Source organism: Strongylocentrotus purpuratus, unplaced genomic scaffold (genome assembly GCF_000002235.5).
Source record: "Strongylocentrotus purpuratus isolate Spur 01 unplaced genomic scaffold, Spur_5.0 spur5_scaffold_21, whole genome shotgun sequence".
NCBI lineage: Eukaryota > Metazoa > Echinodermata > Echinoidea > Camarodonta > Strongylocentrotidae > Strongylocentrotus > Strongylocentrotus purpuratus.
In genome coordinates, this window is record NW_022145607.1 from 16,486,413 (window position 1) to 16,547,360 (window position 60,948).

The following is a 60,948-nucleotide window of genomic DNA, read 5'->3' on the forward strand; positions in this document are numbered from 1 at the left end:
TGATTTGGTCGATCCAGTTCGATGGCACAAACACGGCACTACTGGACAGAGATCCTAATAATTACAGAGCTTGTAAACAAATAACTTGTGAAAAATAATCTTTGAAACATCACTACGTACACGATGACAAAGACTTTTAACAAATTAATTCATATCCGAATTCAATGTCCTATTGTACTGCCTGTAAAAATCATGTTCAGACTATCAATGTAATGTTCTTACATAGCAATAAGGAAGTTTACAGATACAATCTGCGTATGGGCAGATAAAGGTCATTTGTACCAAAAAGGTAAAACCCAAGGAGATGAATACTGGATATGCGCTCATGAAAGTTATGTAACATTATTCATGTATGCACCAACGGTACATTCTATGATACGCAGGTGGAAGTATTCTTTTCAAGAGGGCAAACAAAAGGTATTCATGAAGCACATCTAGGACTTTGGCAGTTATTATTCTAATATGCTCAAAGTGGAACTTCTCCATATGTAAAAGATCTGTGGATATTTGGGGTCATTTGTACCATGTGCTATCTGTAAACTCCCTTATATGTGACGGACAGGGCTAATGAAATTGCCTAAGGTTGATTATTTGAAAGTCCTTGCGCTCGTGTTTATTAAATGAGTTGATAAGCTTATAATACTCATGATTGCAGTTTTCCAATACATTTGTCTGCCATTTATTTTGTTTGTAGGCAGATCGTCTATCGTGATATATGAAAACCTTACCATTTTAAATGCATTCTGAGAAGCAAATCATATTCATTCTATCAAATTTTAAAGTATTTTTTTCTAAAAGAGCAATGCTTTATTCCTGTTTTAAACAAAATGAATCTGGGGTCATAATATTTTGTTCTTAATGCTTACATTTTCATTGTTATGTTTTATGTAATGTTTTTTTGTTGTCTTTTTAATTGTACATACACGGCCCCCCTGCGAGAGCGACATTCGCTTTGAAAGCCCCCCCCCCCCCCCCAACTCCGAGAACGGAAGGACCACATGCGTGTTACCAAAATGTCCGGTAAAGGGGTACTTTTCGTGAGGCAAAGTCCGGCCCGAGAATTGTAAAAAAAGAGGTGTATTAACTTTTCACCCGGAGATTTCTTTAAAAAGGGGGTGTTTTTTCTTTTTTTTCCTCTCATCTCTTTGGACTCCTGAGAAACTATTTCGAATTTAGGGGGTACATTGAGCATTTTTCATGGTTTAGGGGGGTCTCTAAGGCAGGGAAAGCCCGCGAAAAGCCCGCGAAAGGGGGGGGGGTTCGGAAATGTTGGCAGTCCTCAGATAGGGGGTGCATTCAAAAAGAGGGAACAAGCATATGCGTACCCTTACTAACACTGAGTGGGGGGGGGTGGCGGGGAAAAGGGTACTATAATATATAAATAAATTAAATAGAAATGATTAATTCCATTATCAAATAATAATATAGAGTATGGACATTTCTGTTTTACTTTCAGTTTGTGACAAAGCCAACAAGAACTGTGAGTTGGTATGGGATTTGTACAGTAACTGTTGGGACAGCCGATCAAAAGAGAGAGCCCACGGCGGAGTCGGTCTGATGGCCAAATGGTACACCGCATGCACAGGTAAGAATCAATACTCATTAATGATTGTTTATGTTTTATATCTTCTGAAATGCTTACGAGTTAATTAATTTTTGCAAAAGATTATCAAAATTACCCAAATAACCTTCATTATATAAAGGTACGCATTGCAGTCAAAATATATTTACAAATGGCTCTAATGGGAAAAGGAAACTTGGAAACTTTAAGGCAATAACAGACTATAAAGCAAAACACAAGTTAATGACGTATGAAAAACGTTTGCCGTCCAATTATCAAACGCCTAATGTGATCATTTTGTTGTTGTTTTGTTTTAAAGTTATATCATGGGTAATAGAAATGTCGTTTCAGTTTTAAAGCCCAAATGGTGTCAAAATCAAGATTGATAATTCTAGGGAGTTTGGTTAAAATACATTTTCAAACACAACATTACGACTAATTTTCATATTGGTAACAATCATTATTTTCAAATATCGTACATTATGTTGAACCATCGTTTTAAGAGGAGGATTTGGTATGTTAGATTTTATGCACTAACAATGAACACTCCTTTCTGCACAATCAAAATGTATATTATTACATTCCATTTTAACTTAGGATGGAGCCAAACCTATGAACGTCTTCTAACCTTCGACTTCACACGACCATTCTCCCAGAAGGGGAAGGTCGCCCTCTACGCCCAAAGTGGAAGCAGTCAGGATTACTCTGATCTTTCAGGACTCAAAGTTGGTTTCCTAGAAATGTGGTTCTCTGATGAGGCTTGTCTGTCTCGTTTCACCACCGATTCGTCCTTCCCCATCGTGGTATGGATACATAATTATCGTGATGTTTATTCTTGTACAGATTTTATATAAGAACTAACTTCTACCATAGTAGGAGACCAGCCTGTAGGTCCCGTGACCAATCTCTGGGAACAAAGGTTTGAAAGTGTTTTTGTGTTCCCTGATGAATACCGAACAATTTTGTCTTGGGCTGCCCCCTTGAAAATCCAAGGCATTTTCGTGAGGGGTCAACAAAGGTCACACAGGAATAAAAATTCAAATAGTTCCAATCGTGTCAATATGTATATCAAATTACTCGTCAGGTCATAAGGATTCCAAAAATGTATAGTTTGTTATACCTCCGACCTTAAATGAGGGCGCTATTTATACCCTTTTATACATTTAAGTATATGGAAAATGTTGGGCGCCCAGGATTGTGTAATTAGGAATTTCCACTGCACTGTATCCGATACAGGCCAGCCTCACCGAGGCTGGCGCTGGCCTTTAGTTGAGTTTTACATAGTCTGCACTTGTTTCTGAGTATACCCCGAATTTTGGTTGGTACATGGTTGGTTGGTTCGCATTATTAAAAGAATTCGGCATGATTGGTCTCATTTCTTAGAGCAGTGATCGTGAAACCGTAGTTAGACCATTACGTCTATGGTTAGACAAAGGGATGAGAATCAGTGACAGGTGTTGACAAAGTATGATTGATTGCTCGAGGGATGTTCAATTGATTGATGATGTGCTCAAGACGTTTGGGGTGGCCGATTGCAGTCGATGGATGCATGATTGTTGAGATACGCCTAGCCTGTGAGCAGTGAATAACTCCAGCCATCAAGCTATGGGCATATACTTTGTCCAAACGGACGGAGAGCGCCTAAACAGACACGGGACATCCTGACAAATATTCAGTGTCGAGCAAGGTGGCAAACCGTGTCCGTCACAATACTATAACTTATTTCGGCTGCCTTTACATTCATTAAACCTATCTCGACTTTCTTCTTTTTCTTTCGCTCATCCAGTTGTATTTTACTCCCAACTGACCCGTATGCTTCGTATGCGTCATCCCCGCCTTCTCTATACACCCCTTGTCTTTTCCCATTTTCTCCTCCCTCTCCCCTCCATCTCTCTCTTTCTCTCTCTCTCTCTCTCTCTCTCGCTCTCTCTCCCCTCTCTCTCTTTCTCTCTCTCTCTATCTCTCTCTCCCCCCCACCCTCTCTCTCTCTCTGTATCTCTCCCTCTCAACACCTTCTCCCCTCCCCTTCTCCTTTTTCTCTCTCTCTTTCTCACCACTCCCTTTTCCCCTCTCACTATCTTGATCTTCCCCTCTTATGCCGCCATGTATCAATAAACAAATAAAATATATACCTACATGCAAGTGTGTATTCGTTTTCATTCAATGCACATTTTATTATGAATATTCTTCATAGAGTAAAACATTTCGACACAAAAGTGGCAAAATTGAATTATGATGCGTAATCCTGAGGGATCGGCGAAATAATAACTGATATTATGGACATAAATAGAAAATAATGGAATGTAAAAGCTATAGTGTAAACTGTAAAGTTACGTATTAATGAAACCCTTTATTTTGCACGAGGGCACTACTTCGAGTTGAAACCTAGATAATCTACAAAAATGATTAATCAAAAAGAAATATACTGCGTAGCAATTATTGTTAAAAACCGCATCTATCAATTAAACTAATAATACTGTTAAAATGATGTTACTTTGAGCAAATTCTCCTAAACGGCTTGAATAACTACAGATGACTGCTTTCAAGAATGAGTATCCTATTTTTGAACGCGAATTATTTCATTATATTATCTAATCATTTAGAGAAAGAAAGACAGAAATGAAGGGAGAGAGAGAGAGAGGGGGGAGAGAGAAAGAGAGAAATCAAAACGGACTATGGTCGTGTTTTTTTCTGGTTCTAATACTGGATATTAGTATAGGTAGTCACTTTTGAAAGAATACTGGCTATTTAAGTTTTTCTAATCTACTCAAATTAATACATCGGTGATGATCATAATCCTGTCCTATCATGACAATAGGATTTGGGATAAAATTATTTAAGAAAAACATAATCATGAATTTAATTAAATTAAGTACACGTATATACTACTTCTAAACTTTTACAATTTTTCGCGCAATGCTGAAAATAATTTCATTATTTTACACTTTCGCTTTAAATATCTTAACAACAGTTTATGTTACAGTCCTCTAAAGTTTACACTAAAGTTTGAACTTCTTTATACAAAATAAATAATTTACAAGTAAATTAGACCTGGGGGGTGTTTCACAAAGATCTTAAGTTGAACTTATCTCTAAGTTGGACTTAAAAAATATGGAAAGCCATTAGCATCTTTGAAAATATTTTGTAAAAGTTATTTTGAAAGGCATTCATTGTTTATTGAAATCATTCATATTTTCTTTCATCAAGGAGATTTCATGTTCTGGATGTGGAATTAATAAAAAGTCTAAAATACTTGAATTTCTGCTTTTGAATATATTTCATTTAAAGACTCCAATGGCTGTCCATAATTTTTAAGTCCAACTTAGAGTTAAGTTCTACTTAGGATCTTTGTGAAACACCCCCCTGGAATGTTGAAAAGGATAAGTTAAAATTCCTGTACATATTTACAATTTTATATACACATAATAATGAGCCTTCTGCTCACTCTATTATGTGCAAAAGGGGACAGTGCTCGGCTATAAACACACGCCCAAAAGCCCTCTTTTGTATCCATTAATGCGTACGATATCATAATGGTATTAGGACCAGTTATATTCACAAGTTCTTTAGATGACCTTTTCAAAAATAAATAAATTAATACTGCTCTGAACATGGGAATGTATATGTCAACAAAATACTATTTAATAATAATAATAATAATAATAATAGGCATTTATATAGCGCTGTCCATCTAGACAATTCTATTCCGAGGCGCACAAGAAAAATAGAAAGAATGAGAGAGTTTGGATGAGTGTCATAGTGACAGGTATTGTTAAACAAGATAAGATCCATTTTCGGGATGGGTAGGATGGAGGGGGGGGGGGGGGGCTGTGGAGGCAGACGAATGAATAGCAATTGTACAAAACTTGAATTTTGAAATTTCGAATTATTTGTTTGGGTGCCCCACCCAAGCTATATTTGATACATCTGGCTAAATTGATGTGTAAATCGTTTAGCCATTTAGTTTATTTAAGTTTTATTTGAATCAATTAAACAAAACAACCTGCAAACAAAATAGTTCGAATTTAATGTAATGTTGTTTTTTTTTAAAGTAATCGTGGTAATTCATCTAACAAGTCTGGAACATGTCACTGAGCAATCTTTCGATCGGTATCTCTCCGATGATTTGCTTGAAAAAGAGCTTCTCTAAAAACTTGCTGCTGACGGCCCGAAGAGCAGAGAGCATGAGGAGAAGTCGGCCGAACCGTGGGGGTTGGGAGAGGTGAGCGTACCGTACGTAGTCCCCGAGCATGACCTGGGCTTGGTCTTGGAGAGACTCGACGCGATGGGGCTCGCTCAGACCACGGGTCTCTGTTTAATGAAAGAAGAAGAAAAATGAACGATTGATAATGAAATGATATATGATTTGCTACAATGACAAATAATATAATAATAGAAAATGATAACAAATTAATGACATCCACTGAACAAAATATAGTACGAATACAATGAAACCCGAAAAACATGAAAAGTGGTCTTTATAGGCTGGTGGTCTTTATGTACAGGTTCCTTTAGTTTCAATGAAAAACCATATTCAAAGGAAAAGTAAGATGCAATCTTTATACGGTAGACAGGTGGTTTGTATGTAGGTGGTCGCTAAAGCGTGTTCGACTTTGTAATAAAGCATTTTGATTTAGAGGAAACGCTTAGTCACACTTGGTAGAAATTGTCTGAGGAAATCAGTGCCAAATTGCAATAAGGATCCAAAGGGATGAACGTATAAAAATCTTTAAAGAAAAACATCAATTGATTAGGCTGCTCGTAAATAAGAGGAGGTCGTATCTTCTTTTTACATCTCCGTTTCTCCTTTCCAGCTATAGGCTTGTATACCCCCTTTCGATGATGTGGGTAGGCGAGAGGAAGACACGTGCCCCTTCGCGCCCCTATACCCCAATCGAATAAAACTACGCAATGGCGATTGACGTACCTGATTTGAACAATGCTATAGCCTTCAGGCACGCGAACTCGGTGAAGTCGACTTTCATCGCCCGTAGCTTAGCAACCGTCTCCTTCATGTAGCGGACCTGCGCTGCGAGCTCTGCCGTAGTTTCGGCTGAAGTCTTGACTCCCTTCACACTCATGCTCACCGCTAAGGATTTAAGGAGGGCGTCTGATTCGAGAGGGACCGCCCACTGACACATCCCCATCAGAAACAAGTCTCTCCAGGTTTCTTCAAGAAGGATAAGCTGTGAGGAATAAATGAACGCAGAGATAAATAAACAAATAAACATAAACAAAAAAAAATAAACATATAAATAAATATATGAACGGATAGATAGATAAATGAATGTATGACTTTATGAATAAATAAACCTACAAATAAAAAAAAGACTTAATACATGAATATATGCTTAATAAATAGTTGCTTTTTTAAATGCGTTTGTGTCATTTACATTTTTTCCTAATTACTATTTTGTTTATTTGAATAACAGAGCTAGAAACAATAGTGAATTCGGGATTATCTGGCCTTGGAGGGTGGAGGAGGGGGGGGGGTGGAAAAGGGTACTCTTTTCGTCTACTTCAGATTGTGGCAGATCCATGATGTTTTTGAAAGGGCATTGAAATATTGCTTTTAGAAAATGCTGGCAAGTTTCCCCACCTAAATGGAGTTAGGTAACACATTGATCTGTTTGCTAAGGATAGCCCACTTGCATGGGTTTCGAAGAGGGGCACCAAAATCCACCAGTGCATATGATATGTTTTACTGTGGGGGGGGGGGGGGGTTGTCGTGCAAAAATACTCATTAATTATTAATTTATGGATACTCCACTAACCTGATCTCTGAATGGCAGCAATCGAAAACAGGTGATGTTTTTCGCCCACTTCACAGAGGTAAAAAGAAGCCTCGCCGTCACTTCGAGCAAATTATCTGGAGATGTCGTTCCAAGCCCCTTCACTCGACCCACCTCGCCGCCGTCATCCTGCCGTACGGCGTCCAGCGCGAGCGGGTTGATGTTGTAGTGCTCTGCGGTGAGTAAGCTATGGTAGAACGTTCCGTAGTAAACAGACGTAGATATGAAGCCACTCGACGGGGGAGGCAGCGGGGCTGAGGCACCTGTAAGCGAGGACTTGTCCCCGGTTAGGGGGCGGTGCGGTATGGTTAAGGGCAAGATTGAGTGCCCGGTATGACGGGGCAAGGGGCTTAACGATGTCGTACTGGTTGGGGTCTGGGATCGAATTGTACCAGGAGTTCCTGTCGATCGGGCATCTATCGAAACCATAGGCTTATTCTTTGGCTTGCGTGGACCACGTTCGTGTTGCACAGCTGATAAATAAAGAGAGAACGAGAATTAATTTAAATTGTATATTCTTGTGCATCACAACATATTGCTTATTTAATTTCTGGCCAGCATTTATATTCAAGAATCCCAACTTATGTTTGGTAAAGGCACAATAATATGAAGAATATGAGAGGGGGAATAGAGATGCAAAAAAGAAATGAAAAAGAATGACTGATTGTCATTAGATCATGGAAGAATAATTTGACAAACAAAAATACTCTCAGAGATCTAACATTGGTACAGATTATAGTTTTCATGATTTAAAAAAAAATGTAACATTAAGATCTTTTGTGTAGCAATATTCTAAGGGTGTTGTAAATATCACTATTTGATATCAAACAAAAGTAAAAGGAACATACTTTTTGAAAAGCAGAACATTTTCTGTTTTATTAGGCCTACAAATAGCTAATATGAAAAGTTAAAGAGGCCTACAATGGCCAAACACAAACACACAAAAACACGAAAAAAAACAAACATCACCAGAAACACTTCGTATTTTTTTGGTAAGATTACACTGATTTTTTGTTTTATGAAACGTATTATTTCTACAAACAGAAGTAGTACAAATCAAAACAAAGTAAATACAAATTACATCATCCAGAAGTTAAATCAGTTGCAAGTGAAAAATAAATTCGTAAATTTTGTTTTCGTTTCCAGTATACAGCAGAACGCTAATCAAAATAAGCTTATAAATTCTTTTTACAATAAAAAAAGAAGAAAAGAAAATGCTTTGTATATCAATAATAATAATACATGTACCCTCTGAATTAAACATAATACTAAACTAAAGATAGAAAATAACAAAGACACACAACTTTGAAACTCATGGACGATCAGATTTTATTTCTATAAGAGGATTTCAGAAAGCTGTTTTTCCATCGTGATTTGTAGGCTGCTATCAAAGCCATTGCACAGTCTTTCTACTTTGATTGACAACTCAAACACAATAGGAAGACGAGTAAGTAACCTTGTTGTCGTAAAGACCTATCTGTTAAAACAACAACAGACATGCACAGAAGGAAAAGAAATCGCCTGTTGCAGGTGCTTAGTTGGCTAATTTCAGCTTTTTCATGGCTAAAGGTAGAACGTGGGAAAATGTAACATTTGGCACTTTGACAATGGGCGTTTATAAAAGGTGTCATATTTTAGGAGTATCATAATTTTGTCAAAACAAGCGCAGCTGTCAAAGACCAAATTGCGATACTGAGCAAACCACTCTTTCTGGAGACACAATTATTAGGGAATCATCTCTAAAGTAGTGGCTTGAATTACAGTTGTCAAACATTTTTAAAAGCTTGGTTGAAACTTTTAAAAGTGGTCACTCATACTTATTTTGAATGCATGAGAGGCATGACGTCCATACATTACGTAACTATGTATGACTCGGGTTTTTTCCTGACGTAATTTAAATTGAATTGCTATAATATAAATTTAGTTCTGCAATTATTGATTGCCATAATATAGAACCCTATTTTGTATTGGTGTCATATATACTATGAATATGTTTTATTGTTGTATTGAAGCAATACAAATGTTGCAAAAACAAAGATCTAGCATGAGATTAATTCGTTAACGTGCAATTTCATCACAATAGACATGGGAAGCAAAAAAGACAAAGAGAGAGAGAGAGAGAGAGAGAAAGAGAGACGGAGAGAGACATACATACATAAGATAAGGGTAATCAATTTGCTCACACTAATTAATTATTGCTCCAAAAAAGAAGAATTTTGATCTCGTCTCGTCAAAAGACCTTACAGTGATTTTCATTATGCTTCAAGAAAGCCTTATTAATCTATCACAAAATAATCTCAAATATATAAACGCTCATTTTGGGCACTATTATAGTCAGTCAGGGTATATATTATTCCATTGTTTATTCCTCAATTTTTCTTCTTCTTTAAATAGAGACTACCTTGGACATTAATGGGATTTTATTTTGCTAATGGAGAAACAAAGGATCAATTAAATATTCCTCCTGAGCAGTCTTTGTCAATGAGTTATTACCGTAAAAAATGACGGACAACAGACTGCAATCAGTATCATTGTCGTTAAACGTTTAAGCAAGTACATCTCTAAGAGTATATTGTTTCCGTGAGTGGCTCGTGCAAGATCAACGAGAATCTCCTTCACATTTTCTATCTGTCACGGAAAGCAACCACTCAAATCAAAGAGGTCAAATCGCGGACTGCCAGCTATAAATCTCCAGATCCAGATCAAAAGTAATGTAATCCATTATGACATTACAATAAAAATGTAATGTCATACACAATGCACCATCATAAAACACAGTTTTTACAACTAGTCTGCGTGGGAAGTGCATTATTTTATAGTAATTACAAAATGGAGCTCGTGAGCACAGATGTGTATGCAACAAAATGATATACTTTCATTTTCTCGTGCTATCATACCTGCAAAAGACATCTTCATAATCAACAATAAATGTTCAGAGTCACCTAGCAACCAGCCAGTCGTCAGAGTGACATTTTAATGTCTTGATATCCTCTCGAAATCTAGCGAAATGGTGTTACTTCTACTCGACGCCTCCGATTAGGATGCGATCGAGAACGATCTTCAAAAATTTCAAGCACCGCCAGAATCTGAAGTGGCGTTTCGTCACTCCCGATTAACATTCAAATGTTACCCAAAGATAAATATACTTTTTGATGGATAAGCTACAAAATTTTGAATAATGTTGTCATTTTTTTCTTAATTGCAGACACGCTCAAGTGGCTTAACCGAAAGCTTAAAGATTGTGAAGATTCTTAGAAACTGAATTTAAACCCGTAAATGTTTTTCTTTAGGTTCACTCAGTCCCTTATGAGATTATTCAATATAATATTAATAATTTGATGCAAAAGATGACAGATTAAAATGGAGTTCCGTTAAAAAAGAAAGAGTTTTATTTGACCTATACCGATAATTATATTATGTTATCAGAACAAAATCTAATCCTTAAGCAAATAAAAGATTTTATTTGTCAGATTCCATCCCCACCCCTCCATTCCTGTACATAATAGAGAGTATGGTTTTCAATGCAAATATTATAAAGATGCTACCCCCCCCCCCCCAATCCCGCCCCTCTCATTCCCACCCTCGATCAAGTCATCAGGATGATGCCCGGATAATTACAGATGAAATCAACATCAGCACACACGGGAGCAATATCTTGTTTTTATCACCATATTCACAAAACGCTCCATCACTTCGTTAGCTGCTAGCCCGACACCAACGCCAACGCGCTAACACGAACCCTCGGGGATAGCACGCCGTTACTTCGTGGCGGGCTTTGGGGGCAGGTTGGAAAAGTACGAAGTCACACTATATTAACCGCTAGACATGCTAAAAGGTGCCAATGCTCTTTTTCATTTGTATTTCATCACATTATTAGGCTTTTCCTGTTTATAGAAGTTTATGAACGGGTAGTTTCCTTGAATGAAGATGCAGTCAACTTGTCAGTGAGGCCGATTTTATTCCTCAGCGAATTTCTGCCAAATTTGCATTTGCAAAATTAATTACTGTTGTGAATCTACTTTGATTTAATGGAACATTAAAGATAAACTCCAGTACTGGTAAAAAAAAAAAAAAATTCTCACAGAATCAAACGAAACTTACACTGAATGTTCAAGATTACAAATAAATGACATGTGCCAAACAATTTTGGAAGAAAATGTATACTGGCTGAGTAATGAGCATAGAAAGACAAGGAAATCAAGGTAGCCCCGACATCATGTGTGTTGTCCCATATATAGCTTTCTATGTGAGTGCTTGTTACTTTACCAAGACTCGGTCAAATTTATTATGATTTTGATGACTCCAGAACCTTGCAGTGCACAGCAATACTTACATGCTACATGATCAACTGTTTCTGATCCTTTCCACACCTTTTCTTTCACAATGCAATCGCATTACCAGTACTAAAGTTTATCTTTAATGAGACATTGATTGCGTGAAACAATTTATATGATAATAATGTATAATGTCAAAATTAAAATGGTTCAGTCTGGTTTAAATGTTATTTGTCTCCTCTAAAATTGCTCTCATCAACCTCCCCCTCCCTAACTCTAGGCTCCCTTCTCATAAATCATCAATGTATTTAATCCACCACTGTCTATCCTTCTTGTTCCTTCTAAATGTCTTTCATATTTCTCTGTATTTCTCTAACAACATTCCAGGTCAAAGAGGTAATTTTCCTCTCTCCTACAAGATCCAATTATTTTTTTAGAGAGAAATTAAGATCGTTGACATGAAGTTAATCGTTCGGTGTCTAGAGATGGTTTATGTAGAACGTTGACGTTCAATCTGGGCAAGGTGGCTCTCATCATGCGTGAAGGACCATCGTGAAGCTGACGAATTTCTCCCGGTCACTTTCCCGTTGTGGCTTTCCATGCAGGCGATTGATAACACCATAATCTTTTAAACAAGCCAAAAATAAGAACGTCAAATTCACTAGGGAGCACCCCCCCCCCCCCCCCTCCCCCGATTGTAGCCTTTTCCCCTGCATTAGAAATAATGTTAGACGGCACGAACGTGGAGGTATTTGAGAAGGTGGGTTGATTTATTTTCCTCCTCCTAGTGACCTGCAAATTATATAAATATCTTTAGCCGCTCATGTCAACTGGTTTATATTTAAATAATTAACTCAACACACAATAAATTGAAGGCAAGATTTCGACAACAAAAACAACAAAAACTTAAGTAAAACTATAAACTCTGTCTAAGATATTGTCAGTGCTAAAAGCACGTATACTACGCTACAAAAATACAACCAAAAGAATAGCAGTAAATAAATATGTACCTGTACATGTATTATATTCCTCGGGTCTAATGCTTTGAGAGAAAAAAGAAAACTATTTTATTCAAACTCCGACGTAATGATTTTACCAAATTAAGAAATATTATTTAACTGTTTAATATAATATATTGAATAACTGATACGATTTGATAATGCTATTTAGGTCTACTGTAATAATGTCTCTTAACATGCTGCTAACGAATGTTATCAAAGGTCGGGCATACAAGAACACAATGAAATTCATCTGTACTTTGATATCATATACACAATTCTAGAATGAGAGTATGTCCCTGCCGTTAGACCAGGGGCGTTTCACAAAGCACTTGTCGCAGCGACAAGTGCTTTGTGAAACGCCCCCCCCCCCCCCCGGACGCGTTATTTTTTTATGCGGCACAGATTGGGGCTTTTTTAAAAAGGGGTCTTGATTTACAGACTAAAACTGGTCGTGTGCGTACTAGACAGTATAAGTAGTAGAGGTCTGTTTTTAATAGTGTTTAATGTAATCCACTACCGCATGGAAAATCATTACATCAACAATTAAAATCAAATTGGAAATCTGAAGAGGAGGCAGCACGTCAATAAGGAGAACATCACAATAATTAGTCAATAAAACTTAACTAACTTAAACGAAGAGGAATGTTATCTAAACACATAGTTCGCGATGAATATACAAACTTCTTCGCAGCGCTAATGCGCTAGCGAACATGACTAGTCTCGCGTACGTGCAGACACTATTCAGAAGGGAAAGAACGTACTTCCCATAGGTTTAACACGCGCCATGCCCCAATCTGTGCCGCATAAAAAAATAACGCCCCCCGGACAGACTCTTTATGAGCGAGGAAATCACAACTTCACTCACGTACACATGGCCGTAACACAAATTCGTAAATCTAGTCTAGGACTTTAGAGTTTGGCCATGGTTTGACCTACTCAACAAAGCAACAATTTATACTGAAATAATAATGACCTATATGCATGTAGGTGTACTTCTAATTCCTTATTATATCGCACATAATATCGATCGAAATATCTAAATTTGTAACACCAAGCCCAGAGAAACTATCACGTACAGAAAATGCAGCACCGCAAACGAAGAAATCATTTTTCAAAGAATACTGTATTTGAGCGGACACTATAAAATAAAGATGTATATGAATGCAAGGAAACATATTTATTTGAAAATGTCAAATTTGAGATGTAAATATCATCTTTGAAGAAGAATCAGTGTAAAACTGTATATCTTTTACTTTTCCAGCTAGACTATCGAATTACATTTAGACATAGAAAATAAAAGAAAATCTGCACTTTTCAGTGTAGGACCAGTCTAAAGTACAAAGAACGCGAGGAAATGAAGTCCTAGTACATGCGCAGATGACACATGAAAAGAATCTTAAAGACTCAATTTCAATGCCATGAGATAACACAGCGGCCGAAAGATAAACTCTGCATCCTTTCAATAAAACTCTAATAAAAGCCATCTATTGGTGAAGCCTCTAGCGTCGCCTTTTTAGCCCGAGGGCAAATCAACAAGCTTCGCTCAATCTCGAGGATAGAGCTATTATTCAAAAGTATTCCTTTTATCCCGTTCCTGTCTTATTTTAGGAGCAACTTTGAGCAATGAAAGCAAAGCGCGAGCCGAAAAGCGGCCCAAGTAAAGTGCGACCGAAGACTTGCGCCGTCTCGTGCATTTTCGTTTGCAGACGATCGCATGGTATTGACTTATTTGTGTTTGGCGCGCAACGAGAAGATAGGATGCGAAGGGCATCCGCTTGAAGATGTTATAACAGACATACATCTGTCATCGACTTCTTGAGGAATGAAAATGTCAAACCCTTTTACGTCTGCCTCGTCGAAAGGATGTCTTTTTGGACAGAGTTGTAGTGCTGACGACCAACCATTCGCTGAAGCAAAGAGTTTCCAGAAGTGTACGTTGCATGCTATATGAACAGGGTCAATCCTGTCATAGAAATTGGACCTCATTATTAAAACAAGGAGAGGGGTGATTGGAAAGTATGTGCTTTACGGACTGATGTTTACTGTTCATCGAACTATCAAACTATTGATTTATAAATCATGATGAAAGACGCCTCGTTCATATCGAGATATGAATATGAATTAATGTCATCAATATTGCTATTAGTATAGTTATTTATTATTATCATCATTATCATTATTATATATTACATTATAATTATTGTTATCACCTAAAGATTATTGCTATTATCATTATTATTATTATCATTACTATTATTATTATAATCATTATTGTTGATATTATTATTGTTAGTAGTAGTATTACATAATTATGTAGTAGTAGTAGTAGTAGTATATTTCCACAAAGCATAAAAAATGTAAGAAAATGTTCCTCGCGTTCAGATGAATAGTGATTGTGTAGTAGGAAAAACTGAATTAACACACTTTATACTGCATAATCCACATCCTATGACAACTTGCAAATTTATGCATGAAAATCTCAAACTTAAATCACATAAGATATCATTATAGAAACCATCCACACACAAAAAAATTCCGGTGACATTTTGTAGCCATAAATCACTGCATCAACCTTCATCAGATTTTTAATGATTTCCTTTCATTCTTGTCTCTTCTCAAGTACAAGGAAAAGAAATCCATGCCAGCGATTGTATTTGTGCAACGGAGTCTGAGCGTGCGGTTCCCCTTCAGAAAAGCGTTTTCAATCTTTTATTTGCGGAAATAATAATTGAAAGAAATTTCTCGTGGTTTTGTTAGGCTATCATAATTTGGTGAGTGCGGTAAATACTGCGTGAATGCGTAAAAGACTTGCAATATTGTCTAAACAAACAATTAGACAAAATGAGCGCACACGCGTCTTCGTCCGTTCGTACGTCTCTTTATCGACATTCCCCCTTCTCTTTCTCCCCCAATCAATCGTGTCACATTTATTCGTGACAAAATGTAGAGCAATTAGTGTTGATTGACTTGAATAAAAGCGTTGTTAGGATTATAAGCGCATCATCACTTGATTTTTGCACTTCACGTGACAAGCGATTATCTTAGTTTAAAATGTATTACTAAAATTAAATATGAAGCAGTTTGTCCAGAATGCCTTAAGATTTTATGCATGTTTTCGAACACTCTCAGGCAAATCTCATTTAACACAAATGTATACAAAAGCATGAATAGTTTTTTTTTACATTGAAACGGCGCAAACAACATAATTTTAAAAAGGACATCAAAACCGGTTCAAAATTATGGCAGTAATGCCTGTTCTGTTTTACACTTACATTAATTCTTCATTGAACCGTTAAAAATTTGCACGAAGATGAACACATCAACAACATCAACAGCAGCACAACATACTTGCATAAAACAGATGTTCACCAACACTAAGATGAAGATCATCACCAAGAACGCATACATTTGCATCAACACCAACACCAACACCAAGAACATTTACATTTCCACCAATACTTACACCAACTCCAAGAAATTATACATTTACACCTGCCAACGCTAACACCAACACCTAGAACTTAGCATATACCTTTACAACAAAATTAACACCAACACCAAGGTCTTATACATTTACACCAACACTAACATCAACATCAAGAACTTCACCTCTCATCTTTGTACCAACACCATATTACAGTATAACAGCACCAGCACAATGCAACACCAAAACGGAAATTGAAAAGTGCTCTCACCATCCTTGTTCATCTGGGCTTCGAAGCATTTCCTAAGCCTGCATGCCCGGCATTGGTTGCGATGGGTCTTGTCTATGGGGCAATCTCCTCCTCCTTTCCCTTGTTGCTTGCAGACGTAGACTCGGCCTCTGTGGATGCTTCGCTTGAAGAAACCACTGCACCCATCGCAGGCGTAAACACCGTAGTGCTTCCCCGAGCTACGGTCACCGCATACTTTACACGGAATGTCGAGAAGACGATCACCTGTAGATAAAAAATAAAATAAAAAGACAGAAAATGTGAAAGATTAAAATATGGTATAACAGGGAAAGTATACAGACGATTTAAATAGTTATGACGAAAACCATACCTGATGATTTCGAAATCATTTGTATTTTATGATGAATTAGATAATAAAAAAACATTATTCGAATTCAATTACAGTGTACTATATTTTTCATATCAACTGAACAAAGCAAAAATAAATCGTTTGTAGAAATAGTATTTTATATTTAAAAAAATATCAACCAGCATATTGATACATGTGTTGCACGAAGTTCATGCATATTCTTAATGGGTTTGTTGGCTATATGCATACACAATGAACAAATTACTTTACTTGCTTATCACAAATAAAATACAAAAAGTGTTCCAAATAATGCCTGTCAATATCATATTCGTCAGTCACAAACCGTTTAAAAAAAACTGCACAACTACCCAAAAAAGTACCAGATTTATTACCTTGATCGTTTCAACAACAAATAACTAAAACATACCTCTGATAAAACTAGGATCCCTCATTTTGTGTTAACTTTGTAAAAGAAAGCAACTTTTGTTAAAAACTCCAAAGTATTATTTGCTTGAACGGTAGCAGATACAACTGATGACAAATCACGTCCTAGAAAGTCTTCTTTTGGAATACTTCGCAGAATGTTTGCCCGTCCCAGAACTGTCTTGGCTTACTCTGAGAACTTGACCGAAATGTCCCCGCCTTAAGTATAGTTGAAGCAAACAAAGAACACCTATTTTCTCAACAGATAATAGTCAAAAGTAACAGCCATGGAGACATATCGAAACTTGATTTGTTATTTTAGAATCTTTTCACAAGAGTTCTTGGCACACAGCGGGGAGTGGTCGAAAGCATTGACCAATCAGAATCGAGTTCAGGCTGGTGTCGCGGGTGATTCGCGAGCCAATCGCGAGTGGTTCGCGAGCCGAGCGCACGACCCGAGTTTGTTCGGCAAACAACCGAGACAATGGCGAAGTGTCCCGGAAAAACAGCTCGCGAAAAATACACTTGTCACATCTAAGTTTTCAAAAGTATTATATACTTGTTACTTTAAACAAAATTTGTCCTTACAAAAGTGTTTGGGGGCCAGACAGTTTTGTTTATGATGCGCATATCAGTGTCTTTAGAAAAGTTAGAAAAGTTCCCGGGTTCGAAGCAAAGTCAATGCGCTCGCGCCCTTTGGTAAGGTACTAGGCTTACTCCTCATAATCAAGTCCCTCAGAGAGGACTCAAAGCCGTTGGTCCCATGGTTGCTTACTTATAAGAGTACATGCTTCCTTATCATCAAACAACATATAAACATAAAACGGGGCAGAGAAAGATAAAAAGGAAAGAGAGAAAAATACAGAGAGAGAAAGGGAGAGAGAGAGAGAGAGAGGGAGGGAGAAAGAGAGAGAGAGAGAATGTTCTCCAAATAGTTTATAAAGAAAATATACTTTTTAAAGTTATGTTTTCATAAAGCCATCTGTCATGTCTGTTTTGCATCGACAAAGGAACTGCATTGTCATTGTCATTTCAGATCTCTTGCATCAATTACTTCTTTATCAAGAAAATGACTTGCATAGATCATCAATTCATATCACACTTTCAATAAATATTGCAAAGTGTTAAGCCTAAGTATCCTGAAGAGCTGATCAGCTTAACAAAGTAGAAGAGAAAATGCTATAAATTGGAACACACTTACAGCAGATTAAAATGGAAATAGGGAATGCATTCTTAGATAATATTAAACAATTATATTCCGAGTATGGAATTATAATGTCCATTTTTTGCGCCTGGGCACAAGTAAATAGCAAATGATTTATCGTTTTTTCTCTTTAGAGTTGACATGTTTAAGAACGCATAATTTTAAGGGATAAGGATGGTAGTTAAAATTATATAAGATAAAAACAAGGGGTAGCTATTTAGTTGTTTTGATGTTGGCACTTGTATCACCTTGGACTCCTTAACAAAGTTCAAGAATCAACTCGCCCTTATGACAGTTAAGTTTACAAGAACAGTTGCCCAGATTGGTTCTTCTCCAAGAATTGAACACGTAGATGGATCTTTCAAGACCAGTTGCACAAACATGAGGTTTAATTGTCAGATGCTTTTATCATCTCCTTTTCACAATTTGGCTGTCCATCTAAACAGGTTGTCAAAACATTCTGGGATGGATCGAGGCAACAAAGGAAAGGTGGTACTAAAGGACGGAGACTTCTTTGTTGCTGCGAAACGAATCGAGGTGATATACATTGTACTGTCTTCTTTTCATCCCAGGTCTGTCAGTAGACATCATGTCATAACGTCGACAGAATTTGCAGAATATCAAAATGCGTATTTAGATTAAGAGAGATGAATGCGGGATGAATGAGTTATCTGGAAAAGTGATCTGATTTTTCGTTGAAATAGATATGTGGTTCGTCTGCTGAAAGCCAGAACGTTAACTCACATCAATTCCCATCGAATTGATACCCTTCTGATACTATGTCTTGATAGAGGAGTTTTCCGGGTCTTTACAGATGACTGCGTGGAAAGAAAAAACTAACTTGACGAATGTAAAAACCGGTGTGGTGTAACAATGCCAGAGGTAAAAAGGTTAGAGGTAAAAAAAAAAAAAAGTCAGAGCAGATGTCAGAGGTGAATATGCCAGAGGTGAAAATGTTAGAGATAAAAATATCAGAAGTCATTTTTTTTCTCTGACATTTTTACTTGGCACCGTAAAAACCTACTGCACTGGGGAGGTGAAACTCTCGTTTAGCTGGCCAGGGTCCCAAGGGGATGACACCCAGGCTTACATCATCAGAAGGGCTGTGAAGGGAGTAACCCTGTTTCAGTTCCAGGAGTATGTGGCTGAGGCCCCTGGTAAAATTTGGCTATGTTTGCTACCAAAGTCATCTTATCAACATGCTAAAACACCTTTCACGTTTTATGCCCTTTTAACCTTTTGTTTTTTTAGATTAAGGAAAATTGAAATTTGTTGGTAGATTTTTTTGTTTTACCTCACTGCTAAGAAAGCAAGAAATTAACAACCAGGTGAACGACGGCTTAAAGTCCTCTCCGAGGGACTTGTTAATAAGGATTAATGCCTTACCAAACTGCACTATAGTGCATCGACTTGGTTTCGAACCCGGAACCTCCCGATTACGAGACCACTGCTCCACCACTCGATTGATCAGTGGTAGAGCAGTTCTTGAGGTTTTTTTATAGTTTTTTTTTCAAATCTTAAGATGGTTTCTGGTAGGTCCTTAGAATCCCCCCAAAAAAACTGAAAGAGAATTAGAAAAACAATGCATTCAAAAACTTTTTGTTGTGAAGAAAGACATTAAATTATTTTTGCAAAGTTCATTGCAAAGTTCATCGCTACGATATCGTTCAAAAGTTATAACAAAGTCCAAAGATTTATACAAATGAAAAGAAGAAAATCAGCATGAAGTGACCTCTTATAGAGAACCAGATTTTGATTTTAAAGGTATTTCCACCACAGCTTCGATCGTGCTGACTATAGAATTGTTTTAAAATACACATTTTCTTTGGGTCTTTTAGGGGTTAGCATTTTTCGTTCATAAAGGAGTTACAAGAACGAACAAAAATAGCACAACTGCAGCCGTACAAATGCATGTTTAACAGGTTCTGTGAATTGCTTCCGTTTTTACGCTCAAATGCGCATTTTCTGCCTAATTTCACAACTGAAACTCCACTGAGTCAAAATGAGTTTTTAAAGGGCTAAATTCCCATGCTTTATGAAAAATTTCCCTTTTGCGACAGGTCTTGCATTTTGTTTGAAAAGAACTTGAAAGGTTTCGGAGCTCACAGGTTCATTACAAAAATGACAACTTTACACGATTTTGATATTGTTACCGAATTTGTGTCGCATTACTGACGCGTTATTGCTCTTAAGCTGCAAGGGTCGATCTCTACCTTTCTCCCTTTCTCTATCCCTCTCTCTCTCATTTCCCTCTCCACTCTGAAGGAAGAAAGAGAGATAATATATTAATATTTATCTTATAGTTTTCTCCCTTGTCCTTTCTGTCGTCTCTCTCTCTCTCCCTCTTTCTCATTCTCTTTCTATATATATATATATCTCTCTCTCTCTCTTCTCCAGTTTTCTTTTTTCCTCTGTCTCTCTGTCTCTCTCTCTCTCTCTTCTCCACCTTTCTCATCTCTCTCTCTCTCTCTCTCTCTCTCTCTCTCTCTCTTTTCTACCTTTCTTATTTCTCTCTGTCTCTCTGTCTCTCACTCACTCTCTCTCCCACATATTCTCCCTCTCTCTCTCTCTGTATCTGTTTCAGTTCCACTCTATGTGAATGTGATTCGGAGTCACATAAACTACTCTAAAGTTGGATAGTTTCACTTTGAAATATAGCATTATCCGATCTTTCGAGTTAAAAGAAAATTCATGCATGTGTTCTCTAATAAATTTTCACTTGCACTCTTAAAAATAATAGGTGAAATGTTTTGCGCAGCACGTGGTAAATTATGTATTTAGCCAATTTGAGGCATTAACAAAAAAAACATCTACTTGAATAATCCAAATACGGTAAAAATATAAAACAATTACTTCAAAATGGGCAAAAATATTAACAAGTCGGGTAGAAAAATAGATAATGCCCAAAGTTGTGTGGATAGATAATTATCTTCATGGTAAATTTGGAAATCCTCTTTTGAACTGATATTGCAAAATTATATTATCCCACTACGTTATTTATGTCAATGTTGTCGTTATGGAAAGAAGACAAAACAAGTTAATACAGAAAAAGCGTCTGAAGACTGAGCCAGAAGGGCGTTAACTCTTATATTTTGTTTTTACACAGAGCAAAAGTTTTAAGCATTACTAGATTTGAAATACATGTATTATAGGACTGTTGTATTTTTGCGTTTTTTTTTATTTGACATTAATGTTTACCGTTCTTTCAGTAATGACACTCAAGTCATTGCCTAAAGTGAATGAGAAAAAAAAATGACAAAAAGACAAACCGAAGAAGCCACTTAGAAAATTGTAGAAGCTGAATAAATAGTTATCTTCAGCTAAAACTCGATCAAAGTTTATTTTCCCACGGTATTTTGGAGGGACCGATCAATTTTGGGGGGAGTTTTAATCCATAAAGAGAATATTGTATAAAAAAAGTTAAAAATGGCTCTCGAGACAGCCAGCATGGCAATTTATTGTCCATTCATGAAAACCTGCGCATCCCGCAACAGTTTCCAAGGTTATACAAGTGTCTCTTCGAAAAACTTTTAAACATATGGTAGATAGGAAGGTGGGTAAAAAGAGATTGTTGAAAAAATAGATATAAATTATGGGAGAGAGAGAGAGAGAGAGAGAGAGAGAGAGAGGAGAGAAAGAGAGAAGAAAAGATAAAGAGAGAGCGAGGTAGGAGGGGAGAAAAAGAGAGAGCGAGGTAGGAGGGGAGAGAGAGGAAAAGAGAGAGAGAGAGAGAGATGGGGAGGGGGTGGGGTGGAGGGAGAGAAAAAGAAAGAGAAGAGGGGGAGGTGAGAAATATAGTGGAATGGAGGTGACTCGAAAAAATTATCTAAAAACTGATGCGCTTTGGCCGACAATGAGAAACAGAACATTACTAAACTTGCAAAAAGAAAATTTAAAAGTGTAAAATGCCAGAAATAAATTAAGATACATGTACAGGTGGAGGGAGGGATGGGGGTATCAAACTGTCTTTTCCTAATTGTATCGCTCTCTTTACTTTTACGATGCGTTCCACCACTCTCTTCGTGAACTTCACAGACTACAAAGGAATGTGTGTGCCATGATTTTGATTTGAAATGAAAACAAAAGATGAAAAGGACACCCAATAAAGGTCGGTGGACCTGTGAAGTGGTCGTGTGCGGCTCGCGACCTGCGCGTGGGAACGTTTTTCAACGGCGTCTTGTACGACGTGTGACTGGCTTTGTGTCGCACGCCACACACGTGTGAGCAATTCTATTTCTCCACCCTCTCTCTCTCTCTCTCTCTCTCTCTCTCTCTCTCTCTCTCTCTCTTCCTCTCCTTTTCTCCCTCTCTCTCTCTCTCTCTCTCTCTCTCTCTCTCCTCCCCCGACTCTCTTTCTGTCTCTTTCCCCTCCCAATGTATTGCCTCATCTCTCCTCAATATCCCTCTATTTTGTTTCTCTATCAATTCGTATACCCTTCCATTGCTCCATAAAACCCCTTCTGATTGTGTCTTTGATTTTTTTTCTTATTAACGTCTTTTGTTTTATGTGCACAGGAATGAAAAAGATCTGTTATTAAATCAGTTTGATGCCCGGATGATTTTGTAAATTACTGTTCCTATTTAGCCTATTATTCCCATGGAAATAAACATTTTACACTTTCAAATTAATCTATTGTTAAACGTAAAGTTTGTTTTTTTAGCATCGATACATCAATTAATTACCAGCCAAGTATTCAAATGTTCTATAATTTCTATTTTGCCTAATCATGAACGTTTTGTTTCCAAAACTTAATATTTGCATGGAAGTGTGAATTATGATTTGTTATGATTATGTACTTACACTTCTTATTAATGTTCTCTTTTTTTAAATCGATGATCCTATTTCATAACCATTTTAACATTGTAAACATTGTGCAATTAGTCCCTGGACTACTAATTTGTATTTTTAACAAACCGCATCGAGCTGAATCGAGTTTAATAGAAGAAAAAAAAAGTGAACATTTCTTCCAAAAGTGAGATTGCATTTATGCAAACTTATTAATATTTGTAAAGCCCTATATACGTCTCTACGACCTCTTTGAATTTTGTATTTACAATAATGTGCTTTGCCATATTTCATCTTTCGTCTCCTTTGTCTTTTACTCTTTCATATATTTGCTAGTGCTCAATAACAGGCCTGCTCAATAAGATCTAGTCTAAAACATTTGCGTGTAATTCATTGTACCATACCTATGGTAAAGTGCCAACCCCACCATTAATTGATAGCTCTGCTTGGTATAAACTGTAGTATGGCCTTCGTTGATTTTGATGATTATTGACGAATTGATATTGAAAAATATTATGCATATCGCATAAGAAAATGTCAGGTTTATTTTTCTAATCTAAGAAAGCAAAAATTATTGTAAATACGTTATTCCTTTTCGCACTCCTCTTTTGCATTTAATGTATAAGTGAGCCCCATGTATAGATCCGCCACTGAATTCCTTTAAAGTCCCTAGCTCTTCGTTTATGACTAGGCAGAGTTACCGAGATGAAACTCAGACAGAATAATTATGCCTCTAAAAAAAAAGCAAAATGAACTTTAGACCGCAAGAGTGTAAAAGCTGCTCCCGCGCCCTCTCACAAACGTTCTCTCGTATTAGCTGTTGGGTGGCGCCACACAGCAATGTACACCTGCGTGAGATGGTGGCAATCTTAATACCAGTGGGACCGCAACGTTAATTAAATGTGTGAAATGCAATAAACTACGGATTAAGAAGCGTTTTGATGCAGAAAGCTAACATGTCTCGTATATGGATGACATAAAACGGGAGGTAAATTGATGTCTGATGTAAAAGCTATGAGGGCAAAATGGTTGTCCGTGTGCACTTTAAAGTGACTCGGTAACATTGCCTCAGATTCTGAAACAAAATCCTGGATTTAGCTCAAATCCCCCTTCTATTTATCTTCTTTCGAGAGACTTTATTTGTTCATATCATAACATAACAGCTATTTACAACAGTGTTCATGAACAGATTTAGCTCATGCTGTAATCATAATTTTAAACATTTAGGTCAGTCAGGAATCTCATGACTTTTACAAGCCGACCGCCTGTCTGATTATCAAGATATTAATGATTGGAAATCGAAGTTTTATTTTTCGTTTTCCTTACGGTGTTTATAACACTACAGTCTATTGGGGAAAATGAGTATGGTAAAACCGGTCACTAAACTTTACTTTTTTGAGGCACTACATGATCATTTAGAAGCACAATTTTTTAGGGCTTCAATATTACACCATATCACAGGTACTGATAACACGTAGGGCCATGCACCTCATATTTAATATTGTTAAACGATGCCTTTAAAGTTCGACGGTTCGAATGTTAAAGTTCAGTTAAAAGGATAGTTGAGTTCTGTTTTCAGACCGCAAATGCTTTCAAAGTGCATAGTTATTGCTCTTATTTTTATTTATGACATTTATCGTGCCCTTTCATAACCTAAAATTGCTATAAAGGTAATTTTAGACCCCGAAATGTGTAAAATTTAGCCAATACGATCATACCAATTCAGCTACACTTAAAAAAAAAACACAGTGACCGTTAATTAATTATTTAATTAAAAATAACAATACGTGAGCCAGCTAAATGTGGATAATATAAGCAACACGAAAATGCCAACAAAAAAGCCAACATCGGCATTGGCTGAAATACGACGTAAAAGGCGTTATTTCGTTTTTTCAACGGTTTTTTCAAATTTTTCAAAATATCTAATAGTAATATTTGTGGTGGTACACAAGTATTAGAAACCGTTATATTTCAACCGTCTCTGAACCGATTTTGATCAAACAAAGATGATTTTGTCATTTAAATATTATGTTCTTTCAAATTTGACACTCAGTTTTTAACCTTTAAGCTGATAGATGATTGTTTCACCTGATCGCTAAGATGAGTATATTGAAGGTTTACACTTGAACAAACTGTAAAATGTCACTAAATAGATTAATGAATGAAAAAACGAATAGACCAAAAAGTAAATGAATGTATATTAAATAATTGATTATATACATAACTAGTCAAATAAATTAATAAATAATAAAAATACAAATATAACGCTTTACACTTGTTTCCTTTGACATTATAATTATATTGTCTTCCCACCAACAGAAAGTTTCCTTCTTTGCTAATTTTTATTCGAGATATATTCAATCGCTATCTCTCACCATTTCATTTCTTTTTGTTTTGGTTTGTTTTATTTTTCTGTTGGTTGTCTGTCTGAAAAAAATTGGAAATTGAATCTGTTTCATTACAATTGCAATCTACATATTCATTGCAATGGTAGATGTAGAGATGAATACACAACGTGAATCATATATTTGAAAAGAAATTGAAGTAAAGGTGTAAATACAAAAAAAAAAAAAAAAAACATAAAACATATAAACAAACAAACAACAACAACAAAAACAACAACGACCAAACCACTTTTTGACTACAGTATGGACAAATTGTCTATGGTTTTAATAAAGTAAGCAAAATAAAAGAAACAGTTGCCGTGTTGGTTACCATTAATAGCACAGTTAACATCAATGGTATAGTTTTATGCAACGGGGGCCCTGGCGTCGATCTCGTTAGTGTGGCTGTGGTTATGGTATTGGTATGGCTGTGGTATATTTATGAAATATGTAAGAAACAATAATTGTCCCGTTATTTGGAACTCTATTCCTCCTGAAATATCCTCATGCAAGTCTTTAACATAATTTTAAAGAAACTTGAAGCAGTATCTTATCTCTAAATATCAATGATTCTTGTACCAATAATTACATTCTACAACGTTTCCTACAACTGTTTCCAAATTTATGATTTTGTAATGATTACTTCCATTTGTATTGCCGTGAACGATGCCCCTGTCATTTTTTGTCATGTATGTCTCTTTGTTAGTTTTGTTTGTATAAGTAAATCTCTTAACTACTTTTCGGTGAACTATGCCTCCATAAGGCCATTTGGCCTTTAAAAAAAAAAGGTTCCCTATTTTCGTTTTCTTATATATTGCAAATGCTTATTATTGTATATTTGTATTGTTTTTATTGAAAATGGAAATAAATGAAATGAATTGAATTGAATTGAATTGAATTAGTTTGTCTGGTAGATGAATACTTACTTATCTTGACCGGCTGTCGTTGCTCCGGTCGAATACACGGCGTCGAGATCGGTGTCAGTGTTAGCTTCGGCGGCGTCAAGCCCACAGTCCCTGAAAAGGAACAATGCTGGCCGTCCTCATCGTAGCTCAACATCTCCATGTTAAAAAAGTCTCAGTCACTGGTTGATTTTCTTCAATTTTCAAACAGGAGAGAGAGCGTCTAAAGATATCAGGTGGTTGTCCGAATACAAAAGTCTGCAAAGTCTCACAAATTCACCCAAAGTTTTATACAATTATGTGAAAATTGATTGTTAATATGTCGACAGTTTCATTTAAAGTAGTGAAACAATTGCGAAACATCAGTTTGCAAGATTAAAATGCATTTAGTCTTCCTTGAAAGCTTTACTTTGCAGAAATATGCTCACGATAAAGAATGCTCATTAGCAGTCTCGCAAAACTGTTTCTTAACCTTGATACCTTGGATCTGGATCCAACACGATCAGCTTGAAAACGAAGTACGTCCTCAGCGAGCTTGCCAAATATATTTGTCTTTAATTGGTGTACGACGATGATATTAGGCAAGTGCATACGATCGAAACATAATTCTAGACCCGATGACGTCATGGTTTATCACGCAGTAGGGAGTTTGGCAGGTTGAATATGGTGCATTTTTATTGGAGAGAATGTGGATATCGGTTGTATAGGGTGTCCCTGAAAAAAAAGGAAACCGAGGATTGATGGGAATTTACTAAATTATCCCAAATTAGGTTTTAAACTTTTCATCAGTGTATAAATCATTGAAAGCTCAATTCATGATACCAACAATAATGATCAAAAATTCTCGCATGACCTCTTACATCTCTTACATTTTGGAGTGTTGGTGTCGAAAACCCGATTGTCCCAATAAGCAAATGGCTGTTTCGTTTAGCTTATGTTTTTTTAAGAAAAAAGAAAGATATTTGAGATGAATAATTTTGGCAAATGCATGTACACATCAATAAAGAGCTCATAACTATGATGCAATAATTATGATGGAATGATATAATGCACGAGTGAGAAGGCACAAATCATTATTTGTTAAGCAAATTGACATTTGCTCTGGTGTCTCATTCAAAATTGTCAATGAAGTAAATATGCAATTACACATTATTCTCCCTACTCACTCATATGTGATCCATCATAATTATGCAAGATGAAAATATGAGCTTTGACTTGATGTGTGTTTTCAAAAACTACAAATTCAAAAAGAATTTGATATCTTTTCAAAACAATGATGAACCAAACGAAGCAGCTTTTCGGGTTTCTAACACTGCAACTTAATGCTATCTGAAATTGCTCATGTGTGACTAATTGCTTAAGACTTTGATGTAATATTAAAGAAAGTAACATATTTCAATATATATATATATATATATATATATCCAATCATGTATACATTTACCAAAAACTAATTTGAAATTATTCCGTAACCTTGGTTTTCATTTTTTCAGGGACACCCTGTATAATGAGAACCCATACATCTGGCCGGCCCGCGATTAGCGATTGCGCATGTCCACCTCACCGTCTGACTAAGTGGCCTTTTCTGATTGGCTGGCCATTTTGATAATTACCACAAAAATAGAGTTATTTTTTTTGGAATGCAATGAATTTAGACACGAACTGTTAAAGGTACTATGTCCCATTTGCAGGCCAACAAAAATGAAAAAGTTAAATTCCAACTGCATTTGAAAGATAATACTAATTTAGAACTTCCCTAAAAAAGATGGGGCTTGAAAATGTCTTCAAGTGGGAAAATAATGACTATTAGTTGTCAAATTGACTTTAGGGCTATAGAGCCCAAAAGTAATAGTCTTGATTTTCAATTGTACCGAATGGTCATACGTTTTATGCTGCGCAAAGATACAATCAGTTTAATCTTGGCCATTACAAGAAGTGGTTTGATGTAAACAAATGCTCATGTACCCTTTACAACTCTTCTCATGTATGTTATTACCAAAGAAGAAAAAAGCCAGTCAGTCACAAGTAGTGTCTGACAGTGAAGTCTTGCAAGTAAACGGGTTTCCTTGCATAATTTGAATAGGAGGACACTGCTAACGTTTAAATTTCAACAGATAGGACATACATGACATATTCATAATTCCTGCAAAGTTCTACAGAATTTGAGGTTGGCTGCAAAAGGGACATAGTACCTTTAAACATTACATGGATAGCAGTAGCGTGATTTACTTACCTATAACTGGGATTAAATTACTCTTAATTTCCTTTCTCTTAATATTACTATTAATTAATATGATCTACTTCAGTTTTTAATACAAAACTTCATGGAAGCAGTATTTCTGCAATTTTGCATGTGATTTGATTAATATAATTATAAAATTATATATCATTGATCTACATTTCGATATTATCACATTGTTTGAAAAATTGTTTTCTGTCTAATTTCATTCTTTTCTTTTTCTGTTCAAATGTCCTTTAGTGTATAATATTTGTTTTTCCTCATAGCTGACCAAAGTCGGGAAGATCTTTTTTTTTTTTTGCAGCGATTCATATTTAGTTGCTTTAAAAGGGGCTTTTTATTAATCTAAGTTTTGCTTGTCACCTAATATTTTTTGAAAACCAAACTACTGACTTCGAGGCCTTACTTTAACATAACTGTGTCAAATTACTTGACTTTGTATTTTGCTGTTTGTACTGTTCATTCTCGAGTAAACGATTTGTATGTGGGTGCATTAATTTTATGGACCAATTAATAACCTCTGCGTAACATTTGAATTCCATTTACGATCGACATCCTCAATTCCAATCAATTGTAAACTATATTTAACGCCATGCAAAAAGTCACGGCTGCAGAGCGGCGAGTGTATAGAGAGCGAGAGGGACTAGGAGGGGGGGGGGGGGGGACTTACCCCTCCTGACGGGTTTCCAACTCTAAAAGGAAGACCGACCACGCATATTAGGTAATCATTTGTGTTAGGATTTAGAACGTTAATAATACTAATGACAATAGTAATAATAATGATAATAATAATGATAATAATGATAACTTATACTTACAGTACATTGCTTAGCAAACGCATCGAGCATTATTTTGATTGTCAAGTGGATTTGGCGCCTTACAAATCTTATGTATTATTATTATTACATTATGGTCTCTATGCGTGTCAACACTGTATTAACGGCGTAAAAAAACGTAGATTACACGTTCCAGAACAATCGTGTCTTCAGCTCTGATTTAAATTGATCCAACCGAGTGATATCCCTTAAATTATATGGGAGTTTGTTCATAAGTTATGGTGCTATCTTTTGAAATGCCCTATTCCCAAATGATTTTGGTATGCACGGAAATTTGAGAGAGCAGATTAGTTATAATAATTTTGTATATGTATTGTGTTTGGGCACGTACATTGTACACTTGGACGAGTTCACGAAGATAAACAGGTTTAATACCATATTTACGTTTAATACCAATAAACAAGACAATGCACAGTTAATCGAAGATCTTAAAGGTAAGCAGCTAAATTCAGATAAGATAGGAGTCATAATTATGTTCCATTCCCCCTTTTTTTTTAAATTCCCTTTTAAAAGTCTTTTTGGTTTTGGGATGATATCCATTAAAGTCGGGGACCTCAAAAAGTTGTTTCCTTACTGAACTATATAGGGATCACTGGAAGTTCAGATATGTTGCCCCTCCTGAGATCAAGGACTACATACGCCACTGGTCAGCGCTGTTTGACACCAACTTTTATTATCCCATAATAAAGCCGCTCTGCTACCTGAGTAATGTCTCTTTGAGTGGCAGTTATAAGTGATGTGATGTTAACGAGCGGAAAACACTCGATTATAATTAATTTGTTCGATTTTTACCAACTAAGAATCCATTTTACACACCTTATCGACTGGTAAACGGGATCCGTTGGAAGAGCTGATGAGTGTTGTTACGTAATAAGCCAATGGGTTATTGTGTAAGCCGAAAGCTGAAAGGCTATCGTAAAAGTCCATGAACGTCAAAATGGCCTTGCTTCCTTCGTGTGGGTGGTATTTGAATTATTATAGTGACTGATAAGCAAATAGAACCTAAGGTGCCCATCGTGGTGATGTAGAATTATTTTATTTGTAGGCCTATAATTATTTGTTTTTCATGAGCAAATCATGTGTATGGAATATCATTTGGAACATGGAACACGCATTTCTTTGTAGAGGGTAGAAGTGAAATGCCTCAAATTAGATTGGAAAAATTTTCGGAATGTGAATTCAACGACAATTTCAATACCTTAGTGTATATCCCAGATGATCCCAAAAGATGTTTGATTACGTAATACGTCGTTGGAATGTTACAAAATTGTCTTTGCGATCGTATTCATAGGATTTCTTTTTTTGTGGTACAAAGTCGATAAAATTGACAAACATTCAAAGAAAAAATTGAAAGACGATTTTCTAGATCTTCCATCTTCACATTATTATAATTCGACCAAGTACAATCCAGATACAGAAGGCTGCACTAAAATCATTTGAATTCGGTTGGCTGTCAATTTATTGTCTAATTTCTTTCTTGAGGGAAAAAATGTTGTCAGAAATTAAAATTGACTAGAAATATAGAATTCATGTAAAATGGAGAGTCGAAAAACGATTCGGTGAAAGAACAAGTCAATGTCTTCTCTAGATCGTGCTTCGTAAGAATTTGGAAGCTTGTATAAACCATGTGTACTGCGATCATTAATTTTGTGTGCACTTTGATATACAAAATACCTCGCGTTTCGGATTGTCTCTCATAAATTAATCATAATGTATTACCCCTTTTAAAAGATATTGTGACAGGGCCACGAATTCGGCTAATATTTTACAATTTCGTAATTTTGTGTAAACATTATTTTGTCCTAAGTTGTCAGGTAACATGATCATAAAAGAATCATGAACCATTTCAATACGTGGAGTACACATGGGACATGCAGCTCCAGGAGAGACACGATCGCAGCAAGTTTTTGAAAAAGAGGGAAAAGAAAGAAGAAATTCGTATGGCATGTTTGGGAAATATATATATATATATATATATATATATATATATATATATACATATATATATATATATATATATATGGAACATGGTTGCAACTCCGAGTTTCACGCTCTGCATATAAGCATTGAGCACTGTACGGAGGAATAGACCAAATCTAAATATATATATATATATACATATATATATATATATATATATATATATATATATATATATATATATATATATATATATATATATATATAGAGAGAGAGAGAGAGAGAGAGAGAGAGAGAGAGAGAGAGGGGGGGTGGGGTAGTGTACTAATACGATGTCTATGGACTCGTGCAGGCTACGCCCCTATTTTCAACATACAGAATCCCTCTTCATAATTATGACTTACAAAATTATAACTGTCTGCTACAAATCATATAACGATTCACTGATAACAACTGGAAAATTAACTCACTGCCATTACGTCCATTGATTTTCTTAATGTCTGCCCATTTCAATTCAACGCAAAGCACAAATCTATAAAAAGCTAGTCACTTCCCAGCGAACCTTCGGCAACTGCACAAACAACCAACTGCATTATGACATCACAATCAATTCGATCCTAATACAGAATAGTCGAGAAGAGGCGATCTTGCCTTAAAACCTCAGTTTTTTGTCGAATGATATAATCTTACGCTAGATCGTCAAAATCATCAAGATTAGGATTACTGTTGTCTTCCTTTTTACTTCATACATTAAAACTAAACTGTTTCAGGCAATAGAATTGGGACTGTATTATCTATACTAACTCACGAAAAATTAACAAATATTTAAAAAAAAATTCCCAGACTGTTTTCTGTTTTTACCTGACTTTTATATAAAATTATCCAAAAAAAAGTTAAATACCAGTTTTGCACAACAGCAAGCCATGTCATTTACTTTGTTTATGAGATTTTGCTACTGCATTTTCTTGATACTAAAAATAGGTCAGGCTAGAAATAAATCAAATAGCAAAGGGTTTCAGATTAAAACGATATACAATGTAAAAAAAAAAGTCCGTTGAAGTTTAAAACAATCATTTTAGATTTAGTCCTTGAAGATAACAACAAAGATATTACCCTTTCAGTGTTTGCTTACTATATGGTTATTTATCATAAATAATCTCTCTTTTTCTCTCTCTCTCTCTCTCTCTCTCTCTCTCCTATCCATAGTACTGCCGAAAGTTATCTGGCCACGGGGGCACTACACCCCTGGATGAAAAAGCGGTGAAATAATAGTGAAAGCGGGGTATAGGTGAAAAGAACCGCTAAAGGGAGATAAAATGGACCTCTCAAGCCCCTTACCTCTAATCGATGGACTTGTTAAAAACCAATTTCATCCACATTGAGGGCGATGTCGGAGTCGATGTGTGCCCCTCCCCCCGCCCCTTCAATGATTTCAGTGCCCCTTCCATGACTAGACACATGGCACCTCCCAAAGTTATCATTACTTAGTTTTATATATACCCCCTTTAATAATCGTCTTTTTTTTTTAATGAATATACTCTTCCGTTACTTTGTTTTACTTCCTTTCTTTTGTTAACCAATTAAGTTGACTATAGCAGCTCTCATGTACACATCTCCGATAAAACAGCCCGAGGTCGAGGGCTGTATCTCGAGCTATGCTGAAGTGTGAAACTATTCAGCCAATCTAGGGCAGCACAGAGCGGAAAGCGACGCATTACAAACGCCCTAAAATCGATCCCGTACTGATTCACTAAACTTTCTAAAATTCCCCACTCTACGACTGCACTTTTTGTTGTTTAAATGGCCCATTCTTCTTGAGGACCTAAACTTAGAAATAATTTTCACTTTCCCACGCTAGCTTTTTTCCATGACCTTCCATAAATTGATACACGAGCGTGCACATAATATATAGAAACACCGATCGAAGCTGGATATAGTCATTGCATTGTGTCTCGGCCTTTGGTTTTAAGCTAGGTGTTAATAATTGTTTTAGTCTAACGGTATTTAGGTCGCAGATGACGATGGTGTTTTGTTACTTTCTGTTGTTCTGATTTGTTATTTCATGATTTGATGATCGTCAGTCTCACAGATGTTGTCAATATCTCACGTTTCAACACGTTCTCCAGCGTATATACAAAATGCGAACTGTATAATATGCAAGTGTACTGGAAGTTGCAACTGGAAATTAATTTGATTGTGCCTGTTGTATTTCATTACATAACAAAAGGATAATATTTATAGAAGAAAGCAGTACCTCAAATGATGCTTGAAAAAATCTTTAATGTATTTATCTTTAAATCTTAGACCGAATGGTGTTTTTAAAGTGGAAAGTTCATCAATTTATTGAATGAATGGATGAATAATAGGTCTAGGTACAGAAGAGCAAGGGAAGGGAAATGTGTTGAAAGAATGGGGCGAGGACGACTAAGATGACGAGGAGAGATAGATAGAGAGAGAGAGAGAGAGAGAGAGAGAGAGAGAGAGAGAGAGAAAGAGAGAGAGAAAGAGAGAAAGAGAGAAAGAGAGTAGGGTGTAAAAGACAGCGAAAGAAATACTTCTCTTTCACATTTTGTTAAAGAATCTCATGTTAGTTAAATAATTTGCAAATTAAAATGAAAATGGCAAAGAAAATGAATGTTTCAACCCGCCATTTATTTAGATCATTGTCGAAATGGTAAATTTGCTATCATTTCCAAGCAATAGTTTACATTACTAGTATATCTAAATAGGTTGATAGATACATTCTACTATATATTCTATAAACTAACTTCATCATGTGACATTTCTCAATGCTTTTACCGAGAGATAATTTGACATTTCGCTTATTTTAGATCCGAACTGGCTTTAAATGCCTTCTGTACCAGGCAGGGAGGTGGTATATTAATAAATTTCAAACAACGGAGGCTGAATTATAAACTCTACACCAATAACTCAATAAAACGCGAGTTTAATGTCCTTTTATGACTAGTCATAAAAACTGCATTACCCTTTTACCGTCTTGACTTAAAAAGGAAGCCTATTTGTCAAATGTCATTTTCCGTTGACGCGTTCCCGCTTGCCGAATGTGCAATATGTGTCGTCATATGACGGATTGTTAGAATGGGTATGGTAGTCACATTAACCCTAAAAAGGCCGGGCTATTTGAGGTCTTAGTACGGCCGGGCATTATGGCCCCCCTTAAGATCTCGACCGCGAAGGGGCCGATTACCTCGAAAATTTGCACGCATGTCAGGTGAAGTGTATATAATAATATGAAAATTTGAATTTTTTGAAAAATTCACTCATTTGCATATTTATGGTAATTTATGCAAATAAAGTCATAAAAATCACATTTTTACCCATAAGTCATATATTATTCATATTCAAGCATTCTTTTTCGCTACATATATTTATTAGACCACTCTGAATAATAATACGACAAATTTTTTTGGGAGAGCCAGCTTATTCCTTATGTTATCCCTTGTTTTGATAATTTCTTATGTATTTCATTGTTTTTTTAACGTATGTATTTCATTGTTTTTGTTGTTTTATTTCATTTCTTACTACAATTCAACTATTTTGACTCCCAAAACAACCACCTAAACTTAAAACAAGACCCAATAACCCATGTTTGATCTGTTTTTAGGAAAAATGACTTTTCCATTTGTTTTGTACACAAATCACGAAAATGAGCGATTTTCGGGCTGACTTGCAAAGACAAAAGGTCACGTGACCTTGTAACCTTTAAAAATTGCGCAAGACTCGAAAGAAAAAAGTTAATGAGCGGCGGGGCGCCATCCATATGCGTTCCCGAGCAATCAGAAAAATCGTGGAGGGGGGGGGGCATAATGGCCCCCCGGCCTTATTAGGGTACAGTCGGGTTGAGAGCTGAAAATGCCAGTCAGTATACCTATATTCAAGAAACCATATCAAGGGTCTGAAGTTTATTGCATTGTTGGTTTAAGGTTTGAATATTTCCATTTTCTCTTAGATATTTTCTCCCCCGTCTCTTTTTTCCCCTTCTCTCTCTGTGTCTCTTTAACTCACTTAGGGTATTCACTCTATCCCTCCCTGTCTTTCCATCTCTTTCCCTTCTTTCTTCATCTATTATTCTAACTATACCCCTCCCCCTCTCCTCACTTTCTCCCCCTCTCTCTCCCCTAACTTTCTCCCCTCCGCCTCTAGCTCTCCACCTCCCTCCCTTTCTAGTGGTCATTTCATGTAAAGATACCTCAGCTAACTGATTGTGACAAGGGCTTATTGCTGTACTCAAAAATAAAACATGATCCAGCTAAAAACAGAAAGTGTTTACTAGTAAAAACATAGTTTTTAATACAAAATATTGTACAAGTATTATCATCTAACCGCCTGCACATGGTATCAATGTTCTTTTACTCAATTTATATCATCAATAATGTCCTTCAATTTATGACTGCCCAGTAAACAAATAAATACATTTTGAGGGGTCAGTGACACAAAGACGTGACTCCACTTTGGCCATTTTTGAGAAAAAGGGGTTTAAAGATAGAGGTCCACTTGGGCTTTAAGTCTATGTTTCACTAGCCATTGACTTCAATGGGGTGTTGGGTGGAGTTGAGTTTTTGTGTTACCTGGAAAGCCCACAGTTTGATATCAAACACTCATTTTGGTAAAATATGGAGTTCATCTTTGTGTCACTGAACCCTGATTTATATTACAAGCACTGATTAGGGCATTCTGGTGATATGGGACTATTGGAACGAATTAAAATTGAAAATTGACCTTTCAAGCACATGTCATTAAATAATTAACGCCATTCTCTTGGAAGCCAAAGGTATGAAATTCAACATGGCTGCAAAGTATTAATCAGTGGTTTTCAAGTCCTCTTAAAAGGGGTGTAGCATGACGAGACTATGTGTCTTTCCCGTGGCCTGACTTGGGACCAATCAGGTATAATACGACTACGGACAACGCGACTGCAGTATTCACGTGCATGCAACATATGCGAAACCGAAGCATGAAGAGAACTTCAGTCTGTCAGTCGTAGATGGCGTTAATCAGTATTTGCCATGCTACACCCCCCTTTAACATTTCCTGCATTATTAGTCAGGTTTCTTAGGCCCATACTTAACTCAAAGTTTGTATGTATTGATTGCAATGTCAATTATATATATGGGGTTTTACATGAGAGAATAAACCTAGAGTATGAGACACAGTTGGTACTGGTGAAGTCTGTAAATAATACATGTCTATGCCAGAATCCTAAAAAAGACTTTGTGTGAATCATTTTGAAGGGATTGGGTCTCTTTGTCTCAGATTCTGAAACAAAATCCTGGATTTAGCTCATGCTACAATGATAATTATAAACCTTTAGGTCAGTCAGGAACCCCATGAATTTTAAAAGCAGATCGACTGTCTGATTAACAAGATATTTATGATTGGAAATTGAAATCAAATTATATGGTTAGCATGCATTTTGCAATGTTGGTAATGCTGTCTATTTGTATAAAGACAATGCATGAAGAGTGCATTAATTGTACAATGCATGTATACCTGTCAAATAATCTTATTCAAGCTTAAGCTTCTGATCAAACAGATTTATGTAAAACATGACCCCAAACCTAATTGCTGGAATGGACTTCAGGAAATCTCCAATATAGGCAAGATCTACCTAAATCTATATTTCACCCGTTTCATATATATATATATATATATGCAGACAGAAAATCTCAAACAGCCTCCAACTCAACTGTCCAATATTTCCATTATGTAGTCCCACACACTCAGTTTCTTGTTGGCACCATTTGATATAATGTACGAGAACATGTGCTGTGTATACAGGATGATGCTCACAAATCTGTCTCTGTTTCTTTCGGGTCGTCAAGTTGGCGTCAGGGTGTACAGCGTGATGATGAGAATATAAGCTGACAAACTTTCTGCAACTCCAACCTGTGGATATGAGCACTTCTCCTTCACAGTCCAATATACTCGAATATAAAGTTGGTCTCCATCAAAGCTTTCAAGTTCACTGAAAATGCACAGTTATTGTCTCAGTCCCAGAGTTTGATGAGTCCATCCCAGCCACACGTTATCACTTTTGATGTTTCATGCGGATGCCACAGACAGCCGATACACACACCGTCGTGCGCTTTCAGCTTCGTGTACAGTTTTGTGCTCTTCCAGTCCCATACATTCAATTTGCCATCGGCATCTCCAGAAACAACGTAACTGTAAATATAAGATGGTAAGCATGCATTTTCAACAACATATATCATCATCTATTTTTATTTAAACGTTACATACAGTGGATTTCTTGTACAATATTTGCTCTGAATTTGTCATTTAATCCACACACAAAAAAAGGATCCGAGTGTATTTTCTTATTGCTCTGGCGCCTACCAATACTGCACTTTGGTGGCACGATGGCCCAGTGGTCTCGTATCCGGGAGGTCCTCGGATCAAAAGCAAGTCGATGTGCCAGTGCCCTTTGGTATAACACATTAATTCTCTTTTCCAAGTCCCTTGGAGAGGACTTAAAGCCATCGGTCCCCTGGTCGCTTACTTACAAGCATACACATGCTTTCTTAGCAGTCAGGTAAAACAAATATTGTCCGAACCTCGCGAGTCTTCTCATTCTATTATATCCCAAGTTGGCCACTCAATATTCATATTTGCATCTTCTTTTTTATCTTTATATAGCAAATTGAAATCCAACTACCACGTACATCTGTGAATCTTGATGTGCATCCCCTCTTTCTGTTTTTCTTCTTTTTTCTGTCTTTTTCCCCTTTTACCAATATTTTGTTCCTCCATATTTGTATTATTATGTATCCTTTGAGGGTAGTCATACTATCAAGCTTTGCTTACTTTGTCAACCCTCCTGTTTGATGTTTTCGATTAGTTACAGCCAGCCTTACTTTATTCTACATATATTCTTTTGTCATGTGTAAATTTGCAATGTTTGTTTGTTATATATTTGTAAAAATGCAAAAGAAAAAGAAAATCGAACAGAAATAAATAAATCAAATCAAATCAAATCAAATAATGACCACTTACCTCATATCAGGAGCAAAGTCCATCTGGCAGGCATAACCAGCAACCATGTGACCTTTGAAGATCTTTTTCCTGTTCTGTCTGAACCTGTTGATGGCGCTGTAGATCACGATCTGATTGTCCATCGCCTGGCAACCCAGCCATTTACCTGGTAAATAAAATAACGTGGTGTGATATAGCAACGTGTAACATTAAATCCAAACATGTTACTCGAGACAAAATTATTACTTATAGTAACAACAGCAATGATGATGGCTTCTCACGTAGCACTTATATCTGTCACACGGGCTGAGATTTGAATCCTCAACCCTTGAATTGAGAGTGAAGTGAACGAACCACTATACCACATCATCTCTAGGTTTCCGTATTCATACAACTTTCCTCTTCCTTTCACCAACTCTCTACTGATGGTACATAAGTATTTTTGGGGTAAACACTTGAAATCTTAACAATTTTAATCACCATGGCAACAATAAAAGAAAATTTCTAATTTAAATGTACATATCCATCTACCTTCAACAAAAAGTTACAGCATTTAAAATCATAATAATTGAAATAAGTGTGACAACAATATAAGAAAAATTGTCAATTCTAAGGTACATATCAACCTACCTTAAAAAAAAAAAAGCATTTAAAATCATAATAATTGCAATACGCGTGATGACATTAAAGCAAATTCTCAATTCTAGTATACATATCCATCTACTTCCATCCTTTTACTCACCATTATGACTGAGAGAGACGCTGGGCATACTGTGCATGCTGGGGTCTGCGATGTACTTAAAATCTACAGGAATATCCCATTCCCACACCCTCAGACTCTTGTCGTCCGAGGTCGTCACAAAGCGTTTGTTGTTATCGACGAACGTGATGGTGTTGACGGCTCCCAAGTGGCGATCGTACTCCTGAACGATCTCGTTGCTTCTTATGTCCCACTGTAAGAGCAAAAGGAGATTGTGAAATTTTAAGGTTTGAGTTGTATTTCTCAATTTTAAAGCATGCTATATTACATCATCCCTATGATTTTACCCACATTAAAACCTCGTAAAATGTATTACGAGTACACCATTACTTGTTTTATTCTTCTTAATTTCTCTCTAAGAGACATAGGAAATTCAATAGCTTATTTAAAAATTATACAAAGAAGAAAAAGATACTGTAGAAGAGTTTAAGTCATGAAAACTATAGAAATATGAAAACACCAATGTGTTAAAACTTGAACCCATGTCCATTAACTGATTCTATTTAATATTCAACTAGGCTCCCTTTAATAAAAAACCCACTATTTGCTATTACTGTAAGCTTTCTCTTTTCTCATTTTTATTTTTTCCTTAAATTTTTTTTAAAATTCTACATCTTCCAGACCAACTGCACTCTAAACCTCCTCTGTGGTGGATCCTTACAGAAGGGAAAATGCAAAAGAGAAGGCCCAGGATCACCGGGCGAAGAACCTTCCAAGATGATCTGAAGGCGATGAATCTAGAATGGCACGACTTTGATAGAACACCGGCTGATCAAAGACATCGGAGAAAGCTTGCTGCCCAATGTGCTCACCGGTACAGGGCCCGTTTCACAAAGCCTTTTTTCAATGACAAAAATCAGTGACAAATCTGCTGATAACCAATCAGAAGCAAGGATTTCAGTAGCTTATAACAAAAACTGTCATTTTTTACTGATGACATGTTTTGTGGATCCCCCCCCCCCTCAAGGATGATCTAAGTCTAAGTATTACTGTCAACCCACCTGTACAATTTTCTTGTCTGACATGCCAGCCACAAAGATGTGCTGTTTGTCCTCCTCTGGGTTGAACTTCACACAGTACGGAACCTTACGACTCGTAAACTTCTCAATACACTCCCCTGCAATGAAATACAAAATATGGTATAAGTTTGATGTTTTCGATTTGTTACAGCCAGCCTTACTTTATTCTACATATATTCTTTGGTCATGTGTAAAATGTTAAATGTTTTGTTTGTTATATATTTGTAAAACTGCAAAAGAAAAAGAAAATCGAACAGTAATAAATAAATAAAATCAAATGGATAACAATGAAGACAACACTAACAAGAACAAAATTCTATTTTTGTATTTTCCATGTCAGATTATGCAATGTGATGTGTAACATCTCTATATAGTTTCATAGGACTTTGGGATTTTTTTTTCTGGGTTTAACTGGGTAAAAGTGAATTGAGATAAGTAAATGCCTTTGGGTCGCTAAGAAGGACTTTACTCTAACAAGGGTCCAAGGGCAAATGGCCACCAAAACCTTACAGGGATCTCAAACTTTTTACGATCATCCCATTACAAGATACAGCATAACTCACATAGGTTTTTTACAAAACGTTATCTGATGAACCCCTTATAACAAAGATATGTTTGTTCTTTTCTGTATAAGGACAAAACTTTAAAGCCTATCCACACTAATTTGGCCAGGAGGGATTAGACCTCCCTGCGTAAGAAAATGGGGACCATGGGGGACCAACGGCTACCGATTAGGCATTGTTTGTTATATAGAGGGCACAAGTAGCTATAAATAGTGCAGTAGGGCTTTAAGCAGTTCAAAACTGAGAAGTATGGAACATTCTGACTTGTGATAAAAAAGCAAAGGTAACAAACCTGTTTCTGTGTCCCAAAGCTTGATGTAACGATCGTAGGCAGCACTGAGAAACTTTGTTCCATCGTTGTTGAAGCATATATCTCTGACGGCCTGTTTGTGACCTGTGTAAGTTCTGACTAATCTCCTCTGGTTGTAAACCTCCCAAATCTACAAACAACAAGAATTCAATTCATCATAATATTATACAAAAATAACACATGAATTTTTTTTTTTTAAATATAGTTTTGAATTTTATTAATTACACTGAAAGCATGAGCACAATGAGCAAAAGTTGCATAACAATGAACTTTTGTGCAACATCTCATAAGGTTCATTTAAAAAATAATTCTATTGGAAAATAAGCAAAATATCTTTGAAGTAATGAAAAATGATCAGATGTTAATAACACTTTTACCCATTCAAAATGACAAGTTTTTCAAAATTATAAATGTAATACCATCTTAGCCTTCTTATTTTGTCAGTGGAACAATTGAACAGTCAAAGAATATTATCAATCATGCCTAATTGATGTGGCAAAGCTGATGTATTTAGCCATTTGTGAGTTTTATTTTTGGATGGATGAGGGAATAACATTGTATTAGTCATGCTGATTAAACATAAATCCGCAATATCATCTAAAATGTCATTACAAGCTATATATATATATATATATATATATGATACTGCTAGTTAACACAACAAAATAAAACTTCTTTAAAGGGACAGATTCACTCGGATTTCTTTGTTTATAATAAGGTTTATAAGATGATGACGTGGATCCTCATCAAATATTTGATTGAGAGTGTACACATGACCAGGCATTTATTTTGCCTAACACGTAATTTTGATAATGACCGGTCATTATCAAATGCTAATGACCAGTCATTAGCAAAATTATTTTATAAAACAAACAAAACATAATCTTATAAAACAAATAATACACATCATTTTGTTCGGGCATTAGTAAAATTACCCACACTCAGTACCTTTCAAACAGTCCAAACACCCTCAGCTATCACCTCAGGCATGATAGACTGTTCTTACTAATGCCCTCACTGCTGTGTATTATTTGTATAATAGTAGTACCTTGATTTTACTGTCCATCCCGCAGGAGAGCAGAAGATGGCCGGAGCCAGGGAAGAGCCTGATCGCTGCCACGCCCTTGGTGTGTCCGGTCCACTGGTGGATGGCCTTCTTGGGCAGGTAGCACTTCTCTGGAGGCAGCTCAGACTTGAGATCCACGTCCAGGTCTTGGGGTATGTGAAGGTAGGATCTACCCTGGTAGTCGTAGGCATCCTTGACTGGTAGGCGGAAAAGAAAAGCGAGGTAGTTTGGTTGATTAGTTGGAGGTTGTTTGAATGGTTGATCTATCAAACATTGGTCGTTTGACTGAGGATTTGTTAACCGGTCTGACCCAAAATCAACGTCTAGTCTTGGGGAATGTGATAGTTATTTAACATTCTTCAGGTTTTTTAATCAGAGCATAACCGGTCTATGTATCAAGACATTCATTAATTTTAAAAAAGGAAAGAATATTTTGTTAATCTAAATTATTTCATGCAATAATCAAAAGGCTGTGTATTCCTATTTTGTTTTCATTCTGAAAGTTTCTTTAATCCATTTTTTTTTTTGGGGGGGGGGGGGGGGAGGGGAGGGATAGACATACCTACAGGAATTTCATAAGAATATACTGAGCTACAAACAACAACATAAACTTAATATTACGTCAAACTCCTTCTCAAAACAGACAAAAAGTTGGTAATATATTGTTGTGAAAACCTACACATACTTTAAATTTGATAAAAATGTGTGTTGTGCCCTTGAAAATGTACCCCCCCCCCCCTCATTTTTTGTTGATTGAACACCCCTCACAAAACATAGAACAACCCAACCCAGAATGGGAGATAAGGAATTGGTAGCTGCTGGGCTGGCATCACATTGTTTTAGCTGATGCTTCACTCTCGTTTTGTCCATTTTTAGAATAACTCCTGGAACCCCGTAACATGTGTAGGTCCTGTAAAGCTCTTTGATGTGTATCCTGCTTAGGAGCTTTTCAGTTTTACACTGAGGCAACATTAAGCTCCTTAAAAGGTGGACCTGTGCTCTATACAAGTAGCCACTATTATTATAAGTATTATTATTATCTGCTCGTACGACTTACTGTGCAGCGTAGTCTTCTCTTCTGCTGGTTTATCATCCACCTTCTTGCCTCTTTTAGCTCTCTTAGCAAGGATCTCATCTAACTCTGTCTGCTCTTCCTATAAAAAATAACAAGAAAAAAAATATATATGTTCCATACTTTATCTTTTATGATTTTAAAGATTACAAATCACAAAATACATCAAAAATAAGCAAGTGTTCAGCAGAAATTGATTCCATTTCAGGTGCAAAATGGAAGGGTTTCACCTAGCTCTGTCTGCTCTTCCAATACAAAATAACATGGAAATATTCCAACTTTTCATGTACCTTACCTTACCTTTTATGATTTTAAAGATGACAAATTACACAAAATACATACACAAATTAGGAAGTATTCAGCAGAAGTTGATTTAAGGTGCAGAATGGAATGCATTTTCTTTTGCAGAAGATCTTTTCAGAAATCAAGTGTATGAAGGGTCATGAATCCATACCATTGTAGCTTTTCATATCCCTAATTAGATACGAAAGGCCTTTGAATTATAAGCAAACCATCCAATGAAGCTCCAAGTCTTATCCTACAGAATTGTGGACCTTTGCCTACTTCATAAACATCAACAACAAACTTGGCTTTGAACCAAGGATATCCTTGTATAAGGTTCACAGCTCTGCTTAGACCAATGATAAAAACAATATGTCACAGATAATACCAATTAAGCAACGCGGGACCTCAATTTTTAATGAGGTAATAATAATAATAATTTAGTTTACCCAGCCAGGGAGGGCTCGTCAGCATCAGAGCTTTTCTTCCTGAGGGCCCTGCAATTATTACCCCAGCCAGGTATCCCTTTTACTCCTGGGTGAAGAATGGCAAATGTGGATTAATGTCTTGCCTGGCTGAGATTTGAACCCTCAACCCTTAGATTGAGAGTCAAGTGAATAAACCACTCCACCACGACATCACCACAAATAGTTTATAGGTAAATAGATTATTTAGAATAGAGTAACACCTACCTCAGAAGGCTTTGCTACAGTCTTCTCGTCCACATACTTCCCCCAAGGACCCTCAAAGCCCTCGATGTCTGAAGCATTTCTGTTCTTCACTCTCTTACGTTTGTCAGCTTCCCTTAACTCTACCGACTCAAAGACTGTTTTACCTGCGCAAGTAATAACATAGTGATATAATGCAATATAGCAGATGTATTGTAAAAGACTAGGACAAGCCCAATTTGGATAAAAACATACAGATTTGCAAGTATTACCTACATTTTTAAACTAGAATGGCTTTCTTCAGACACATGCATGTAGTTGCCTTCATCTTTTTTGTATTAGTAATGCATGTCAGAAAAAATGGAGCCTTAAGTTGATCAATACTATAAGAATTATCTAAAATAAATAAATGAAACCCCAAAGAATATTTTGTGAATGTTGGGTAATAAGAGAAATTCAGTTCGATCGAAACATTGTTCATTAAAATAGAATCTGATTAATATATTTTGTTCATGTAAAGGATGTACACTATGGTACAGCATAGGGCATGGTTCAGTGCATTTAGCAAAGTCATATGGTATCAGAGTTTTTCCTTGTTAAATCAATATCACTTTTCCTTTCATCCAAGTATTTTTCAAATTATTTTAATGGCCATGTTCCACAATGTGAAGTAATTCACAATCAGTTCAAAATATTTTCATTCTTTGGACCACTGCTCAGCAGCCACTGAATGAGATATTTGGTTCACTGTCCTACCAAACGTGCACATTAGTGTCAAAATACACAGAATAATTGAATTTCCCATAATGTTTTTGCTGCTGCTGCTGTTGTTGCTGTTATAGTTGTTCTTCAAAATATAACTATTCCTACCTTCTTCCGGCTCGGTTCCCTCTTTATTGGACACAATATGTTTCCCACCCGTCTCAGTGCTGGGATCAACAGCAAAACCTGACGAGGAAATGGAGAATAAACAAGAAGTGTATACAAGTGTAAAAAATATTGTACAGTTCTAATAACCATCATGATCTTAAGAGCGAAATCTCCTGCCTGCAGTCAAATCATATGAATTTAAATAAAGACAAAACAAAAACAAGGTACAAACGAACTAGTTGGCCTTTTCAGGGCCAACTAAATCTGTCGAAAGCATATCTTGGCCACAGTCATCATATTTGTTTAATAAATACATGGAAGTATAAAAACAATCATTTTATGATGGAACATACATTTTCTTTTCATATTATTCATGAATCTTAGTTACAACAGTATGAAAACTCAATTGCAAGATTCTATTTCCTACCATAGCTTGAGAATGTTCTTCTCTGGTTCTCAAAATGGAAGGGATTTAGATGGGCAGGTTCCACGTAACCAGCTAGAGTATTCTTAGCAGCAGCCTGTTGCTGAGTCCTGAAGGGGTTAGCAGGACCAGCCTAAAGGACAGGAAAATACAATAATAAAACATTAAAAGGATATAATTGTTTTATTTTAAAAAAACTTCACGGCACTATGTATTATCTATTATTCTGAATAAAGACAGCCTATTGATCCAAGCTGAATGCTAAAGTAAGATATCAATTTAACAGGAATTGAATTAAATATTGGCAAATGCTTTCATTTTAACGTCAATTCCTGTTGAAAATACTATCACCTTTAAATATAGCATGGTAGCATGGCTAAAGCAAAGGTAATAATATGATTCTCAGGAAAAACAGTGTTAATAGTGATAAGGCTACACTTGATAAAATAAGACCACATCATTTCCATCATTATATGACTACCATAATTATTATCATTTTTGTTACTATTATTATTATTTTTTACTGTCATTATTATTATCCTCATAATCACCATCATTATTATCATCATCATCATCATCCTCCTTCATCATCATCATCATCATCATCATCATCATCATCATCATCATCATCATCATCATCATCATCATCATCATCATCATCATCATCATCATCATCATCATCATCATCATCATTATAATTATTACTTACCTGTGGCTTGTACATCTGCTCATACTGAGGATTATAAGACACTGTCTTTGTAGATGGATCTAGGGGCTGGTAAGGGTTAGTACCATACTGGAAAGGAGGTAAAAGAGACAACAGAACATTAAAGTTATTAAGCAAATAATAATTTAGAGCATAAGTAAGTATAGGCCTATATTTGGACCCTTAATTAAATATGTTCATTTTTTGTTTCCATGTTCTGGTAATTGATACACTTAGATGGCAGGAAGAAGAGAAAAATGTGAATTAAAAGAACAAGTTTGTGACAAAAATTATTATTAGAGTTATAATACAACCTTTGATATGGTATAGAGTTCTGAGTTACATTTAAATGTACACAAAAGAAGAAAAGGAAAAAGAAGAAAAAGATGAAGGAGGAGAAGGAGAAAGAGGAGTACCAACAAAAAAAAAGGAGGAGGAGGAGAAGGAGCTGGATACTTGATGAGGTAATCCCTGAAGCAGCTTTTCCAAGCTATACTGGGATGAGATGTGTTGTGACAGCAGGTGAAGTAACAGACAACAAAAGGGTGTACAATTTCTAAATTATATCCAGTAAAAACAGTGATGTGTGCATGTAAGTAAAAAGAAACATGCTGCTAATGCTATATGGAGGAGGAGGAGGAGGAGGAGGAGGAGGAGGAGGAAATGCCAAACAAAATCCTTCATTCATTCCAAGTCAACAATCATTTAAAATCAATTTATGCACTCTCAACTTTCTTAACTTCGTATTTTTCAAATCAAGTGGGGAATGAGCTTCAGCGCATGCGTACTTTCTCTTCGCCATGTTGAGTCGAAGATACAACATGGAAGAATCGTCGGGGTAGGTAGGCACATTCATATGGCACTAGAGGGCGCTTCGCTCGCGTACGAACATCTGAATGGCCTTGCTGCAGTGGGTCGGCAATAATCAGCCCAAAACTTGGATATGGGAGGGTGGAAGGATATATCTTTTTTATAATGTTATCCGGTCTTACCCCTAACCATCCTATGTTTAATCTATGTAGAAATAACATGCGAGTACAAGGAGAGAAACATCGGGCCCATTACTGATGCAACTTTTTAAATATTAGCCTAGAAATGACTACTAAACGGAAAAAATTGACATTTTTTTTCTGACAAATCTTCATAAAATCTGAGTTATAAACAACTCACAACTAGGCTCGGTAATACAAATACGATTTTCTGAAAATTCAGGTGTGATTTGTTTAGTTTCTTTCAAGTATATTTCTGCGCATCGCAGCGCCAATTTTCTTCACTGCTTCAAAATCACCCTTGAAATTTTTTTTTGCAACGAATTTGATACGAGGTCCGCGAGTGTTCCCCGTTCCTTGCGTGTTGAAAGTTTGGTAATACATAGTTTGCATTGACTCGCGCACGAAAAAATGGCTCGAAAACAAATGTCAAATGAAGAAATAAACAAGCTTTTGTATAATTATAAGAGATTTACCGAGGTTTCTTTGTCAATTTAATTTATTATAAAGTAAAGTGTCAATTAGAGTTCAGAATTATCTCACTGAAAAGTTAAGAAACCGACGATGTTCTCGATCGTAGTTATTTTCACTTTGCCAGCAGACGATCTAGCATTTTTTTGGCAAAAAGCTAGCCCGCCACCTTCCCACCTCGAACCTTTCGAGTTCTGATAAAATGGCGTGCTGCGGAGCTCCGATGGTGCGTTGGTATCGCTGGCAAACTCTCAGCCGGCTAGCTCCCCACGACGGACCATTCGCGGTATGGCGAGAGTGTGTGTGTGAGATATGATTTTGGATTCGAGAACGCACGTAATGCAACCGTGCGCGTCATTTTCAGCTGTTGAATGCCTACGACCAATTTTACATGTACGATTTTTAGTACAGATACTTGGTCAGTTTTCTTCTTATAGATCTATCTTTGGTTTTACAACATTTAAAAATATAATTTCTTCAAATTTGCTCCTGACTCGGTTCAGACTAATTGTCTGATGTGTTTTCAAATCAATTTTTTGAATATATTTTTTTGCATGAATTTGCCAGCCCTAGATCTAGGTCTAGATCTAGTCTAGGGTAGCCTTAAGGGCTCTCTCGAAATGTTTTTTTAATGATATTATTCGAGAGAGCCTTAAACGGCTCTCATACCCCTGCACGGAGAGGCATGTAAACAAAACTCAAAAGTGGTCCAAAATCACACTTTCGCGCACCCGACCAATATTGGACAGTGGCTTTGATAAATTTTGTCGTAGTTTTGGTCTTAATTACCGCTTTAATTTCAAAATCGGATCTGAAAATAACAAAATAAGAGCAATTTTCTTACCAGACCGATACAGCTCAGCTCCCTTTTCACGTGTACCGTGTGAATTCACGATGTCTACACAATGGTGATGACCTCTGACTGGCACTTCCGTAATTGTGGGTAAATTGTGCTGCTTCCGTATAATGCGCTGTATGAGTGTTATTCAGCGCATTATACGGAAGCAGCACATTTACGAAGTGCTAGTCAGAGGTCATCACCATTGTGTAGACATCGTGAATTCACACGGTACACGTGAAAAGGGAGCCGAGCTGTATTGGTCTGGTAAGAAAATTGCTCTTATTTTGTTATTTTTAGATCCGATTTTGAAATTAAAGCGGTAATTAAGGCCAAAACTACGACAAAATTTATCAAAGCCACTGTCCAATATTGGTCGGGTGCGCGAAAGTGTGATTTTGGACCACTTTTGAGTTTTGTTTACATGCCTCTCCGTGCAGGGGTATGGGAGCCGTTTAAGGCTCTCTCGAATAATATCATTAAAAAAACATTTCGAGAGAGCCCTTAAGGCTAGTCTAGGGTAGGACAAAGAATCACCCCCTTTTCCCCATCAGAAACTTCTTCAAATTATAATTTCAAGTGGCCAGCCAGATGCCCAGAGGAGTCGAGCAACCTAGTAAGTCAAATTTGTATTTACTCCCTTTGCATATTTTGAGATAATGTCGCCCAACCCGCTGTTTGAATGTTTTTCTATGCACCCGCTGAAGATCCGACGCCTTTGGCGATGGCGTCGGCGTCGGAGCTTCCTGGAGTTAACACTTAATCTGACATCAATTCTGACATGTGGGACCACACTATACTCACGTCGCTCGTTTCGTCGACAGTTGGTGCTGCATTCAACTGTAATTTCACTTGCAGTGATTGAACCGTCCGATTCTTTTCCAGTGGTCTAAGATGTGCCGTTACATCTTCAGAATGGGCCTCCTTATCACTAATGTCTTCATCACTTTCGTCACTTTCATACGCTTGCAAAGCAGAGATCGCTGCCATTTTCGCGTCGATTTTATTTTCTTTGAAATTTGCGACGATAAAGACCGCTTTGATCACATTGTATTTTGTACATTGCCAATTTGCAGATGATTGCAGGAATATCTGGGATATAACCATAGAGATGTATACTACTTATTAATATATATCTCTATGGATATAACACTCTTTCAAAACATGTTTGATAACCTTTCGTTCCTAGCTGGTTTTTAAAATAAATGACAATTCTCTGAGTGTAATCTTTTTTTGACTCACACGTATATAGTAGAAAAAGGAACTCATGATCGGTTAAATTTCTTAACATATAAGTGATTTATTGTCATCATCCGGTAAGCGAGGGAGGGGGCCAGGGGTCTACTTTCTATTTGGAGGAATACTGCGTGGTTATAGACCAACCTCAGCAAACTCGTCAATGTGCCATTGAAAGCCAATTCACTCATAGCATAAAAACTTAATAAAGGGGTCTTGGGCGGAGCGGGGGGGGGGCGTCCTTTTTTCTGCGTCATTTTTTTCTGCGGCACAGATTGGGGCTTTAAAAAAAAAAGGGTCTTTATTTAACCCTAACCCTAACCCTAACCCCATTATGCTCAACACGCACCTAACCCCAACCTGTGCTGCAGAAAAAAATAACGCGAGCGGGGGACAGAGAGCGAGATCGAGACCAGTAGCATACTTTTTCCGACAGCCAGTTTAGCTAAAGTAGTACTACTGTATAGAAAGAATGACATGAACCGATGTTGTGATTTCATAGGACTATTATTAGTCTTGTGAGCATATATTATAAGACACAAATTCCGTTTGAGTTCGAATTTGGAAATATTTCAAGGAAAAACAACCACAATTTGTGATTTTCAGTCCGTATTGTGACATGATTAGATAGGATAAAATTAAATAAATAGTCTTTCTCTTTAATACCACATAGTGCATAACATGAGATCAAATGCAAAAAATAAATTGTTGAAGGTTAATTGATACACAAACTGTGTCATTTTTGTATGAAATGATACTTATTATATTCCTTCTTCTGTTCTTACTCTCTATAATAACAGGCAAAATATCCTGAGAAAATTCTCAGATCACAAAGATAATTTTATGGTTTTCTTTGAAGGCGTCACCGTTTTTCCATGAAGAAAAACAAGCTTATACAAATCTTTCAACACTTAAATGTTTGGAATGGTATAAAGCCAATTTATTGATTTGTGACAATTTACATTCACATAAGTTAAATTGTAATAATATAGATGGAGCTTTCCCATTTTGTATCAATAATGGGCTGTTCAGTTCGCTCAAACTTTCAGATTATCTCGGTACATCTAGCATTGAAGTCACTAACTCATTTCTCTCATCTCAACAATGTTACTAAGTCCCTTTAACTTTTTAAAGGAGAGCAATTAGTTGTATTTCTTTTATATTAATTGTTATTCTCAAAGTATTTAAAAGTAAATCTTGTCTTGTGCTCATTCTTCATTTTGACTGTGATTACTTAAATGAAAACGCAAAATGACTACTTAATTTGTTAATAGGACTCCATTGAAGATAAGTTGTTTGACTTTCTTGAATCATATTGTCAAGATATTATTAGTGTTATTTGTTTTCATTTGTATACTTATAAATCAAATATATATAAATTACATGTATGATGGAGATGTCGTAATTATATAGGATTTCCCGGCCAAATTCGCGCGTTTGTCATTCAAATTCATTTACTTTGCATTTAAGTTAGCGCAGATCGGCTTTGCTATGCCAATTATCATTCAATTTTCCAGTTTTTGTATTTAATTTAGGATTTTGGTCGAAGGGTTTCATAGATCTGTCATTCAATTTAGAAACTGCTCAACTAGCATTCAAATTAATATTCACTTGTCCGATAACATCAGGAATATGTTTTAATAATTAATCTCAAGGAAGGGATGATACCGGCATACAAGCAAAAGGCGAAATAGACAACATTATTAAAGGTGAAGATGGAAAACGACATAGACAGGGAGACAGACGGACAGAGAGAGGGAGAGAGAGAGAGAGAGGGGGGGGGATAGAAAGTTGGACGTAGTCTGTACTGTTATTATTATTATCATATTTTTCTGACTGACCCTCCCCCCCCCCCCCCCCCCCCCCCAACTCAGATTTTTTTTCTTTCCATTTCGTTGTTTTGTTTTGTTTATATCTTTGGGCTAAAGTATAATATCCGACGTATAATAGTACCGTTAATATAGCATAATAAACATTTTTTTTTTTTTTATATCAGTTTGATGCAACAGGGATTTACATTCAAAAGTTTTACTTTGTATAATTATTGTACAGTAATGTTCTTCTCATTTCGACATTATCAGCCGCTCGTTCTCTATTTCGTTTCCTATTATAAATATAAGGTATAATGTCTACATCATCAGGGATAATTATGTGGCCAAATTCGCGAGGTTGTCATTTTAATTAATTTGTCTTGCGTTCGAATTCGATGGTTTTAGTGCTGTCAGATATATCTTGGGTTTATATTCATTTTTCCTAGTTTTCAAATCTATGAAGTTTTTGTTGGAATCTATGTATGCTTCATTCTAATAAATGAATAATGTGCTTCTTTCACTATTTGGTCATTCAATTTGGCGCAACGCGATTTTTGAAATCGCGAAGGTGTACTTTTAGCATTCAAATTCATTTGTAGCATTCAAATTAGCACTTTGTGCACTTAAATTGATGGTCCATATACATTTCTCGTTTATTACACACTTTTTATAGCTCATTCTTCTCTTTCAAGACTGTTTTTGTCCATGTGTATTTCATCATATTTTATTTTCTTGCCTTTAATATACACTTTATATACTTTTAGATTTATCTGATCTTCATCATCCTTTAAGTTTGATTGTTAAGAAAGAAAAGAAAAAAACGACTTACATCTATGGACTTGATGGTCTCAATATTTTTGTAAATTTGTATGTACGGAAGTTGTTTGTTTTGTGTTTCATCATCAATTTATTCCAAATTTCAATATGGAGGAAGGGTACAATATTGTGACTGCATGGGGTAGGCATTTTGGTATCCCCACTTTTCCGGGGTATATGAACATGTCCGTGCAGAAATGCCATATAATTTGATTTCGCCCCTTCTTTACCTAATGTCTCACTACACCCATATGCATTGTCCTAAAAATTAATAAATGGAATAAGGCTATTAAAAAAAATAAACATGTTTAGCGTCCCCGCCCGCTTCCTTTTTGGGGGCCGCCTCCTATTTTTTTTTTTTTTTGAATTTTTTTTTTTTTCAAGAAAAAAAACATGAAAAACAAAATGGATCCATATCTGATTAAAAAAATACAAATAAAAAATGTCGTAGGCCATCTTGAAAAATAGCCCGACTGTCAGGGAAAACGTAATGAGTGGCCATTTTGAGCGGCCATTTTTAAAGAAAAAGGGCCTCCTCCTTCCTATTTTTCGAAAAACAGGACGCTAAACATGTTTTTTTTTTTTTTTTGGCCTAACAGAAAAGACCCTAATGGCAAATCATGCATTTAATTTTTTTTTTCTTCAAACTGTATACGTGTGTTGCATTTCTTCCCCCTAACATTCCTAATTTGAATAAACATAATTCGAATACGAATGACAAGTGCTAATTTGAATGATAAAATGACGCCTCGACAAGTGACGATTAATTTAAATGCTAGTTGAGCAGTTTCTAAATTGAATGACAGATCTATCAAACCCTTCGACCAAAATTCCAAATTGAATACCAAAACGGGAAAATTTAATGATAATTGGCAGGGCAAAGCCGATCTGCGCTAACTTGAATGCAAAGTAAATGAATTCAAATGACAAACTAGCGAATTTCGCCGGAAAATCCTATAATAATTTATCTCAAGGAAGAGATGCTGCCGGCGTACAAGCAAATGGCGGAATAAAAACGATTATCAAAAAAGGTGAAGATGGAAAACGGCATTGCCAGATAGACAAAGTGACAGAGAGAGAGAGAGAGGGAAAGAGAGAGAGAAAGAGAGAAAGAGGGAGAGAGAGAGAGATAGAAAGTTGGACGTAGTCCGTACTATATTTATTTATATATTTGTTTTTCCGATCATCCCCCCCCCCCCCCAGCTCCGATTCCCCTCCCCTTTAGTCTGTCCTTTTTTTTTAAATAGATATCTTTTCGCTGATTTATAATGTCCGACATATAATAGTATTGTCAGTATAGCATAATAAACATTTTTTATATCAATTTGATGCAACAGAGATTTTCATTCAAAAGTTTTACTTTGTAAATATAATGATTGTACAGTAATATTCTTCGCATTTCGACATTATCGGCCGCTCGTTTTCTATTTCGCTCCCTATAATAAATATAAGGTATATTGTGTACATCATCATTATGTTATGATAATTTATCTCAAAGAGGGAATGGTGCCGGCAGACAAGCAAATGGCGGAACAACATTGGCAGATAGACAGAGAGACAGACATACAGAGAAAGCGACCGAGCAAGAGGTAGAGGGAGAGAGAGGGAGACACACACACACACACACACACACACACACACACACACAAAAAATAGAGAGAAAAAGAGAGAGAAACAATCATTTCTTATATTCATCTATTTGTCTGTGAAATTTTATCTTATCACATATTCTTTTCCATTCCTTTATCGTGCATGATTGTTGTCTTTGAATGATTGTTTCAGATATTTATGAGTGTGTCGGAACGTGATACCATTAACAAATTTAAAAAACAGCAACGACAACTGCAAAAACAACGAGACCTCCTACCCCCCCCCCCCCTCCCTCCAAAAAAAAAACAGGGTCATACTTGTAGTACATACAAGGATCAGTTCATGGTCATTCAATTATACCCTTACCTAATGCCTAGGTCACATATAAACCGGGCCCCGTACGATTTTCCCTACCCGGCGGCTTGCCGTGGATTTAGAGACCGTACGGGAACCGTCCGATTTTCATTTCTACGGCATGTGTGGTCACATATTCTGCGGCGCCCGGGAGGTGCCCGGAGAAAATTGGTCGAGTGAAATGAAAGGCACCCGTAAGGGTGCCGGCCGAGTGCCGGCCGGTAACCTTACGGGCTCCGTCCGATGAGCAGGTGTACCGATGGCTCCCGGAAGGTGCCCTGCCGGGGCACGGCCGGGGTTCTCAAGGCGCCCGGCCGGGTGCCGTGCGGTGCACTGAACTACAGAGTGAGTCAGAAAAAATGTCCCACTTTTTAAAAGTTGTATTGTTTGAAGTATGAATATTTAATCATGGGTTTCATGATATATCTTAATAGAGTTATCCTCCCAGTACATTTAGGTACCATTTTCATTTGAATAACTGCATGCATCACTGAATATCAGACAATCTTTACAAGACTGCCAGATCTCACTTGCGCAAAGTTACTGGGTGAGGAATAAAACAGTGCATTGAACATTGAACATTGAACATTCAAATGAAAATGGTACCTTAATGTACTGAGAGGATAACTCTATCAAGACATATCATGAAACTCATGATTAAATATTCATACTTCAAACAATACAACTTTTAAAAAGTGGGACATTTTTCTGACTCACTCTGTTTGTGACATTTCAAGATGCCGCCGTGAGGGACCCGCACGGGCAATATTCATCTTAAATGGCCCCCGGACGGCAGACGCCTGGTGTTGTGCATATCACCCGGGGCTCTTGAGGGCCCCGTGAGGGCGCCGTAGGGTACACGTACGGAACCCTTGAGCACCGCAAGGCGCCCGTAAAGATTTTTCAAGAGAATTGATCCCCAAAATCGTGAGGGGCCCGGCCGGACACCGTCCGGAGCCCGCAAGGGACCCGTAAGGTGCCCTACGGGCCCTTTACGGGCTTTCTACGGCCTTACGGTCAGATAAAAACGCCGGGAGAATTGGGAGCAGCCAACTCAGCACCACGGCGCCCGTACGGCTTACAAAACTGTCCCGGCGCCCGTAGGAACTTTACGGCAACCGGCCGGACACCGGCCGAAAATTCCCAAAATGACTGTTTTTTACTCGCCGTACGGGCCCCGGAGTGTATATGTGAAAGCCCCATTACTTCCGCTCTTCTATTGTTTGAATTGATAACGACCAAGTACCTTCCACAACTTTAATTGTTCCTTTTACGTAACTAAGCTGTGGGATCATGGGCCAAAGACAAAGACATAGCTCTTTTCGCATATTCTATAGGTCCCAAATACTTGCAGACATTTCTGTGTCGGTTTTATTTGTATGTACTTTGTCAATACATATACTTAAAAACTATAATTGTCAAAACTTCGCAATATATTCATATAGCATCTTTACATAAACATGCTCAAAACGCTTTTTACATTTGTAATTAAAAACAAACTAATTATTTTGTTTTCCAAGTAATACTTACAACCTATTTCGTGTTCCCTATATCATCTTTTTAGAGAGCGAAAGAGAGAGAAAGAGAGAGAAAGAGAGAGAAAGACAGACAGATAAACAGATATATATATATATAGAGAGAGAGAGAGAAAGTTGGGTCCATCGTATAGTCTGTTCTGTATTATGCTATTTTGTCTCTCCTTTCAACCCCCCCCCCCCCCCCCCCGTTCGGGATTCTTCTTTAGTTTCATTTTCATTTCAGTATAATGTCCGACATAATTTATAACCGTCAAATAATTCGAAATTTCAAAATTCAAGTTTTGTACAATTGCTATTCATTCGTCTGCCTCCACAGCCCCCCCCCCCCCCTCCATCCTACCCATCCCGAAAATGGATCTTATCTTGTTTAACAATACCTTTCACTATGACACTCATCCAAACTCTCTCATTCTTTCTATTTTTCTTGTGCGCCTCGGAATAGAATTGTCTAGATGGACAGCGCTATATTATTATTATTATTATTAAATAGTATTTTGTTGACATATACATTCCCATGTTCAGAGCAGTATTAATTTATTTATTTTTGAAAAGGTCATCTAAACAACTTGTGAATATAACTGGTCCTAATACCATTATGATATCGTACGCATTAATGGATACAAAAGAGGGCTTTTGGGCGTGTGTTTATAGCCGAGCACTGTCCCCTTTTGCACATAATAGAGTGAGCAGAAGGCTCATTATTATGTGTACATAAAATTGTAAATATGTACAGGAATTTTAACTTATCCTTTTCAACATTCCAGGTCTAATTTACTTGTAAATTATTTATTTTGTATAAAGAAGTTCAAACTTTAGTGTAAACTTTAGAGGACTGTAACATAAACTGTTGTTAAAATATTTGAAGCGAAAGTGTAAAATAATGAAATTATTTTCAGCATTGCGCGAAAAATTGTAAAAGTTTAGAAGTAGTATATACATGTACTTAATTTAATTAAATTCATGATTATGTTTTTCTTAAATAATTTTACCCAAAATCCTATTGTCATGATAGGACAGGATTATGATCATCACCGATGTATTAATTTTAGTAGATTAGAAAAACTTAAATAGCCAGTATTCTTTCAAAAGTGACTACATACACTAATATCCAGTATTAGAACAGCCGTTTTGATATCTCTCTTTCTCTCTCCCCCTCTCTCTCTCTCTCCCTTCATTTCTGTCTTTCTTTCTCTAAACGATTAGATAATATAATGAAATAATTCGCGTTCAAAAATAGGATACTCATTCTTGAAAGCAGTCATCTGTAGTTATTCATATTCAAGCCGTTTATGAGAATTTGCTCAAAGTAACATCATTTTAACAGTATTATTAGTTTAATTGATAGATGCGGTTTTTAACAATAATTGCTACGCAGTATATTTCTTTTTGATTAATCATTTTTGTAGATTATCTAGGTTTCAACTCGAAGTAGTGCCCTCGTGCAAAATAAAGGGTTTCATTAATACATAACTTTACAGTTTACACTATAGCTTTTACATTCAATTATTTTCTATTTATGTCCATAATATCAGTTATTATTTCGCCGATCCCTCAGGATTACGCATCATAATTCAATTTTGCCACTTTTGTGTGGAAATGTTTTACTCTATGAAGAATATTCATAATAAAATGTGTATTGAATGAAAACGAATACACACTTGCATGTAGGTATATATTTTATTTGTTTGATGATACATGGCGGCATAAGAGGGAAAGATCAAGATAGTGAGAGGGGGAGAAGGGAGTGTGAGAAAGAGAGAGAGAAAAAAGGAGAAGGGGAGGGGAGAAGGTGTTGAGAGGGAGAGATACAGAGAGAGAGAGGGGGGAGAGAGATAGAGAGAGGGGGAGAAGGGAGTGGTGAGAAAGAGAGAGAAAAAAAGGAGAAGGGGAGGGGAGAAGGTGTTGAGAGGGAGAGATACAGAGAGAGAGAGGGGAGAGAGAGATAGAGAGAGAGAGAGAAAGAGAGAGAGGGGAGAGAGAGAGAGATGGAGGGGGAGGGAGGAGAAAATGGGAAAATACAAGGGTGTGTAGAGAAGGGGGGATGACGCAGACGAAGCATACGGGTCAGTTGGGAGTAAAATACAACTATATGAGCGAAAGAAAAAGAAGAAAGTCGAGATAGGTTTAATGAATGTAAAGGCAGCCGAAATAAGTTATAGTATTGTGACGGACACGGTTTGCCACCTTGCTCGACACGGAATATTTGTCAGGATGCCCCGTGTCTGTTTAGGCGCTCTCCGTCCGTTTGGACAAAGTATATGCCCATAGCTTGATGGCTGGAGTTATTCACTGCTCACAGGCTAGGCGTATCTCAACAACCATGCATCCATCGACTGCAATCGGCCACCCCAAACGTCTTGAGCACATCATCAATCAATTGAACATCCCTCGAGCAATCAATCATGCTTTGTCAACACCTGTCACTGATTCTCATCCCTTTGTCTAACTACGGTTTCACGATCACTGCTCTAAGAAATGAGACCAATCACGAGTTGCATGCCGAATTCTTTTAATAATGCGAACCAACCATGTACCAACCAAAATTCGGGGTATACTCAGAAACAAGTGCAGACTATGTAAAACTCAACTAAAGGCCAGCGCCAGCCTCGGTGAGGCTGGCCTGTATCGGATACAGAGCAGTGGAAATCCCTAATTACACAAACCTGGGCGCCCAACATTTTCCATATACTTAAATGTATAAAAGGGCAATTATGTCCTCGTTAGTAAACAACACTTTAACACAACATTTCTGCTTATTCCATTAAATCATCAAACATAATCTTCAGTACAACCCATTATTCTTGATTAGATAACTTACATACAAATAATATCCCAAAAAGAAATATGATAATTGCACCAACATGATTTAAATATGTAATTTATGCTCATTTTCCTTCATTTAGTAATTGCTAAATCAACGATGCACCATATTGCTATAGCGCATGCGCGTATAATATGCGCGCACAACAGAAAATGCTTAACCTTCATCCAATACTAAAACACTGATTTGTTACAGTAAATCAGTGATATACAACAAAGCAGCGCAGTACTAAAAACGTCATTCAGAACAGTGTCAGTGGTGTTTATTTATATAGGCCTACCAGAGGCGTACGCAGGGGGGGGGGGGGGGTTTGGGGGTTCAACCCCCCCCCCTTTGGTATTTTTATGTGTGTAAACCCCCCTAAAAAAAACTAAACCCCCCCCCCCTTTTTTTTTTTTTTTTTTAATTAAAAAAAAAATTAAAAAAAAGTATGCCCACGACGGCTAACGTAAAGTGACCTCACCCCCCCCCCCCAAACGAAAACAATTTTCAAATTTTCAAATTTCGAGACCAAAAAAAAAGAAAAAAGTTTCCGCTTACCCCCCCCCCCCCCCCCCCCCCCCCCCCCCCCCCCCCCCCCCCCACTGAGCGACTTTTCGGTTGGCTGAGTCGTTGCGATTTTTTTTGGACTACCAAAAAAAAAAAAGTGTCCGCTTACCCCCCCCCCCCCCCCCCCCCCCCCCCCCCCCTTGACAAAATCCTGCGTACGCCCCTGAGGCCTACATTATATCAAAAAAGATTAGTATACAATGCCATGCACATAAATTCAAACACGCGGAACTACTGTTTTTTACTGCTACTTCATACACTTACCCCTAAAATACTATCAAACTAAATACATGCTACAATTTCACTTTTTAATGATAATATTGTTTATATTTCTTTAGTACTATTTCAACAGGGTTTATATTTAACAATAAATTGATAAAATAATGATTCTAATTCAAAGTGTCCTATCCCTAAATCTGCGCACCTGTGTCGCTGTTGGTAGATCAAAGTAGACTTCTAGGTCAAATACAACTCAATTTTAAATCAAATCAAATCAGTAATTGAGTATTAATGCAAACATAAGCATGTTTATCATTTCACATGGACGTTTTTCTAAGACACTGTGTCAATTTTAACTGAAAATTTCTATTGGGAAACTCATCATTGTCACATTAACTCAGATACACAATGTTACAAGTTTGCTACAACTATAATTTGACGTGAGTTTGTGCATGCATGTGCGAGTGTGTGTGAACACCATACTATAATGATTGAGATAATCATGAGATTTAATTATACATGAAGTTAAAGGCTTCCTAATAGTAGGCCTGATTCCACCTACTTTCGTGTTCTAATTCTTGTGATAAAATTTCAAACTCCTTTAGCAATCGGACCTTTTGAATAAAGTTCATTTGTATTTGAATTTCATTTGTATATGAAATTTTAAAGATGTAAACATTAAAATACAGCGATTATGGATATGCAAAACAAATTCATTTTTGCTACTCAATGTGATTGGAAAATAATGGTTATTCTTTGTAATGAACAAGATGATAGTACAGGTCTAACATTAATGCTTTCTCGGTTGATATCTTTATTATCTATTTTTTCATCTCTGTTTTATTTGAAAATTATTTCATGTATTTCGTAGAAGATGACGTCAGAGGTCATTGTTCAGTTGTGCTTAGTAACCGATGCAGATATCGGAGGCATCATAACCAGGAATGTCACCTGTAAAGATAGAGACAAAATGTGATACTGGATTAAGCTTTATGTCGTTTTTTTCTTTTATTAGATTTCATTACAAAGTATAGACCCTGAGGATGGGGGGGGGGGGGGGGTCATAACGCTGCCTGGTACGTATAATTATGTAGCCCCTTGTACATAGAAGTACTGGAATTTTCATTGGTTTAAACCACGCATCCCCGCCCCCCCCCCCTCCCCCCTCAGTACCTCTCATGAGGGCGTTTTACTAAGATGAACACAGGCACAGCCAGAGTTATCATGCGGGGAGTCGAGGTAAAGCACAAAACGACAAACTAACACGGATTTGCTTGATTGGTACAGCGTTTTAAATGTTCCAGCGACAAAATTAATGTCAAATCAATTGAATTGAAACTCAAACCGCATACCCCCCCCCCCCTCCTCCTGTCCATTACACAAATTCTTACAGCTATAAGCAACTTACGAATTCATCAGTCATTCACAATGAAACATTAACAAATAATTATTCAATGAAAATTATGATAAAATCAAATCATCTTACCATGCTCGTCGACGATATTCTGACAGATCGTGTCGTAACGGCTGGTCCCGACGAGTCTACTGAATGCATCGTCCCACCAGTGGACGAATTCTTTGTTAGCCTTTGAAGTCATCATACTTCCACCACCCGCTACGCAGATATTCGGAAAGTCC

The 60,948-nt window shown here is 36.7% G+C and overlaps 2 protein-coding genes across 2 annotated transcripts; both read right to left on the reverse strand.

Annotated features, from left to right (window-relative positions):
* Nucleotides 1–5,465: 5,465 nt before the first annotated feature.
* Nucleotides 5,466–26,513, reverse strand: LOC584513 (nuclear receptor subfamily 2 group E member 1-like). The gene is made up of 5 exons (XM_030994188.1): nt 26,375–26,513; nt 16,324–16,566; nt 7,468–7,826; nt 6,489–6,747; nt 5,466–5,872 (listed from the first exon to the last, which is right to left on the reverse strand). Exons 1-5 carry the CDS (start codon nt 26,511–26,513, stop codon nt 5,631–5,633), a joined length of 1,242 nt encoding a protein of 413 aa, XP_030850048.1. The 3' UTR covers nt 5,466–5,630.
* A 9,116-nt stretch (nt 26,514–35,629) lies between these two features.
* Nucleotides 35,630–49,399, reverse strand: LOC115928213 (pre-mRNA-processing factor 17-like). The gene is made up of 12 exons (XM_030995174.1): nt 49,181–49,399; nt 46,082–46,168; nt 45,376–45,505; nt 44,949–45,026; nt 44,103–44,245; nt 43,114–43,210; nt 42,039–42,253; nt 40,973–41,120; nt 40,100–40,215; nt 39,081–39,291; nt 38,360–38,504; nt 35,630–37,531 (listed from the first exon to the last, which is right to left on the reverse strand). Exons 1-12 carry the CDS (start codon nt 49,364–49,366, stop codon nt 37,354–37,356), a joined length of 1,734 nt encoding a protein of 577 aa, XP_030851034.1. The 5' UTR covers nt 49,367–49,399; the 3' UTR covers nt 35,630–37,353.
* Nucleotides 49,400–60,948: the final 11,549 nt, after the last annotated feature.

What these genes read in the sequence shown, in the direction of transcription:
- LOC584513 (XM_030994188.1), bottom strand. Translation starts at nt 26,513, where the DNA reads ATGGAGATGTTGAGCTACGATGAGGACGGCCAGCATTGTTCCTTTTCA. An exon ending in ACGACAGCCGGTCAAGATAA is followed by an intron (nt 16,567 to 26,374) that starts GTAAGTATTCAT and finishes TTTTATCTACAG; the next exon opens with GTGATCGTCTTCTCGACATT. An exon ending in GGCAGGATGACGGCGGCGAG is followed by an intron (nt 6,748 to 7,467) that starts GTGGGTCGAGTG and finishes TATTCCTCACAG; the next exon opens with CTTATCCTTCTTGAAGAAAC.
- LOC115928213 (XM_030995174.1), bottom strand. Translation starts at nt 49,366, where the DNA reads ATGGCAGCGATCTCTGCTTTGCAAGCGTATGAAAGTGACGAAAGTGAT. An exon ending in CTGTCGACGAAACGAGCGAC is followed by an intron (nt 46,169 to 49,180) that starts GTGAGTATAGTG and finishes CCTCCTTTCCAG; the next exon opens with TATGGTACTAACCCTTACCA. An exon ending in GGGAACCGAGCCGGAAGAAG is followed by an intron (nt 44,246 to 44,948) that starts GTAGGAATAGTT and finishes TTACTTGCGCAG; the next exon opens with GTAAAACAGTCTTTGAGTCG.